The sequence below is a fragment of the Eriocheir sinensis genome, unplaced genomic scaffold (genome assembly GCF_024679095.1).
Source record: "Eriocheir sinensis breed Jianghai 21 unplaced genomic scaffold, ASM2467909v1 Scaffold934, whole genome shotgun sequence".
Lineage (NCBI taxonomy): Eukaryota > Metazoa > Arthropoda > Malacostraca > Decapoda > Varunidae > Eriocheir > Eriocheir sinensis.
This window is the reverse complement of record NW_026112313.1, coordinates 77,342-149,430: the sequence shown is the minus strand read 5'-3', so window position 1 is coordinate 149,430 and position 72,089 is coordinate 77,342. Positions and strand designations below refer to the sequence as shown.

At 41.7% G+C, this 72,089-nt stretch overlaps 1 protein-coding gene, 1 long non-coding RNA gene and 1 pseudogene across 3 annotated transcripts; 2 read left to right on the top strand and 1 right to left on the bottom strand.

Moving 5' to 3' along the window:
• Positions 1 to 14,617: 14,617 nt before the first annotated feature.
• LOC126994949 (uncharacterized) lies at positions 14,618 to 34,550 on the top strand. Of its 2 annotated transcripts, none has more exons than XR_007749753.1 (3): positions 14,618 to 14,731; positions 15,044 to 15,135; positions 34,454 to 34,550. It is a non-coding gene; the product is annotated as an uncharacterized LOC126994949 (long non-coding RNA). The 2 variants fall into 2 exon arrangements; XR_007749754.1 differs by lacking the exon at positions 34,454 to 34,550 and adding an exon at positions 20,470 to 21,389.
• Positions 34,551 to 39,961: 5,411 nt separating this feature from the next.
• LOC126994950 (uncharacterized) lies at positions 39,962 to 45,414 on the top strand. The gene is made up of 4 exons (XM_050854215.1): positions 39,962 to 40,291; positions 41,987 to 42,201; positions 42,925 to 43,159; positions 45,309 to 45,414. Exons 1-4 carry the CDS (start codon positions 40,071 to 40,073, stop codon positions 45,412 to 45,414), a joined length of 777 nt encoding a protein of 258 aa, XP_050710172.1. The 5' UTR covers positions 39,962 to 40,070.
• A 436-nt stretch (positions 45,415 to 45,850) lies between these two features.
• LOC126994948 (putative nuclease HARBI1) lies at positions 45,851 to 50,475 on the bottom strand (annotated as a pseudogene).
• Positions 50,476 to 72,089: the final 21,614 nt, after the last annotated feature.

The following is a 72,089-nucleotide window of genomic DNA, read 5'->3' as shown; positions in this document are numbered from 1 at the left end:
TTGTTGTAAAAAAAAATATATATATATATATATATATATATATATATATATATATATATATATATATATATATATATATATATATATATATATATATATATATATATATATATATATATATATATATATATATATATATATATATATATATATATATATATATATATATATATATATATATATATATATATATATATATATATATATATATATATATATATATATATATATATATATATATATATATATATATATATATATATATATATATATATATATATATATATATATATATATATATATATATATATATATATATATATATATATATATATATATATATATATATATATATATATATATATATATATATATATATATATATATATATATATAAGGAGTCTGCAAGGCCGGTTGGCCTATACAAGGCAGCTCCTGTACACTCAACCCACCTAACCTCACCATCCATGGCTTTGTCTAACCTCTTCTTGAATGTATCTATGGTGTTGGCACCCACAACATGGCTCCCAAGTCTGTTCCATTCGTCCACCACTCTATTAGTGGACCAATTCTTGCCTATGTCTTTGTTGAATCTGAATTTGTCTAACTTAAACCATTTCCACGCGTCCTACCTGGCTCTTTCACTCTCAAAATTTTATTGACATCCCTTTATTAAATCCCTTCATCCATTTATAAACTTCGATCAAGTCTCCTCCACCCTTCGCCTTTCTAGAGAGTGTAGATTTAACTGCTTTAGCCTGTCTTCATAAGGCAAGTTCCTCACCCCTGAATCATCTTCGTCATCCTCCTCTGTACAGATTCTAACATCTTGATATCCATTCTATAATAGGGGACCAGAACTGAACTGCATAATCGAGATGAGGTCGAACTAGTGCTAAGTAAAGTTTGAGGATGACTTCAGCGCTCTATTGCTCACGCTCCTTGAGATGAAACCTAGTACTCTGTTTGCCCGATTTTAGCCTGAATGCATTGAGCCCTAGGACGGAGGTCAGCGCTCACTAGGACTCCTAAGTCTCTCTCCACTTGACCTGCTTAGAGGTGTCATTTAAGGAGTAATTGTGTAAGGGGTTATTCCTACCTACACTCAAAATGCTACACTTCCCAACATTGAATTCCATCTGCCACTTCCCCGCCCAATCATATAGTCTGTCAAGCTCATCCTTGAGAACAGTAGCGTCGCTGTCTGATTGGATTACTCTACCGATCTTGGTATCATCTGCGAACTTACTGACATCGCTACTGATTCCTGTGTCCAAGTCATTGATGTAAATAATAAAAAGCAGAGGACCCAGCACCGACCCTGTGGGACTCCACTCGTAACACTGCCCATTCAGATTTCTTACCATTGATTTACTCTCTGCTTCCTACCACTAAGCCACGCCTGATCCAGCTCAAAACTTTCCCATCTACGCCGTGAGCCTGTAATTTTAGTAATAGCCGGTGATGAGGGACTTTGTCGAACGCTTTACTGAAATCTAGATATAATATGTCATAGTTTTCATCTCTGTCCACCGCCTCGATTACTTTAGTGTAGAAGGACAACAGGTTAGTAGGCAAGACCTACCCTTTGTGAACCCATGTTGTGAGTCATGAATTAAATTATGCTTTTCTAGATGGTCCCGAATGCTCCTGGCTATAATCGACTCTAACATCTTTCCCACAACTGATGTTAAGCTAATTGGGCGATAGTTTGAGGTGGCTGACTTGTCTCCTTTTGAAAATCGGCGTCACATTAGCTACTTTCCATTGATTGGGCACATACCCAGAATTTACCGACATTTTAAAGATATCGGCAAGAGGGCCACTAAGGACTTCCTTGCACTCTTTCAGAACCCTTGGAATACTTCGTCTGGGCCCGGCGATTTGTTTTCTTCAACCTACCAATCTCATCCTGGACTACTTGCTAGTGATGATCATCCCTCAACTTGTCGTTCTCGTCACCCTCATATATCTGAACTCTCTCCGGAATGGTTGTTAGATTTTCCTGCGTGAAAACTGAGAGGAAATAGTCATTCATCATTTGGCTCATATCTTCTCCATTCTCAACGAGCTCGCCCTTGTTTGTTTTCAACGGTCAATTCTGTCCCTTGTTTTCGTCCTGTACAATTTGAAGAAGCCCTTGTGATCGCTCTTGGCCTCGTTGGCTACCCTAATCTCATAATTTCTTTTTGCAAGGCAGGTGTTCTTCTTCACCGACCTGGCTAGCTCAACATACCTACCCTGAGGTGGATCTCTCCGTTCTTTATTTTCCTATAAATTCCTCTCTTCAAGCCTATTTCATGCTTGAGTCTGCAGGTCATCCATTTGGGGTCGTTATTTTCCTTCCTACGTGCTTGGTAAGGGATATGCTGTCTCTGACCCTCTGCAATTTCTCTAACTAAATTATTGTAGGTCATTTCTACATGGTTCCCCTGTCTTTCCGGTTCCAGCCCTGAGATCTGGCCCTCATCCAGCCCTAAGGTTTCCCAATTTACCTCCTCAAGGTGTTTTCTGAGCCCTCATAATCAGCTCTTCTAAGTCAGGCACCAACACCGGGTTGAGTTCATGGGTCACCACTTGATCTAATTTAAACCTAATTTCCTTGTGATCACTGCCACCTAATTCTCCCCCAACATCTAGCTCGCTGATCCTTATACTCAGTGTTAGTTAAGACCAAGTCCAGAATGTTGTTACCCTGGTGGGCTCTGTTACTGTCTGCTTGAGAAAATTATCTTGTATTACTTTCAGAAAATCCTCAGACTCTAGATCACCCACCACGCCTTCCCAATCTATATTCCTATAGTTAAAATCCCCATTATGCAGACATTTTGCTCCTGCTCGCCCTGCCTACCTCTTGTAGTAATATATCAGTGTCCTGCCTGCTGAGGTTGGGTGGCCTGTAAGAACCCCTAAATTAGTTTGTCCTTCCCTTTGTGGACGTCCACCCAAACTGATTCTGAGTCGCCATTGTTTGAATAGAGTTGTTAGCGGAACATTTAAGTATGTCTTTAACATAAAGTGCCACCTCCCTTCTTCCCTTTCTATCTTTGTGAAACATCTGGTAACCATCTATTTCATACTCAGACATGAAGTTTTTGTTGGCAGTATCTACCCATGTTTCCGTGATAGCTATAATGTCAGAATCTCTCGACATACTTTCCCCTCAGTAGATCTATCTTGTTTCTGAGACTCCTACTGTTGAATTGTAATATACATATATATATATATATATATATATATATATATATATATATATATATATATATATATATATATATATATATATATATATATATATATATATATATATATATATATATATATATATATATATATATATATATATATATATATATATATATATATATATATATATATATATGTTATTAAACAGCCTCGTCACTGTTGCTGCTTTGTTATTCCTTTGTGTTCCTTTGTTCCTCCTCCTCCTCCTCGTCCTCTTCCTGCTCCTCCTCCTTCTCCTCCTCCCCTTCCTCCTCCTAACTTTCTCTTTTTCCCATTTATTTTTATTTTTTTCTTTCCTCTTCCTCTTTCCTACTTAACGTTTTTTACACATATTGTCTTCTTCTTCTTCTTCTTTTATTTCTACTTCTTCTTGTTTTCGTCGGTCTTCTTTTTTATTTCTCTCCATCTCTTCTTCCTCCTCGTCTTTTATTCCCTCCTCCTCCTCCTTCTCCTCTTCCTCTTCTTCTACTCTGTCTTTCCCTTCATCCTCTTCATGTACTTTTTCTTCTTCCCCCTCCTTCTCTCGTCTCTCCAGCGCTTCCTTCCTTCCTTCCTCCCTTTTTCCACCTCCTCCTCCTCCTCCTCCGCCACCATCGCTGCCAAGTCTTTTTTCTTCCCTCATATGTCCCAAATCCATATCTTCTCTCTCCTCCTCCTCCTCCTCCTCCTCCATTCCCACTGTGGTTGGAGTGTGTAAGAATTCCATCACCGTATTCCCTGCTGGTCGTAAAAGGCTACTACAAGGGACTTCTTTCTTTCTCTCCGGACTATTACTTTTTTTTTCCTTCCTCTGGGTAGTCTATCCAAGGGTTGTCACCTTCCCTTACTCTCTGAGGACACATCCCTTCCTTTCCCTCCTTTCTACAGGTATTCTACCCAGCCTCTAGTCTCAGTCTTCTGCCTATGTTTCTCTCACTATCCCGGGAGGTTCTAGTCACTTTGGAGTCTTCGCGGCGGTGTTCTTTTCCCCTACGGAAGTCCTCGGAGCACACCTGGTGTCAGGTGCCTTAGTCCAGGGCCCGCAAGGCTCGTGCTTTAAGGGGGATACGTGTTGTGATGCTCTTGGGTGGCTGACTCCTTTCTCTCTGCCCAGTGTGGGTGATGGTAATCACGCCGGCCCCAGTCTTTTTGGGACAAAGCTCAAGGACAAATTCGAGCGTGTTGACAAGGTTGCCAGCTTCAAATCCGAACGCTCATCACTCATAATGGCCATCTTCTGGGTTTTTCTACCTTTATTTTCCTGGGGCACTGGGAAACCGCAGTATCTCTTTTCTATGCATTTAACTTTTTAAAATTGTATTATGGTGACAATCTTAAGTTTACAGTAACTGCGCTGTAATTGCTTTCATTGTCAGTTAAGAAATTGCTAACTCAATATGCCATCCAACCTGAGAGCTTGCGAAGTATGTTGCGAGAAGTTCGCTCCTAAGTATTTTAGAAACTCCTCTGCTTGTCGCTTCTGCGTTAGCGACCGTAAGTACGACGATTTGAAAATGAAATATGACATTTTAGAAAAACAATACGAATCCATGAAGGAGTTTGTTGCGGCCAACATAGTTGTGCCGCAGACTAGCGACACTGCCCCTTCTTTGCCCAACCCGACCGTACCGACCTATGCCCAAGTCACGAGAAATCCGAGTACCGAAGCACCTGATGATGGTTTCATTCCTGTAAGGAATGGAGCCAGGCCTTATACGCCAAGAAGAATGTTGGAACTCACGACCTTCAATCGATGTGATATTTTAAAGGAGAAAGTTGATGAGGAACACGAAACCCGGTTGCTTGGCGATTTCATGATCAGAGGTCAGTTAACAGAATTTTGCGGTCGTGCTTCATATGAGAAACGTAAGCGCACGTGTTTCCCCGGTATAGTTGTAGATGGCATCACTGCGGCGCGCGACGATGTTATGACCGGCTCAGACCAAGACTCACTGTTCGTCATCCATGTCGGAACGAACGACGTAAAGGCCAATCGTTCAGAAGAATCAATGGAAAAGTATCGTAGACTGAGCCGACAATTCAAGGAAAAAACAAACATAATGATATCTGGTATCCTCCCGTGGATGAGAGAAAGTAACGCCTTTTACAGTAAAGCTTTCAGCACTAACAACCGATTAAAGTCATTATGTGCTCAAGAAAATGTCGAGTTTGTGAACTTTTGGAATAAGTTCTATGGTGCAAATGACTTGTACGAACGCGATGGTGTGCACCTAAATCCCGTCGGGGCGGCTCGACTTGGAAGACTCCTTAGTGAGCAGGTGTCACTTTTTAGAGCACAAAAAAAATAAAAATAAAATAACAGCGAACCCCGACAGAGAACGCCACGTAAACAGTCAAAGGACCACCAACCAATCCCACCATGACCATATAAACGCGTGTTACGTAAACGCCCACAGCATTCGAAATAAATTCAAAACCTGGAAGAACCTGCTGCAACGGAAAACTTCCACATTATCGCCGTCGCGGAGTCACGGTTAAATACAAATAACAGAGATTTTATTGCGGAATTTAACTTACCCGGCTATTCAATTTTTCTTTGCGACAGAGAAAACAGAGTTGGTGGTGGCGTCGTCTTATATATTCCTGATATATCCACGTGTTATCAGTGTAGAAATAATAAATAATATAGACACCGTTTTCGTAGAAATTAAAAACCGTTCAAGTAAATTAGTTGTTGGCATTGTTTATAGACCTCCAAACCAAGCAATGCAAATAGAAAGAAAACTGTTCGAACAAATTTCTAACATATGCAATCAATTTGAAGCTGTAATTGTGGGAGACATTAACTTACCAGTAAAGAGTTGGGGAGACACGTTAAATATACACTCGGGTCAGATCTATACAGTAACTCATTAGAAAGTGCGCTTTATCTGCATGTGCATAAACCAACTCGCGAAAATAACATCCTCGATCTTGTTCTCACAACTAAAGAAAGCCTAGTTAATGATCTCAATGTTGGTACAGAATTCAGCGACAGCGATCATCGAATGATTTCGTTTAAGATAAAAATCAAAGAGGACATGTAAACGAGTGAAGAAAGAATACCTGATTACCGACCTGCGGATTTTGACAAACTAAGAATTTTACTAACGAATGCAGACTGGAGCTAAATTTCTGTAGCCTCAGATATAAATAAAGCTTGGGAAACATTCACAGGAACTTTAAGTAGAGCCGTGAATTTATGCGTACCACTCCGTAAAAGACGACCAGCAGCCAACTGGAAGCCTAAGTGGTGGAACAATCAACTCAAACGCCAAATTAAGAATAAAAATCGAGCCCGTCGCAAATACTTGATTACAAATAATAAAACAGACAAAATTGATTTCCAAAGATTACTCCGAGAATCAAAAAGAATCACACTTCTCAATAAAAGAAACCTAGAGCTTCATATTGCAAGCACCAACAAAACAAATCCCAATTTTTTTTTGCCTACGTAAGAAATAAAAAAGTTCTCACCCCCAGTATTGGCCCAATAGCAACTGTAAATGGCGAATCCACAAATGATGATAAAGAAATCGCTAATATATTGAATGATTTTTTTGACTCCGTTTTTACAAAAAAAATCTCATCCGAAAGGCAACCGGAAGCCCCTAGATATATTGATGACACATCCTTGAGTAGTATTAGCGACATTGTAGAAAGTGATATAGTACAAATTATCGATAATATTAAAGTAAACAAAACGCCCGGCCCAGATAAAATATCCCCGCGTATTCTGTTCCCTAGAAAGGTATTCCCTAAAATATTAACGATCCGGGTATACGTGTGCCAATTGGAATCAATGTAGGAAAAAATAAAAATAAAATATAAAGATATGTTTTATTGATTAATGAAATTCTGGTACAAAAAAAGTTTTCCGGAGTAATACTGGCTATGTTTTATACTAACAAAAAAAAAAAAAAAAAATCTGTCTTTTAGATCATTGAAATTTTTTTTTTATATATTTTGAGATTTTTTTTCAAAAATAAATAAGTAAATAAATAAATAAATGTGCCCACACTAAACTAGAATGATGTTAGATGCCCCAGTCTGCCTCTCATCCCTGGGCTGCACAGCAATCATGGTGCCTGGAATGAATAGAAGTGGGTGATTCCAATTGGCGTCACTGTAGGAAAAAATAAACATAAAATATAAAGACACGTTTTATTGATTTTAAATGGTACTCTGGTACAAAAATAAGTGATCCGGACTTCTACTAGCTATGTTTTATAATAACAAAATAAAAAATCTGACTTTAACTTACCAGTTATTCTTAGAGGGGGAGGGGGACATCACAAACACTCACTGAGGAGTTCCCAGCATCAGTGATTGATTCCAGTGTGATGTCTGCTGACCGAGACATCACACTGGAGCTCAGTATATTACATATGTCATCATCAGGAATTGGTCGCGTTCGTTTTGTGGCCATGACTCAACTCGCAAAAAAAAAAAAAAAAAAAAAAGATACGTATAAAATATATAAAACTTGGTTTAGTGTATGGGTCATGTTTACTGATCAGCAATTTTTACTCACTGCAACACTCGGAAAATTCGCGCCAATTGATCTAACATAACAGAACATATGACTACTTTCCTTCACACTTTTTTTTTATCTAAAAACGATTCGGGTATACTGTGGTAACCCTGCGGGTAACCCTAACTCTCTTCTTGGTAACTTTGGTAACCATCCGGGTAACTCAAATGACGACATACCACGCGGAGCAATCCCTCGTCGCCAGCCATCCTTTATCACCAACATCAGCGTCCCACCACCACAGCGACTCGGGCGTTATCTCCCCGAGGACGAAGTGAGTATGGAAACATTGTTGGACCATCAAGCCGCCAGCCCTGTCCCTTCTCGCTAAGACAATTAGCGGCCTATTAGCGGGCCCATGCGTTACAAACAGTAGCGATAGGAGAAGTCATTAATCATCAGCGCCACTCTACACCGAAGCAAGAAAGATGTAGTTTAAGTGACACCTCTCACATCATTAGTCATCAGCGACACCTGACACCTGACTCCGAGGCGAGGAAAATGAGAACAGACAACCCCCATCTGACCTTTCCCCCTACAGCGTCGGGCATACTAATTAGCCTCCAGCCCCACGGAAGAAACGCCAGAGAGTGTCACAGCTACGTCACGCTGTTAGAAGCCAATCACAAGGCTCCGAAGAACCTACGAAAGCTGAGCGTACAGTAGCAACAAATCACAAGGCCCCGTGGGAACTCACTGAAACAGAAGAGCCACCCACGAGACGCGAAAAGTACCTGAGCCCCTCCTACGCCAGGACAAACGCCAAACCTAGGGCAAGCAGTAATCTAGGCCACACCTCGTAGGTCCTACGATCACCCTTCGAGCTCTTCCCTCATCCTCGTCGAAGACTGCGTATAAAATAGGGAGCACCAGCCAGAGAACAGCTCCAGAGCAGCTACAGAACAAGAACAGAACAAAGCTCCACTCACTCGCGACAAGCAGAAGCGGCAAGAAGCAGCAAGACACAAGAAATCAAGAAAGAAGGACTCAAGCCAAAAGTCACGAAAGAAGAATTCAAGAAAGAAGGACTCAAGCCAGAAGTCACGAAAGAAGAACTTAAGAAGAAGGACTCAAGCCAAAACTCACGAAAGAAGAACGCAAGAAACAAGAGCTCAAGAAAGAAGAACTCAAGAAACGAAGAGACAAGATAGAAGAAACGTGTCACGTTCAAGTCCTGCTCCTCACCCAAGATGCTGTCTTCTGTATTGTTCGTGAGTAGAAGTGTGAGCTGTGTAGATTAAGGTCCAGTGCGGCATAGATTAGGAATTGTTAGGAATTGTTAGGAATTTGTTAGGATTTATTATTGTGTACTATTGTATGTTACAGGAACAGTGATTACTGTCTCCATTTCTCATATTATTGTGTTCATATTATTGTGTTTGTGTTATAACGCCGTGAGTCAGTATCGTGACAATACTCGCGCCACTATACAAGGCGAAAGAAGTACCGTGCGTCTCTGAACGCTTTCAATTTATTATTTAAATAAATATATTAGTTTATACATCTTTAAATATCCCAGAACTTACGTGCTTCGGCACACGCTACCTTGTAACCTCAGGCGAGCCCATATAACAAGGGTTGGGTTGCAACAATACCTGTGCCAGTTGGATACACAACTACTTACCATACCTAGAAACAAATGTGGAGCACTGACGCACACCCTTCCCCTACGAGAGCAAGTGGAATACAGAGGATATAAACATCAAATGTTGCAAAATACCCATTGCTGTGTGAACAATGCGCGCGAAAATTAGAAACCCGCAAGTGTGTGATTCCAAATGGCACAGAAATACCCTTCTAGGGTTAAAGAGGCAAAACATCAGATCACCAAGCCCCTCTTGATCATATTCTCAAAGTCGCTAAACACAGGAAAAGTACCACTAGAATGGAAACTCGCTAACGTAACTCCTATCTTTAAAAAAGTCGACAAGTCACATCCAGGTAATTATCGACCGATCAGTCTAACGTCAATCGTGTGCAAAATTTTGGAGACGATCATTCGCGGAAAAAATGGTAAAGCTTTCTTAAGATAACAGACTAATTAAGGATTCGCAACATGGTTTTCGAAACAAACGTTCCTGTTTGACTAACCTTCTCGATTTCTTCAACTACATCCTTAATGTGTACGATGAAAGCCAATCAGTAGACATTATATATTTGGACTTTCAGAAAGCATTTGACAAAGTCCCTCACAACCGCCTCCTTAGTAAATTGCAAGCTCATGGTATAACTGGTAATATTCATAAGTGGCTCAAAGGCTATCTTACCGACCGTAAACAGAGAGTTGTTATGAATGGTATATCATCTGACTGGCGAAACGTCAAAAGCGGTGTTCCACAGGGGTCGGTGTTGGGACCTGTTCTGTTTTTAGTGTACGTAAATGACATTGACGAGGGGCTATCGTGTAAAATATCGAAATTTGCCGACAACACAAAAATAGCCAGCAGAGTCACTACGACAACGGATAAAGAACACTTCCAAGCTGATCTCGAACGTTTAAGTAGTTGGGCACGAACATGGCAAATGGATTTCAATATTGAAAAGTGCAAGGTTATGCATATCAGAATCAACAACGATCGTATTCATTATCAAATTAACGGAATGCGACTTTCTGAAGCCAGCAAAGAAAAAGATCTTGGAGTAATAATTTCAAACGATCTTTAGCCGAGTCAACATTGCACAGAAGTAGTAAAAACTGCCAACAAACTGATCGGATGTATTGGTCGTACATTTGGACATAAATCAGAAAAAGTAATATTGACACTGTACAATTCGTTAGTTCCCCCACATCTTGAGTATTGCGTTCAGTTTTGGTCTCCCTACTACAGAAAATATATAAATAAACTCGAGAGGGTGCAGCGTCGAGCTACTAAAATGATCCTTAGACTGCGAAACAAACCGTACGAAGAGAGGCTCAAAGAACTGAGCTTATTCAGCCTACCAAATCGCACGCTAAGAGGTGACCAGAGCTGGGCACTTCCGATCATCAGTTCGATCGTCCGATCTTCCGATCTGATCGGAACAGCAATTGGCGATCGGAATGCAAAGAATGGATCATCTTTGAAGAAGGTAATCGGACTGTGGAGATCGGAACTTCACAAACTAACTTCCGATCACAGAAAAGAAAGTGGTCACCGTTGTCATGGCAACAAGTGACTGCGGACTTCTTACAATTATTTTTATACACGTTGCTTCAAGTAAGCGCCTTTATTTATAAAATTAAGCGATAATTAATGATCGTTAATTTATTTGATTCTGGTAAGGTAACGTGAACGAGACGCGCAGGCGCAAAGTCGCTTTATTTGCTTGGCGGGACTTGTTACACGACGCCACGACAGTGTGGTGTGGGCTGCAGCAGGATCAAAGGACACGGTCAACCAGCGCGCAGAAAATTACGTCAGCAGGTGAAGCGAGGAGAGATGAAACAGAAAACGAAGTATTCACGTCGAGCGGTAACGCAAATAAAATCGAAAGTATTTACGTCGAGCGGTAACGTAAATAGAATCTGAACAGGCTTTCATTGTCTTTGTCTTTGATTGACAAATATCTTATCTTCTATAGGTTTCTGTAGTGAATTTAACACACAAAGAAATTACGTACACACATCTTTAGGTAATGTTTATTGCTTATACTCACTATAATTCATTTGATTGTCTATATATGCATATTCTAGACACAGTATAAAAATACAAAACATGCTAAATACCTTTTTGGCCACAATGCGAGAGCCTAAACATTAAATCTAAGAATAATGACTGCACGTCCCTTTGTTATGGCTCACAGTCGTAAGCGTGGGATTGCCTTTGTAACGGCTAACATCTTGCTGTGTAATAATAATACGTACAATGAAAACTATAAGCTTACATTCAAATTCTCTCTAACGAGCACGATACTACTCGATCCTCTTGCAATAGGATTCAATAGTTTATCCTGTATACATAAATAAGACATTATAGAAAATAGATGCCTTTAAAGGTACACTTGCCTATATCTACTTACATTCCTTAAAAAAAATACATAAATAAGAAAATAAGGAATCTGCAAAAGGCCAGTTGACCTACACGTGGGAGTTCCGGTAAAACTATAAACTCTAAAATCTACCTCCATCCATAAATATACTGAGTGGCCTAACTCTTCGTAGATTTTCCGCATGTGTCCCTCTGTGAAAAAAAGTTTGGACACCCCTGACCTAGACACACTAAGGTGCTTTCTCTAGAGGGTTAAATAGCCTACTTACAGACTTGCAGCCATATACTTAACAACTGCAAGGCATTGTGATTTGACAAGAACAAGCAAACTGTACACCACCTCTTCCGGCTGGCTACTGAGGCGTAAACCATAGCTGGCTGAACCCACCAACCTTCCACCTGATGACGTCATGCGCCAGTTGATTCAAAATTTGACGCGCTCTCCGGTAGACCTACACCCCTTGTATGTCGGTAAATGTGATAAATGAGGGGCCAGGTGGTCGGCCCAAGTCGGTCATGGCGCAGGCAATTTTTATAGTGGCGCTAGTTATGCTTGGCTCATGCTGCCCCCTGGAACTCATTTTTGATTCGCTTGTGCGGTTTCTTCTAGAATCCGGGATGATAGGTGGTCTTCTGGACAGCCTGTGGATAGTCTTAAGACACTCGGCGGTGACTAAAAAATCACAGGTGGTAGCGTGGGGATTCGAATCGACATTGTCCATGGCGCGATGAATGCTGGCCCCGCACGCTAATCACTCAGCCACCGCCTACCCTTGTATGTCAATAAATGTGAAAAATGAGATAACCTAAACCCCTTGTATGTTGGTAAATGTGATAAATGAGGTAACCTGAAACCTTGTATGTCAGTAAATGTGATAAATGAGATAACCTGCACCCCTTGTATGTCGGTAAATGTGATAAATGAGATAACCTACACGCCTTGTATGTCGGTAAATAATGTGATAAATGAGATAACCTACACCCCTTGTATGTCAGTAAATGTGATAAATGAGATAACCTACACTCTCTTCTGATTGATGGTCATGTTTCTCGGACACTCTCCATTTAATGGTAGCTAGGCTATCTAAATTATGGGGTCCATGTCATCCTTGAATTTGGCCATTTTCCCATGAAAGCTGCCATGCTGTCTTGCTGCCATTTTGCCTGGACAAACTACGATATCAACACTGTGTTTGTAAACATCGGATTTCGCGCATGCGCAGATCAGGATGGGATGTCTTAGGATACGTGGATGGCAGATGACACAACACCGGCTCGCTAAAATCAAAACCTTATTGCTTATGTTCTTCTTGTAACTAATTTATTTATGGACCAATATCTTTTATTCAGAAAGCTATTTCATCAGGAAGGATAGGAGATTAATGATCACTATCGCTCGTTTTTTATAGAATAGTAAAAAATATTTCCTAGATATCGGTAATAGAATATTAAAAAGATGAAAAATGTTTGTCAAAAATCTAAATCAACTTCAAACAAAAGTTAAAATAGCGAACATAATTCTTTTTTAATACTTTCAGAAATTGAATAAAAAGAGTAGACTTAAATAAATGCCTAAAATAAGAAGTTAAGACAACATTTTTCTTCACCATGTCCTATATACCAAAAGAAAGAGGAAAAATATAGATATTTATAAGCAAATAATTAAGTTATTACTTATTTGAAACTATTTCTAACAGAACGCCTAAAATAGGTGGTTCTTGTAATTATTATTTATAAAAAATAATAGTAATTATTATAACTTTTAATGATCGGATGATCGGAATGGTGATAGGAACAGCAGTACTTAAAAATTGATCGGATGATCGGAATCGGATCAGTTGCCCAAACTGATCGGATGATCGGGGATCGGAACAACAAAAAAAGTGATCGGTGCCCACCACTGGAGGTGACCTTATAGAAGTGTTTAAAATGTTCAAGGGTTTCGACAACGTTAATGTTCATGATTATTTTAGTCTCTCAATCAAGTGTAACAAGAAACAATGGATACAAAATAACAAGGAAGCGTTTCAACTCAAATGAATCAAAACACTTCTTCAACCGTGTCATCAGTGTTTGGAATGGTCTGCCTCAAAACGTCGTCGAAAGCGAAACTATTTGCACGATCAAAAATCGACTGGACAAATATTTAGAAGCTAACCGGAACATCCGCTTAGTCGTTGTGAATGATCTTCTTTCTATTCATATAAACATTGTAATTTTTCTGTACTACATGGTATTCTTCCTTTTCATGCCAGCCTCGGCTGGAGGGACTGGTGGGAGGGGAGGAGCCTTCACCTTTGCTGTCCTGTGTCTCTGACTCGTAGATTAGAGTAGATGGTAGCAACAACAAACAGCCTAGTTAGGACCAAGAGGTCTGTTGCTGTTTGCTTTTCCTTTGTACTCCTGTGTATTCCTCCTCCGCCTCAGCCAAGACCGATGCGGAGATATACTAAATAAACACTCCCTATCTGATGACCACCACCACCACCAACAACAACAACAGCGTCACCACCCCCATCACCACTACCACCACCAACAACAAAAGGACATAAATACCATAACCACCACCCAAACCATCAACTACCATCACCATCACCAACACCTGCTGCATGTCTCTCGCTCTCTTTCGCTCGTCTCTCTCTCTCTCTCTCTCTCTCTCTCTCTCTCTCTCTCTCTCTCTCTCTCTCTCTCTCTCTCTCTCTCTCATACCAAGGTGTCTGTTTCTGTTGAACTATCAATCAACTTACTTAATTTTCTCCTCCTCCTACTCTTCGTCCTCCTCCTCGTCCTCCTCTTTCTCTTCCTCCTTAACCTTCTCTTCTTCCGTCTCTTCTCTTCGACCTCTTTCTGCTCTTTCTCCTCATCTTCCTCCTCATCTCCCTCTTCCTCCTCTTCCTCCTCCTTCCCCTCCCCCTTGCACACTGTCTTCTTCCCCAAGTTATCAGACGCAGTAGTGGATAGATCTGTGGCGCACGTCGATCAGGTGGCGCGAAGTTATGTCCAGGTATGAAAAGTTGCGTTGGCTGTGGGCGGGGAGGGGCGTCCGTGGGGTGTTCTGCGGAGCGTCGCGTCTTGTTTGCTGATAACAGACGATGCTTCAGCCAATTGTCAGGCTGCTGCCGCCCCTGGACACTCGTGGGTGGCAGCTGCAAGGGGAAGGAGACGTGGCAGGAGGGCGATAATCAGAAGTATTTGAAGGACGCAGTTTGGAGAGGCGAAGGGTTAAAAAAGCGGGGAGCCGGAGTGACGAAGTGCCCGGGGATGTTGCTCGTAATCAGCTGAGAGAGGTACTTAACGCCACACGTCTGTCTTGCAGGGCCTGTGAGGTTGCTGGCAACAAGCATGTCTGGCCGCCTGACGGGCTGCCCGGCTGACGTGGAGTGCCGCCCCGACGTTCTCCCTTCTTCGGTAAGTAGATTCTACTGTCATATTTGGCGCCTGAAGGGTAAATGTCCAGAGAGTTGCCCATCTCACCGCGGTACTTCTCACCCTAACCATGGGTTAGATCTCATAATTCTATGCATTTTGAACCCCATATACATGCCTCGCAAATTGATAGAATCGCTGCTAGCGATTTTTGAAAAGTTAGTGAGTTTTTTGCGGCCGCCTCGGGGCGTCACGGGGGGGGGGGGACTGGGATACTTTGTTCCCCCGCCTCCAAAATACGATATTACGCCTCCATATTGTACTTAAGGGACGAAATACATGTCCCTTAACTATAATATGAAGGCGGAAAAACTTAGAAGTAAACAAAAAGTGGTAAAGGTAGTGAAAAAGCATATTATACGTACGCGCGATGTGTTTTGATGGCGTCCATATTGGGAAATGAGCAGTGTTGCCAACGATCCGGTTAGCGATGGTACGCTTGGTTAGCTATGGTACGCTTAGTTAGGCATTAGCCCACGCATGTGAGACAGGTCCACCACGCGTGGCTATTTTTTTTTTTTAGAACACGCACCTTTACCTAATACTATACCCGGCCCAAACCTTCACAAAAGCCTTTGGGTAAAGGTGCGTGTTCTAAAAAAAAATAACCACGCGTGGTGGACCTGGTCTCACATGCGTGGGCTAATGGCTAATTAAGCGTACGAACGCTAACCTAGCGTACCACCGCTAACCGGATCGTTGTCAACGCTGCTCACATCGCAATGGCGTCGCCATGTAAACACACCCGTATGTATAATATGCCTTTCACTACCTTTACCACTTTCATTACTTTTAAGTTTTTCCCCTTCATATTATGGTTAAGGGACATGTATTTCGTCCAATTAAGTACAATATGGAGGCGTAATATCGTATATATGGGGTTCAAAATGCAGAATTATGAGATCTAACCCATGGTTAGGGTGAGAAGTACCGCAGTGAGATGGGCAACTCTGGACATTTACCGCCTGAAGTATATGGCGATGCCGGGCTTTGACGGATGGCTATGTCCACTGGAGCTGTGTGGGTGATTTGTGGAGGCGTGTGGGGTGGGGTGGTTGTGTTGGGGATGCGTTGGTGGGTAGCAGTGTGGGGGTGTGGAGGCCTTGTGTGTGTGGGAAGGGCGTGGACGTGTGGGTTGACGTGGAGGGGATGAGGAAGAGCTGAATTGTGCTCTGTGGGGAGATGAGATGAGGGAACACACACACACACACACACACACACAACAGCAGCATCAGTGACCTAAGCCTTCCCCACGGGAGCATGCATTACCCTCAAGCTTTAGTATTCCAATATGTATAAATCCGGCCCGTAACAGCGGCCCGTCACTCCTCGCTATAAATACAGGCGGCACCTTCGAGTGGCAACATTTCAGCCAGCAGATGGGCGGGGGTTCGGCTCCCGTCAGCACCGCCAGAGGGCAGCACTGAGGCGAGTCGAGCTGCGTGCCGACCCTTTGAAGCCTTGACTAAGAATAATAAAACCCAAAGGGGACAGACTAAGAGAAACTATGGTTCATCAGCTTCACATCGTACCTTAAAAATACCCATGAACACCTGTTAGGCATAAGTAAGGAGGCGCGAGCTTTGTTATACTGGAATCTAATCTTATACTTGGCTAAAACTATCACCGCTTTTCTATTCGACTTACTAAAGACCTTCACTTGACCAGCTCTTGACCAGACAAGGGGAGGAAGTAGGGGGAAGCGGATCGTATTGAGAGAAAGGCGGCGGTGTCTCCCGCGTGTGTTGTGTCGTGTGTAGTGTCGTGAACTTTATCGCTCGTCATCTGCGTCATCTGTCACCGATCACTCTCCACGGCCCGTCAGGACTATAGATGAAGGTATGGTGAATATTTTGAGCCCATCTATGTGTCACTTTCTCCTATGGTAGCTGTGTAATTTGCTCATTTCAACGAACATCTTCATTTTCACTCACTGTTGGGCAGCCATCACGCGTTACGAAGGTGGAGGAGGATGGGTTCACAGCATCCCTCCTGTGTTATTGACTCCCTTGGTTTATGTCCGTAGCGAGCGTTGCATTTCTCTTGTCTTAATCGTTCAACATCCTCACCATAACTTGTCCGTCGGTATTTGCCGTCATTCAAAGTGGTATAGGAAGGTATGGTGAATGTGTTAAGCTTCTCTGTGACATTTCCTCCCGTAGTTATGTGTGTATGAAGAGATTTAGTTTTCTTAAGTAATCGTTGGAAATCCTCGCCATCACTCATCGTTCACCATTTATATTTGATAACAAGGATAGAGAAAGGTATGGCGAGTGTTCTAAGTGCGTGTATGTGTTATTAGGTCCAGTTAAGTATGTATATATGGCATGAGTGAAATAATGGCCTAGGCTCTGTAATACCTTGTGTCAGGAAAGTGTGTGTGTGTGTGTGTGTGTGTGTGTGTGTGTGTGTGTGTGTGTGTGTGTGTGTGTTTCTATTAGATTGGGTGTTGTTTTTTTTTAGAGAGAGAGAGAGAGAGAGAGAGAGAGAGAGAGAGAGAGAGAGAGAGAGAGAGAGAGAGAGAGAGAGAGAGAGAGAGAGAGAGAGAGAGATGGCCTTTGTGTTATGCAACAGGAATGTTAACCCTTTCACGCACCAAAAGTTTAAAAGTCAAAGAGAAACTGTTCCTTAGATAACAAAGGAAGGAAGGGAGAGAGATAGAGTGCCTGCGTCAGGAAATTGATAGAATATGCATGTGAAGAACGGATGGAATAGAGAATGAACGGAAAGAAAGAAGGAAGGAAGAACGGAAGGAAGGAAGAACGGAAGGAAGGAAGAACAGAAGGAAGGAAGGCAATGAATGAACAATAGTACCTAAGTGATAAGATATGCAGTGTAGATCACTATTATGAGGAAGTGAAGAAGAACCAAACCCACGGATAAAGTAACCGAGGGGGAAGGGTACGGAATATTGAAGAGCAGAAACCACAACGTATGCCTTTCTTTGTACCCAGCTAAGCGCTTATCCGTATGACTTAGGATAAATGAGAAGTGAGGATTCGAACTGTTGATGTGTTTTGGGGTTGAGGAACACGAGGAAGATGAGTTTGAGGAGGGAACGATGAAAGAAGGTCGTTAAAGGGTTAGTTAGAGGAGTGAGGATAAGAACTGTAGATGTGTTTTAAGAGGCTGAGGAGCACGAGGAAGTAGAGGTTGAAGAGGAACGATGAAAGAAGTTAAGGGTTGGGGGAGTGAGGATAAGAACTGTAGATGTGTTTTAAGAGGCTGAGGAGCACGAGGAAGTAGAGGTTAAAGAGGGAACGATGAAAGAAGTTAGTTAAAGGGTTAGAGGAGTGAGGATAAGAACTGTAGATGTGTTTTAAGAGGCTGAGGAGCACGAGGAAGTAGAGGTTAAAGAGGGAACGATGAAAGAAGTTAGTTAAAGGGTTAGAGGAGTGAGGATACGAACTGTAGATGTGTTTTAAGAGGATGAGGAGCACGAGGAAGTAGAGGTTGAAGAGGGAACGATGAAAGAAGTTAGTTAAAGGGTTGGGGGAGTGAGGATATGAACTGTAGATGTGCTATAGGAGGCTTGGGAACACGATGAAGGAAAGGTTAAAAAGGGAACGATGTAGGAGGTTAGTGAAGCCGGTAACACCTCTGAATATATACGACTACAAGACCTAGAGATCCTGGAGTGACCTGACGAAAGAGTAGTTGAGAATAAGGCGACGGAGGAGCAGTTAGCTTGACAATATTGGCAGAAGACAGTACGGGAAGCAATACTGCGGTGGCTTTTCAAGAGGTAGAGGACAGCCAATAGGAGGAAGGGAGATGATTACATGAAAAGTCTTAGTAGTATAGTCTTCATAGACATTTCGATGCACTATCACACGCATGCGACATGACTCGTAGGCATTGTGTTGGGCATTTCTTTGTATAGTTTTATGACCCTGGTGGTAGTGTGACAAAGCTTCTGTACCATGGGCGTGAGGAACACTCTGGAGAACCCGACATATCATCTTTGTGGCCTTGGAAATAGTTGTTGTGACAGTCCAAAGCGTCTTAGAATACTTTTGTTTTACGTTTCGCCTTTGGCGCCAGTGTGGTGTCATCTGTCATCCGGTGTCCTAAGACATCCCATCCTTAATTTCGCATCGCGGAACCCAATCTTAACTATCTAAGAGTAACTAGGTGAAGCGTCTAAGTGTAAAAAAGTACCAAGGAGGACCTAAAAAGCGATGCAAAGTGGAACAGGTCACAAGAAGAAGTGATTGTTCATATCGTAGTTATATACATACATGCGTCATCATTTGCTTTCATAATAACAAATAAACTTGGGTGGGACAGATCCCGACAAGCAGTCAACAAAAGACACGGTACCGTGTCGAAATTCATGTATCTATTCAGGATGGGATGTCTCACGATCTTGGGATGTCTCATGACACCACACCGGTAGTCTTTCTTGGTGGGCCTGATGGTCAGCTCCACCCCGTTATGGCGTAGGCAAGTGTTTATAGTGGTGCCATCCTGCTTGGCCCATGCTGCTCCCCAGAGCTCATCTTTGGTCCTCTTTTAGAGAGAATCTAAGAGTCCGTGTTGATGGGTGGCCACTCAGCGGTGATTGAAAAATTGTCAGCTTGTTTGTAGCGGCGGGCGTGACGTGAACATGCGTCTTCCTGGACGCCACGAACCACGCCAACATTCAACCGTCGCCTCCCCCGAGGCGTGTTTTTATTATTATTATTATTATTATATGAATCAATGAAGGTGACCCGCCGGAAAGCACGAATGGTATAAGCCAAAAGGCCCAGCGGACGACACTTCACCGAGATCGGGAAATACAGAATGAAGGAGAAAGCAAAGAATAGGAAGATGGAGAAAAATTTAGTAGGTAGCGAGCTAAGAGAAGAAAGGCATTCACATGTATTTTAAATGTTTCACAATTACTAGAAATAATAATCACATTAGGAAGTGTATTCCACAGAGTGACGGTCACTGGGATGAAACACCGGGAAAATTGTGATGCATTACATCGGTCGACAGACAAGGAACGGTCATTTAGCTCCAAGGAGTGTCGTGATGGTTGTGAGAGAGCAGGCAAACGACGGTGCAATGGGTGGTCGATATTAGACACAATTTTGAAAAAAATAAGACAATGATCCCACCAAGCGACGATGCCGAAGATTAATCTCGAGATTCGGAAGAAGAAATTTAATCTGGTTGAACACTCTATCCAACAGCTTTAAGTGAGACTCAGCTGCAGAAATCCAAACGGAATGACAGTACTCGAAATGAGACAGTATGAAAGAGTAAAAGCATTTTTTTACATCATCAGAGGAATAAAGCTGACTGCACTTTTTTATTTTTTTACAGCGAAGGAGACAGCACAAGGGCACAAAAAAAAAGGAAACAACAATAAAAAAAGCCGGCTACTCGCTGCTCCTATAAAGAATTCGAAGAGGGTGCCTGAAAGAGCAGTCAATTACGTGAGAAGAGGTGTCCTGATACCTTCCTCTTGAATGAGTTCAAGTCGTAGGCAGGAGGAAATACAGATGAAGAAAGATCGTTCCAGAGTTTACCAGCGTGAGGGATGAAAAAGTGAAGATGCTGGTTAACTCGTGCGTAAAGGTGGTGTCACACTAGCACTTTTTCCGTCGATTAATGCGATTTCCGTCGATTTTTCATCGTTCCGCATGAACTTATCGCATGAATTTGTCAGACGATCAGGATCGTTTCCGCCTGCAAATTTCCGCCTTTGTTTACATTTCCAAGACCAAGACCGAGACTTTCCGCGTGGCTTCAACCTGTCTCAAACGCTCTGCTGCAGTGACAGCCTTCCTCATCCTGGTGTCATTTCTGGCAATAAGAGGTGTCACTAACTCCAGAAGTCTGTGGTACTGGCTCTTGTCCAACCTGATCCAATTCTTCAGAGTCTCATGATCCTCTAAACTCAGCTCTTTTAACAGCCTATGGTACACACTTTCTCTTTCCCGACGACCCAACCATGAGCGCATCCATGCACGCTTTTTGGCTTGTTTAGCTCGTCTAAGTCTCACAATACACAGTATTAGGTTAAGAGCAGCGTATCTTTGCCGCAGCGTGGACTCCATGTTTGTTTACATTCCTTGGTCTGTGCCGACGGAAAGTTTCAGACGAGACACCGTTTGTGTGTGACAGGCCGCAGCCAAGATAGCGACGATTTTCAGAAAAACGACGGAAAAAGTTGACGGAAAAAGTGCTAGTGTGACACCGCCTTCAGGGATTTGGGCAGTAAAGGGATGAGCTTGAGTAGAAAGTCGTGTGCGGCGCGGCCGCGGGAGGAGGGGGTAGGCATGCAGTTAGCAAGTTCAGAAGAGCAGTCAGCTTGAAAATATCGATAAAAGATAAAAAGGGAGGCAACATGGCGGCGGAGTTAGAGAAGTAGAAGACTATCAGTAAGAGGAGGAGAGCTGATCAGACGAAGAGCCTTAGACTCCACTCTGTCCAGAAGAGCTGTGAGTGGAGCCCCCCTCACACGTGAGATGCATACACCATACGAGGGGGGACAAGGCCCCTGTATATGGATAGCAACTGTGCGGGGGAGAAGAACTGGCGGAGACGATACAGAACGCCCAACCTCGAGGAAGCTGATTTAGTAAGAGAGGAGATGTGAAGTTTCCAGTTAAGATTTTGAGTTAAGGATAGACCGAGGATATTTAGTGTTGACGAAGGTGACAGCTGGGAGTTGTCGAAGAATAGGGGATAGGTGTTTGGAAGATTGTTTTCAGTTCATATGTGCCTAAGAAGGGTGACCGTTCAATCCTCAAACTACCGCCCTATAGCTTTACTTTCCTGTCTATCTAAGGCTTTTGAATCAATCCTAAACCCGAAAGATTCAAAAGCACCTTTCCACTTCTAACCTTCTATCTGATCGCCAGTATGGATTCCGCAAGTGGCGTTCTACTGGCGATCTTCTTGCTCTCTTAACTGACTCCTGGTCATCCTCTCTTAGCCGTTTCGGTGAAACTTTCTCTGTTGCGCTAGAAGTATCGAAAGCTTTCGATAGAGTCTGACACCAGTCTTTGCTTTTTAAACTGCCCTCTTTCGGATTATATCCCTCTCTCTGTTCCTTTATCTCCATTTTCCTTTCCGGCCGTTCTATCTCTGCGGTGGTAGACGGTCACTGTTCTTCCCCTAAACCTATAAACAGTGGCGTTCCACAGGGCTCTGTCCTATCACCCACTCTCTTCCTGTTACTCATCAATGATATTCTTTCCATAACAAACTGTCCTGTCCACTCATACGCCGACGACTCCACTCTGCATTATTCAACTTCTTTCAATAGAAGACCCTCTCAACAGGAAGTACACAACTCCAGACTGGAGGCTGCATAACGCTTAACCTCAGACCTTGCAATCATTTCCGATTGGGCAGAAGGAACCTTGTGTCCTTCAATGCCTCAAAAACTCAATTTCTCCACCTATCAACTCGACACAATCTTCCAAACACCTATCCCCTGTTCTTCAACAACACTCAGCTGTCACCGTCTTCAACACTAAACGTCCTCGGTCTATCCTTAACTCAAAATCTCAACTGGAAACTTCATATCTCCTCCTCGCTAAATCAGCTTCCTCGAGGTTGGGCGTTCTGTATCGTCTCCGCCAGTTCTTCTCCCCCGCGCAGTTGCTATCCATATACAGGGCATTGTCCGCCCTCGTATGGAGTATGCATCTCACGTGTGGGGAGGCTCCACTCACACAGCTCTTCTGGACAGAGTGGAGTCTAAGGGTGGTATTGTTAGACGCGAAGGCTAGCGTCCTTTCCTGTCGCTCGACCATGTAGGTAGGCAAAGTTACTTCGTCCCTCGACCGTATTGAGAGACCAGCCCGCCAGCAGCCCCGCTGCATCTGGCTGCATCTGGGTGTTGGTACGCCTGATCGGCATCAGCTGGCCACGCACCGGCCCGATTTCCCGTTTTTTTCAAAAATCATGTTTCATATCGGGACTACATTAAGAGAAAATTATAAATTTAGAGATAAACAAAACAGAAAAGCTAGATATAGCCGTAATTAATGGAAGAAGACGAGGTGCAGTGCATAAACTTTTATTTCAGCAGTCATACATATAAGAAATTATAAGGAAGTACTCTTTTAAAAATAATAGCATTTAAGATACAAATTCAAATTAGACAATTATGAAAAAGAAAAATGAAAAGATAATGCAGAGTGCAGATATGAATGCATATTCCGCCATCACAACAACGCGCGCACACGCCAAGCTGATCGACAATGGACCGCGCTGCACCACTTTCGTCAAGGCAGAGGAGAGTCCTGGTGCAGCTAGTGGAGGAAAGGCCTGTCCTTCAAGATAGGTCAACCAGCACTGCGGTCTAGCACAAGGAGAACTTGGCGTGGGATGAGATCGCCAAAAACTTCAACGCCATGCACGCTGATCTGGAGCCTCGATCAGTTCAACAATTGAAAAGAAGTTTCAACCGCATCAAATTGAAGTAAGTAAATGAGGTGCATTGATTTTAAGTTGTATATAGTTAACCTTTTGACCAGTATCGCTTTGTATCGCTTCTTAGGTCCTCCCCTCCTCGATCCTTTCAGTGTGGAACGCGTCATGACCCCTGTGCGCTGTCGGGCAGGGGGGGTGAGGTCTATTTTCACCTCCACACCTCTATAACTATGCATTGTAACAAACATTCGACCATATCATTGAAAAGATAAAGGCAAATACTATACAACTTGCTTAATTATATTGCCAGTTTCATGTGATGACCGAATAAACAATTATATTTTGCCATCGTATCTAAAAAAATAACCGCTATTATAATATGTATTGGTAGTATAGTTTGGTATATATTATTCTCGCTTTAACTTAGTGGTTGTAACAGCCAACTAGGCAAGACAATTCACCCCGTTCTGATGACAGGCAGCATGTTTCACGTATGAGTATGTGGTTGCATTATGTAGGAGGTGTCGGTGGACATTCCATCAGAATAAAGTTACTATGGGGTGGTGAATAGTGTTGGAACATGCATTGTGAGCGGGAGATTCAAAACACCACCAGCACAGACAGCGCAGCGTCGCTGCCACAATTTAGCAATAAAATAATAAATGCTCTTACTGTGAATTACCATATAGTTCTTGCATCACGGGGTCACGGGGAAAATGCTTCCACCTCAGCGTGCGGTTGCGAAGCAACTGGGGGTCACATGCCACTCCCTCTCCCCTGAGAATTAACATACTGCCCCCCATCGACCATGCCTTTATACCCACCATTAATATGATCTTAGAATGTGCCCTTGTAACATTCTGTGTGGCATCAGAATGCCGCGGAGCTTCACTTGTCTAGTGCCCTCCCATACTCAGATGTGCCCCCCTTTGATAAATACCTATCCACTCCAGTGTTTGGGTGATGATTAAAATGATCAACTTTTCACCTTTTGAGACACAGATTACACTAATAATGTGTTCTCCAGATCCAAAATAATCATAATGCATTAAAAATAGGCTATAGTTATTTTTCATTGTTATTACATGTTATTTGTAAGGCAAAAAGAAAGAATTACTGGTAGAATAGCAATAAGCATAGAGCAGGTGTAGCTCTTACATATGATAATATTATACCATTGCTGATCAAATAGTAACCCATTAATTCTTGCTTTGTTAGTTAAGAGCTATATTCAAACTAAAATAATCCCATGTTATCAACCTAATTGAATAGCAATGTATCTTTAATGCAAACACTATTAATATTAATGGGCACTAGAATATTAAATCTGCAACACTAAAATCAATTTTGGTACAACAAGTTGTTTCCAATGCTCTTTACTATATTTGGTCAAAGGGTAAAAAAAGGTAAAGGAAAAGGTTAAGTTGGGAGCACACGCTATAGCTGCGGGTGGTGGCAGTGCTCATCTCCATCCCATTGATCCTTTGAGCCTGTCATGAGACAACCCATAAACCAGATACAGTACCAGTGTAACATCTGGGTTACCACAGTTTACTTTCCCTGGTGGCCCCAGGTACCCGGGTGAAAGGAAGGATGAACGGCTGGGTGGCTGCATGCCGACTGCCCAGGCCCGCAGATTCATTGTTAGGGACTCGAACCACTGCATTGCAGAGGTGTATTGTTAAAGGGTTTACAATTCAGTATGCCTTTGATATATTATTGTTATTAAAATCATGTTTCATTGCAGTGTGAAAAAGGAAGAGAGCCTACAAGCTGAAGGTGAAGAGGACTGGTGGTGCCCCTCCTCCATCACCTCCCAAGTTTACAGAAGAACATGAGACTGTTGCCTCCATGATCTCTGGAGAACTCAACATGGGCGAGGATGTCTTTGACACTCTTGCCATTCAAGATGGGCATCCAGTGGATGAGGCAGGCACTCCCATCATGGATGTTACTTTCAGTAAGTTAATCATTGCTTGAAAGTATATCACATTATATTATCCAGCTTTCTGCATTCTTGTTCTGGTGCTGCATATAAATACTATCATTGTTATGCTCATCATCAATTTTCACTTTTGATACACTGGTTTAGGTTAAAAGATATGCAAAAAAAAATATATATATATATATATAGATATATATATATATATACATATATATCTATATATAGATTTAAAGATATAGATAGAGATAGAGATATAGAGAGAGAGATAGATAGATAGAGAGAGAGAGAGAGAGAGAGAGAGAGATATAGATAGATAGAGAGAGAGAGAGAGGGCCCAGTCTAGGATTAAATTTAAATAACTATAAATGCAATAGATATCAAATTTCCTCTGGTGCCTTTATTGATGGGGTAGTGTTTTTCAAGTATTATAAGAAAGAAGCTAACATTGTTATTGAAGGAAGAAATTTCCCGAGTCACATCATCTTTCATGTATAAGTATGACTGATAATGCATTGTATTATTTCACAGCTGTGAGTGGAAAACTGCCACCGACAGAGGTCCCCTCTGCTACTTCTGCCGCTGAATGTGCTGAAGCACCTGGACCTCCTAGTGCTTCTACATCTTTCCAGCCAGAAGCTTCATCCTCTGCATCCACTGCACCATCACTAACTACATTTACATGTAATGTGGCCTCCTCTTCTGCCCCACGGCAGAGGAAATTTGATGCAGAGTACCAGGCCTGTTGGAAGCAGCAGGATGAGTATCACCAACTCCTTCTTCAACAGACCAGAGAGGAGCACCAACAGATGAAACTGTATCAGTTTCACAGGGAGGTGTTGCAGCAGCAGCTAGATGTCTTCACGGAGACTTGGCATCATATCCGTGAGGCAGCAGACACCTGCAAAGCCAAATTTTGGACAGTTTGGGGAATGCCGGAGAGTAACATCCATGATGGGATTGCCTGCCTCATCAACTGCATGCCCATCTTGTATTGTAAGAGTGTCAAGGACACACTCGCCCATACTGAGTTCTCCAGAAATCATGGAGGCAACGGCCTCGTGTTCTTCGGAAAGCTTGGGAGGTGATTAAGGAGGGCCACCACCAGTCTTCTTCACCGTTAGCATGTAAGCTCCCCCCAACATCACTACCTATGAATTTATCTAAACATTTTATTAATGTGTTCATCTTATTGACTCTCATAACATGAAGGCCAGGCCTGTTCCACTCATTCTCTTGTTGGTAAAGTATTTTTTGCCTATGACCCTGTGGAATCTGAATTTATCAAATTTAAACCCATTATTACATGTCCTACCCAGCTCTCTTACCATCAGAACCTTATAAATATCCCCCTTATTAAAGCCCTTCATCCATTTATAAACTTCGATCAAGTCTCCTTGCACCCTTTGCCTCTCTAGAAAATGCAAGTTTAATTAACTGTTCGAGTCTCCTCATATGTCAAGTTTTTGAACCCGTAAATCATCTTTGTCATCCTCCACTGTACCAATTCTAACATTTTGATACCCATTCTACAATTATGAAGGTGACCAGAAAAAAAACACATTATCATGATAAGATCTAACTAATGCTAATTATACCTTGATGACATCAGCACTTGTTGCTTACTCTCCTTGAAATGAATCCCAATACCCTATTTGCACAATATCTAGGATGAATGCATTGTGCTCTTAGATGGAGATCAGAGGTCATCAAGATCCCTGAATTCCTCTCACACCTTGATCTTCTTAGGGGAGTGTCATTTAACCAATAATTATGAGGGGTTGTTCCCATATACACTCAGAGTACTGCACTTCCAGATGTATAAATAAAAACCAACACTGCCACCATCTTCAGTGGTCTTTCTTTACACCACTGAAGATGGTGGCAGTCCTGAAACTGTTTAGTTAAAAATATAACTATCGTCTGCCAGTGTGGGTTTTATTTATACATCATGAATATTACGTCAGAGTGATTAGCCCATTCTTTGCACTTCCAGACATTGAACTCCATCTGCCACTTCCCTGCCCATTCACGCAATCTGTCTAGTTCATCCTGGAGAATACTAGCGACCCGATCCGACTCAATTACTCTGCCAATCTCTGTATCATCAGCATTTTAGCATATATTGCCAACATTAACTAGTGTTAGTAGTAGTAGTTGTAGTAGGAAATACATTATATTCAGTGATGTTTGATAAATATTTTGTTCATTTATTTATATCATGATTATGTACGTATAGGCTTCAGGCAGGAAATGAACAAATTAAAGAGACTGTAAATTTTGATCGGAAAATATTTATGCAAAATCTTAGAAGCTATTTTCATTTTCTGAACAGACATAACTTATTATTAGAGAAACTACAATAAAGATCTCAAAATGTACACCACTGTGACCAGAGTCACCACACCAAGAAAAGACAGCGCCACTATAAAACACTTACCTGCACCATGAAGGGCTGGGGCCGACTACCATACAGGCCTCTCAAGAAAGCCTAAAAGCACTATAGGCTGGAACGTGTAAAAAAAAAAACAGTGCCTGAGATCAAACCTGGGCTATCTGTGTATAAATCAGGGGAGCATCCCAACTGAGCTACTGAGGTCACCATGCCAAGGGCCACTTATGCAGCACTATACCTGACACCCTGGCCCCTACTGTGGATATGAAGGAAAGGTGACCCCACTCACACTCGTGGTAGCTGGAAACGCTTTTCATCGCTTTTAGTCAACCCATAATGCCACCTGTATTATATATTTACATTAGAACAACTGCAATAATGGTAAAACATCTTGTTATGTAGATCACTGAATTTTCAATGTGTTATTGCAGTTCCTCTAATATATATAGCACTGTATGTGCTACTGTGGGTTAAATAAAAGCATTTCCAGCCACCATGAGTGTGGGCGAAGTCACCTTTCCTGCATATCCACAGTGGGGGCGAGGATGTCAGATACAGTGCCAGAGAAGTGGCCTATGGGATCATCTTTTTCTGGGGTGTTTTATGGAGCTGGTTAGGCTGTGGGACCACTGCCTCCTGAGCCCCATCAGTGGGAAATGTTAGCGGATGTTGTTATTCTGTCGATGTGTCACCAGGGGAGGGGTTAGATCCTATTGAGTTGCCAGGACTTCTGTAGGAAGCTCTGCAAAGACTATAGGGCTTGTAAGGCAGTTTAGGTGCTGAGTGTGTCGCTGCCCAGCAGGACTTCTATGTAAAGTTGGCCTGTGGATGTTAAGTCTGGTGACGGATGCTTAAATTGAGGTTGGTGTGGAGGAGTGGAATCTTGGGCAGTGGAGCAGGAAATGTTCTGGTGTGTTAGGCTGTGTGAGGCACCATGGGCAGTGTAGGTCTTGGACTAGACGGAGAACTTTTAAATCATCGATGGCTCGGTTGGCTTGCTGCCCTGACTCCTATCCAGAAGCCTGGGTTCCATTGCCAGCACTCAATGGTGTACATTTTGACATCCACAGAAGATCTAAAAGAATCTCTCAACAATGGAAGCTCTGCGAGCATTTCCATTGCCTACATCATAATCTGCAAGTATGTCTATGTTGATGGGCTCAAGTTCTTCTTCTGGCATGTCAATGGGGAGTTTGTTGAGGATTGCAATATTGTGCAGGATGGCACATGCAGTCACAATTTTTTTTGATGTTGAGAGTGCTGTTCTCATTGGCTTTGAGAGAATAGCAAATCTTTTCTTCCAAATCCTGAACGTTCTCTCGATCAGGTTCCTTGTTTTGATGTGAGAGGCATTGTAATGCCTCTCCTTAACAGTACGAGGAATTCGAATGGGAGTTAAAAGGTAGCTTTTACAGGCATAGCCCGAATCCCCCAACAAGTATCCTCTGTACTGCCCTCCCTCCAGAGTAGCACACAAAACAGACTCACTGAAGATGCGGGCATCATGTGCACTACCTTGCCAGTTCACGACCAGATTTGTGAAGAGCATGGATGAGTTGCAGACCCCCATTATATTCAATGAAAAAAAGCCTTTCCTGCAGCGGTAAAGTTCTGCATCTTCTCCACCTGGACTGATGATTGGGATGTGTACACCATCTACACATCCAATAACTCCGGGCATGGCAGCTACCTCGGCAAATTGTCGCATGACATCCTGTTCTTCAGCAGGACTGGGAACTTTATGTAGTCCCCTGCTAGCTGGCAGATTGCACTGGTCACAGTCTTGACACAGGTAGATACACTGGGCAGCGACATGTCACAGCAATCCCCATGTCAAGCTGGAAGCTCCCAGTGGCATAGTAGCGGAGGTTACCAGCAGCTGGAGACATGGTGGGATTGGAAGCCCTGTAAGAAAGAAATATTTATCAGAATATATATATATATATATATATAGATATAGATATAGATATAGATATAGATATATAGATATAGATATAGATATAGATATATATATATATATATATATATATATATATATATATATATATATATATATATATATATATATATATATATATATATATATATATATAGATATATATATATATATATATATACACACACCATAGAACGGGGCTATTGCGACCACCTGGGGCAACTGAGACCAGGTAAGGGAATTTCTTTTAAAAATTAAACAAAAAAAAAATAATAGGTCGGACTGTTTTGTTAACTTCTGTTTTGTAGACATTCAAGTACATAAGATCTGAAAATGTAAACCACATCTTTTCACTCATTCCACAAGTACCCCTCATTCCTATTCATTTGTGTATGTATATTCGAGGAATGTGACCCAGTAACGCTAAGGTGTGCTGTACACAAGCCGTGTCCCTCAGCCAAGTCCAATTTCTGTGATCTGTAGCCAGGCATCCTATGTAAGTATACAGCCAATGTGGAGGTGATCAATGTTAATGTTTACTTTGTATTGATCTTTATATAACATGGGGTAATTGAGACCACCATAATGGGGTACAAGAGACCACAGCTACATAAATGGTACACACTTCTGTTTTGTTTCGCGATGGTGTGTACCTACAAGAGAAAAGAAGGTTCTCCCAGGGCCCAGTATACTCCTGACATCCGGAAACAGGCTGATAATAATATTAATAATAATAATAATGATAATATTAATAATAATAATAATGATAATATTAATAATAATAATAATAATAATAATAATAATAATGAAAATAATAATGCTAATAATAATAACAAAAATAATAATAATAATAATAATAATAATAATAATAATAATAATAATAATAATAATAATAATAATAATTATAATAATAATAATAATAATAATAATAATAATAATAATAATAATAATAATAATAATAATAATAATAATAATAATAAATTAATTAATAATAATGAAAATAATAACAATAATTATAACAGTAAATAATAATAATAATAATAATAATAATAATAATAATAATAATAATAATAATAATAATAAATTAATTAATAATAATGAAAATAATAATAATTATATATAATTATAAAAAAATATATAATAATAATAATAATAAATTAATTAATAATAATGAAAATAATAATAATTATAATTATAATAACAATAAATAATAATAATAATAATAATAATAATAATAATAATAATAATAATAATAATAATAATAACAACAATAGCAATAATAATAATTCCTGATGACTGCACCTCCATGGTGATGTGGTTATCGTGCCAAGCTACAAATCCACAGATCTAGGTTCAAATCCCAGTCGGTGTGCACCTCACCCAACTGTTCATTCTCCCTCTTGTGCCTGTCAAATTAATGGGTACCTGTGGAAACCTGTGGTAACCCAGATGTTACACCTGCCCTCTCTTTTGGGGTAATGGGTTCATATCCACCACAGGCTATAGTGCTAATGTGACAGAGGTCAGCACTCAGGCCATGTGCAACTATAGTATGTGCCCCTACCTTCACCTTACTTTCACTGAGAATGTGGATGACTGCCTTATCCTACTTTTCAACCAATCAATAACCAAGCCCATAATTTTTGCAGATTTTTGCAGGGGTCTATAAGGCATCATAGTTTCATGAGGTGGGCGGGGGAAGAGGGTAGCGATCGAAGCAAGGATGTGCAGGTGAGGGAATATTTTGTAAATAGGCACTTTTAGGGGCATTTTAAGGCTGATTGAAAAACATTGGAGGGGCTGTAGCCCCCTAGCTCCCCCCCACAGAAATTATGGCTGACAACAGAAACTCATGTTAGAAAAGTGTGTCAAAAGATATGTTGAACTGAATTGTTTGCTTTGACCTAAACTCTATCGCTAGGAAATATGAAATAAACATTTATTCCTTAAGAATGATTATTTGACAAAAAAATCATAGACATAATTTTATATGTAGACATATTTTTACATAGCTGAGAATAACTAGGGTATGGATCTGTGACTTTGGCACCTCGTATAATTTGGGAACTATCAGGGCTGTCCCTGTTTATGGTTGTGGTTCGTTGGCAGATCTAAAGGGGGACCCAGGGGCCGCCCCCCCATGGTCCTGAGCGAATACTGGAAACTAGCTCAGAAGTGCGCTGCGGCTGTAACAACAAAACTCGCAGAACATTCCAAATTGTGTGGTAGGCAATTTCATCGGACTTTTCAACAATCGGGCCTCCGGCAAACTTTTTTCCTGAATCGGCTCCTGTTGCAGTTAAGCATCAGTACATTAATCTTGCTAGCCACAGCTTGATCAGGTCTGATTAAAGTACCTGTAAAGAATGGCATTTTTATATTTTCAGACCTATGATATTTTAAGCTTACCTCTTTTCCTGGTAGAATCTGGCAATAGGTGCTGGATTTTTTATAAGAGATCCAGGGTGACTTGCTTGGAGAGCCGAAAGCGTTGAGTGAACTCCTCTTCCGAGTACATTTCAAAGGGATCCCTACGGCTCCTGAACAAACGGGTTCTCCTCCTGATGGCCAGGTCTTCCCATTCTCCCACGTGAGCCACTCTACGTAGCAGGTGTCTGTAGGCTGCCATTGATGCTTTTCTGTAATAAAAATTATATTTAATCTTTTGTGTCATCACCCTCATCAAGGATTATTTTCATTTGAAGTGGAACTTAAGCATCAAGGTCTGTCTGAATATAAGCTTGAGCTTAGATGGCCAATGTGATTATTCCCCATAATGGTGTGAAATATTAATATTGGCCATGCTGGGGTGGGCAGGCTCAGTAATGAAGGCTGCTTCCTTGACCTATTTCATAGCATTCACAATTCATACTTATTGAGGTTTACTGGCGTCAGGCTCACTGTAGTATTACCAAAGTTAAGGTAAAGTTGGGGGCACACGCTATAGCTGAGCTGCGCGTGGGTTCTCCGTTGCATGAACACGTGAGCCTGTGGTAGGAGGGAGCCCAACACCCCGGGACACAGGGCCAGTGTGACATCCGGGTTACCACAGTTTACCTTCCCAGGTTTCCCCAGGTACCCATTTATCAACCAGCCCGAGAGGGAGGATGAACAGCTGGGTGAGCAGCACGCTGACTCCTCGGGTCATGATTCGGACACGGGCCCGCGTAGTAGTAGTCAGCCACGCTGACCACTAGACCACGGAGACCTCTTAGTGTTACCAAGCACGAATAATAAGATTATACATCCTGTCAAGCTCCCTCACCCGGGTGTAATAATACATTTTGTTGGGGCTACGGCATGGCGATGAAAGGCGAGCCTCCTGTCAGCCTTCCAGCAAGTTGTAAACACGCCTTATCCCGCCTAACGTATCCTGCCACTTTAAAAACACTAAACAATCATTCACAGCCGGGAAAATACGCTTGGTCTTACCTGTATATGGATGATGAATTGTAGTAATGGCGGCAGCCTTCCTCTCCCGCGTGACGCCAGGCCGGAGGGGGGAGCTTGTTGTCGTCACGACGCCTTATTCTTGTAAAACGCGGAACGGGTACTGTTATCAGAGAAACACTAGTGTTCTGCCTAATAGGATATTTTTTTCCCGAAAATTTATTTTATAATTTATTGTATTTTTTACATTCAGTCTAAATTCTGATAACAATTTAAATCACGATTTCGACGAAGACACGGGGGTACCCGTGTTCTCGACACTCGACCATGTTCCAGTATTTTGGCGGGCATTTCAAGTACTCTCAGTAACGACTTGACTTCATGGGAAGTAACTTGTCCTCGACCTTCCGTCTAGCAATACCACCCTTAATATACCGAGAAGGGATATATGGAATGTAGTAGAATATATATATATATATATATAGACATTTTTTTTAACTGAAAGGGTCAAATACTTGGAAAATGAATCCACGCTTATGTATCTACTACATTTATTATTTTTATTAGGTATACCATGTTTATTAAGTTAACCCGCTCATAAACGAGTGATTAAATAGTAATTTTGATAAAGCTTTACCATCATACTCGACAGATATGTTTGTTTGATAACCTTAATTCTTGCCCGTCAGACATAATAGCCTACCCTTTTGCCTTTCCTCCTCTGATTTGTAACATTCATTCATTCTTCATTTTATTTTATTCATCTTATTTATTTATTCTTATTATTCTTATTTATTTACCTCTTATTTATTTATTTATTTGCATCCTATTTATTTATCTTTGTTTGATAACCTTCTTGCCCGTCCCTAATAGCCTACCCGTTTTCCTTTCATTTTCTGATTTGTAACTTATTCATTCATTTTTCCTTTTATTTGCTTCATCTTATACATTTATTCTTATTATTCTTATTTATTTGCTTCTTATTTATTTACTAGTTTATTTATTTGTATCCAATTTGTTTATCTTCCTACTTATTCCTTTTTTTTCGTATCACTTTACCAACACTGTGCGATTATTCCATTGGTACGTAGATTACAAAAGCAATTATCTCCGTTCATTGCCTTTCTTTTTATTTATCAAACCACCAACAAATTATAATATCTTCCTATAGTGTCACGTCATATCGTAACCTAGAAATCGCCCTAAAATCTATCACTCTAAACCCAATTTAACCTTATTTTTCTTCTTCTTCCAGGTTCATTACACGTCAATTCAGCTTCCACTTGACAACCACGAACAGGAACAAGGTCAGCATCGCCCCAGGAAAGCCTCCACCAACATCCCTCTTTGGTAAGTACAACCTCTTCCTTGATACTCCCTTAGGTCATGTTATTCAGTTTCCAATAAAGCTCGATCGCCACGCCCTTCCAAACTCTCATGAAACTCCCTTAATGGTCTTTTTGCAATTGTTCTTCAGTCTCCTCCAAGCTCCCCACGCCTTTCCTATCTCTCATGGAACTTCCTGCGGTCTTATTGCTATTGTGTCCTTGTTTCCACTCGCACAAGCTCCTCATTTGTCCTTCTCCGTCTTGAAACTTTCTTGGGTCATTTAGAGAGAGAGAGAGAGAGAGAGAGAGAGAGAGAGAGAGAGAGAGAGAGAGAGAGAGAGAGAGAGAGCAAAACAACACACATTGACGTAGGAATATAACATGCGTAGGTGCTTAAGTTCTTGCGTTCGTCTCAGGTGTAAGCGAAGATAAGGGTTACCTGAATTACCTGAGGATTTATTAGCTCAACACCTGGTCGTGGGGAAAGGCTCACGTGCCCTTTTCTTTATCTTATCTGTATTTATTAGTGTTCGACAGCCGATCATTAAGGAAGGGTTTTATAAGGGATTGGGGTTGGAATGTCACCCACTTCTGTTTTGTTCGTTCCCTGTTTGTGACGTGTTCTGGGGATTGTTTTTTTTTTTTCGATATGATTTGTTTTGTTGCTGTTGGTTATTGTTGTTTCTGTTATTGTTACTGTTTTATTTTCTTTTTCTTCGTCCTTTCTTTTCTTGTTGTTCTTGTTCTTGTTCTTCATTTTGTTATCCTTATATTATCATTATTATTATTATTATCATTGTTATTATTATTATTATTATTATTATTATTATTAGTAGTAGTAGTAGTAGTAGTAGTAGTAGTAGTAGCAGTAGTACATGAGGATAAGTAGATTGGGTTGATAATGTGACGAAGGAAGACGTAATAAAATTGAAAAAAAATTGATTAATAGAGGATGAATGGGAATGAGATAGAGGAGGAGGAGGAGGATAATAATGAAGGGGTTGAAAATAAGGCAAATTATGCATGGAAAGTCTTCAGTAAATGCGGGTCGACAAGCATACAGATAGTAACTAAAGGAAGAAGACAATGAACGCAAGCTATATATCTCGTTATGCTGAACCGAAATGCTAAAAACTCCATAAAAATAACTATCATTAAACACTAAATACTGAAAATAACCGTCCATAGCCATGATTCAACCCTTACAATAATAACGCAATATGGTTATCTATGATACTATACGATACCAATTCAGTGTAACATTTCATAAAGCATTAAAAACTGGTCTCATTGACAGTACCGTAAAAACATGTTACCATAAACCTCGGTAACCCAACCCTCATCTCTGCCTCCTCCCCTACCATGTGCAAGGAGGCAGATGAGGGGTGATAGTTAGGTAATGGGAGCAAACCTTTCATGAATTAATCTAGCAAATAAAATCGGCCAAAAACATAAATATCTAGTCATCCCTACCGAAAAGAGAAACAGACATGACGATATTAACTCCTAAAAACGATTCCGTATGACTAATTTTGAACTTAATACCATGACCACTGACCCTAATTTGGCGATGATGCAGTAATCCGGGCGGAGTCGCTGAAGGTTCTGGTGATGGCTCTCGCGGGACTGAACGAGGAGGCGAAGCAAAGGGGACTCAAGATATTCTGAGCCACTACCAAGGTGCAGGTGTTTGGAGGCTTGCTGGATGAAACGGTACAGTCTGTCCATGCGTGTGGTGACGAAATTGAGATCTTGGAAACTTTCTCATACCTTGGTGGCAGAATGCTGAACAACGGCGAGTGCTGTCAAGAGGTCTGACGGTGGATTGGCTTGACCTTTGACCGTTTTGAAATTTCTGACCATATTGACCGTCACGAGCAATTTGACCGCCACGAGCACTTTGACCGTCACTTGACCGCTTTCACCTTTCCTTGATCACTTTGACTTTTCCCTAATCACCTCGGGCACTGTAACATTTCATGCATCCCTTTTGATCATTTTAACGCAGGTAATTGTCAGTACTCTTAAACACATCATTACACACTACGGCCATTGTGGTGTAATAAAAAGGGGGACGGAAAGAGAGAGGGCAACGCGCAACTTCCGTACATTAAAATAAAAAAATCTTCACCACACACATTTTTCTGGGGCCGCTAAATATCTAAGTAAGTTATCGACGGCGTTAATTGGGTACTTACCTGGGCTGCGGAGGTGAAGCCCGGCGGGAGGCGACGCTCAGGGAAGTTACTGGAAAGGTAAGGAAAGGAAAATTATTAGTGACAAATGACTGATTGGCTGACGAACTGACTGATTAGGATTTTTTTTTTCTTTACATCCCCGCCTATAGCCCAAGCCCGTCATGGCGCAAGACATTTTATAGTGGCGCCAGTTATGCTTGGCTCTTGCTGCTCCCCGGAGCTCATTCTTGATTCACTGGACGGTTCCTTTTAGAGTCCGGGTTGATGGGTGGTCTTCTGGACAGCATGTGGGTAGTCTTAGGCCACTCGGCGGTGACTGAAAAAGCCTTACTGACTGACTGAATGAATGAATGAATAACTAACAGAATTACTAACTCTCTCTCTCGTCATGCTCAGATTCTTTCCATATTTTAATATGTTGTTTGGTATGATCCCTTAAACAAAAGTTATAAATTTTAGCTTTATTGCTTGAGCAGTTTTTGAGATATCGGGTGTTGCCATATGGCATCGCTAGGAGGATACGAGTACAAAAACTCTTGTATTCTAACACAACCATTTATTTTGTTTATAACCAAAACAATTATCAATTATCCTTTTTCCATAATAATGATTTACAACATAATATCTGATATACCAATTATATCATATAAGAAACCAAAATTCATTCCTAATATAAAGCTGAAAAATATACTCAATGACAAATTGTCGAAATTTCCTCATTTCTTGTTTCCTATTAAAAAAAACTGAAATGAAATAATCATTTGACAATACAAACCGTTATACTCACAAATTTTAATAATGCAAATTGCATAAATATATACAGATCGACCTGATGATGGGTAACAGACATGTATTTATGATTTGTGGTAGGAAACAAAACAATCTACACAAAGCCCTACATCACACTTTTTGCATTCTGTACGGCCAATTGACTTGCAATGTTCACCAGCACAACGCCGTTTTTTGTTTTGTTGAACTCTTTGCACAAGATGATCCTTCCCATCATACCTCAAGTCATGTCTTCCTGGTGTGGTCAGAGATTTCCTTCCAGGTCCTTTTGGAAGACATTGAAATCTTACCAGGTACGACATTGCTACTTCTCGCCGGAAGTTTCGTTGAGTTATGGTGGTGCCACGAGCACGGCAGAGTAACCAGGCATTCTGTATACTCACATCTAGTAACCATGTGAAGATGCTCCACCACCACTTTTTCCCATTTACACCTATCCGATAGGCATTTACGTTTTGGTTCATGAGGTCAGTTCCTCCCATGTTTCTGTTATATACCTCAGCCGCGCGAGGTATTTGTACGTAAATATTTTTAGCTTCAGCTCGGCTCCATCTCTGACTCTTACCCATGGGTTGTGCTCCGTATATAGACGAAGCGACAGTAACTGCTCCATTATCTTTCCATCGTGTGACCAAAATTTCCTCATTTTCTATTTTTGAGAATACAGTCATGCTAAAACCTCTTTCTTTTTTCTCAGTTTGGTGTGTGGTGATGAGGGGACATTCATTTCCAAGCCTGTTAGCCCTTATTGTGCCAGTGCCATTATAGCCTCTTTTTCTGAGTTCAACCAAAAGAGGAAGGGTAGTGAATAAATTGTCAAAAAATAGGTGGTATGGAAGGTCCTTCTTGTCACTACTGTATTGGTCAAGAAGATGCAAAACTGTGGCAGCACACTTTCCATATAACCTCTCTTCCTCTGGATTACCCTTGTACGTCTTACCTTGATACAGATCAAAAGCTACACAATACCCATTACTAGCATTCTGACACCACACCTTATATCCAAATCTGATAGGTTTATTTCGAATTGCCTGTTTGCACCCATGCTTTCCGAAGTACTCAATCATAGCTTCATCATGTGATACATTCTGCGTGGGAATGAAGTGAAGCATGAATTTCTTTTGAAGATAATTTATCAATGGGCGAAGTTTTGTATATTTATCTTCTTTGTCAAGTTTGGTGTTTGGTTTAAAATGTAGACACTTCATAATGGCATCAAATCTGTCTCTCCTCATGGCATCATACACTGCTTTGTTACGCATATCATCACCAGATGACCAATACAAAGCTTTACTTGGTAGAGTATTGTAGCCTGACACAATCAGAATCGCTAGAAATACTCTAATTTCTACAGATGTTACCTGGATATCAGCCCAGTTTTTGGATAGGCAATAAATTGTAGACTGCTCAATTATATAATCAATCAAGGTATCATCGAAAAATAGTTCAAACAGCTCGACAGAAGAAAAATCTCTATACTTGCTATAATTACCTTCAGGAAATGGTTGAACATTTCTTAGAGTCTCCTCCTTTTGTGACCATTCTATTGTTTTCTTCTTTGTTTTCTTGCCCTTTTTGGTTTTCTTTTGTGGGGGGAGTAAGTCCATTTCATCATCCATTTGATCATCTGTACTGCTATGCCCAAAATGAGCTGGAGCTCTAAGTTGATTCCCACTCAGATTTTCCGGCCCTCTTTTTGAATCATCATCCTCGTCACCCGAATCTTCATCAGTAAGGTAATGTACATCAGGGGGTTCAATGAATATGCCATTCGGTTCGTCATCTTCGTGGAGAATGTCTAAAATTTCATTCAAGTTCAAGTGTCTGGTCCTGAAAAAGAAACCATATAAATTTTAATATTTTGTACATGTATTCTCCTAGTGTATCCATATGGCAACACAAATTTTCCAGTAATATAAAAAAAAAATCAAAAGGGTGTTGATATATGCATGACATTGGAATTCAAACCTTATTTATCTAAAATCATTATCCTAAAATATCAGTGCAAAAGAAAAAGTGGATCGTGATACAATACACTCACCTTTTATGTGAAGTCATGTTAGCTTCTTCTCTTATTCAACATAAATGATGATCAGGTGTCCGCTAACCATGACAGTCACGAGAGCACTGACTGCAGAGTTGTTGGCAGTGAGTCACTCTATGGAGACCCTGTATGAACGTGTTCAATCCTGCTAGACATTGATGACAAGTGTGGGTAAGGGATTTAATGATCTTAATTTTTGTGATGCCATATGGCAACGCTAGGAGAATATGGGTTTTAAGAGAAAATTATAAATTTAGAGATAAACAAAACAGAAAAGCTAGATATAGCCGTAATTAATGGAAGAAGACGAGGTGCAGTGCATAAACTTTTATTTCAGCAGTCATACATATAAGAAATTATAAGGAAGTACTCTTTTAAAAATAATAGCATTTAAGATACAAATTCAAATTAAACAATTATGAAAAAAGAAAAATGAAAAAGATAATGCAGAGTGCCGATATGAATGCATATTCCGCCATCACAACAACGCGCGCGCACGGAAGCTGATCGACAATGGACCGCGCTGCACCACTTTCGTCAAGGCAGAGGAGAGTCCTGGTGCAGCTAGTGGAGGAAAGGCCTGTCCTTCAAGATAGGTCAACCAGCACTGCGGTCCAGCACAAGAAGAACTTGGCGTGGGATGAGATCGCCAAAAACTTCAACGCCATGCACCCTGATCTGGAGCCGCGATCAGTTCAACAATTGAAAAGAAGTTTCAACCGCATCAAATTGAAGTAAGTAAATGAGGTGCATTGATTTTACGTTGTATATAGTTAACCTTTTGACCAGTATCGCTTTGTATCGCTTCTTAGGTCCTCCTCTCCTCGATCCTTTCAGTGCGCAACGCGTCATGACCCCTGTGCGCTGTCGGGCAGGGGGGAGGTGAGTTCTATTTTCACCTCCACACCTCTGTAACTATGCATTGTAGCAAATATTCGGCATATCATTGGAAAGATAAAGGCAAATACTATACAGCTTGCTTAATTATATTGCCAGTTTCATATGATGACCGACTAAACAATTATATTTTGCCATCGTATCTATAAAAAAAACCGCTATTATAATATGTATTGGTAGTATAGTTTGGTATATATTATTCTCGCTTTAACTTAGTGGTTGTAACAGCCAACTAGGCAAGACAATTCACCCCGTTCTGATGACAGGCAGCATGTTTCACGTATGAGTATGTGGTTGCATTATGTAGGAGGTGTCGGTGGACATTCCATCAGAATAAAGTTACTATGGGGTGGTGAATAGTGTTGGAACATGTATTGTGAGCGGAGATTCAAAACACCACCAGCACAGACAGCGCGGCGTCGCTGCCACAATTTAGCAATAAAATAATAAATGCTCTTACTGTGAATTACCATATAGTTCTTGCATCACGGGGTCTGGTGGATAATGCTTCCACCTAAGCGTGCTGTTGCGAATCAACTGGGGTCACATGCCACTCACTCCCCCCTGAGAATTAACATACTGCACCCAATCGACCATTACTTTATACCCACCATTAATATGATCTTAGAATGTTCCCTTGTAACATTCTGTGTGGCATCAGAATGCCGGAGCTTCACTTGTCTAGTGCCCTCCCATACTCAGATGTGCCCCCCTTTGATAAATACCTATCCACTCCAGTGTTTGGGTGATGATTAAAATGATCAACTTTTCACCTTTTGAGACACAGATTACACTAATAATGTGTTCTCCAGATCCAAAATAATCATAATGCATTAAAAATAGGCTATAGTTATTTTTCATTGTTATTACATGTTATTTGTAAGGCAAAAAGAAAGAATTACTGGTAGAATAGCAATAAGCATAGAGCAGGTGTAGCTCTTATATATGATAATATTATACCATTGCTGATCAAATAGTAACCCATTAATTCTTGCTTTGTTAGTTAAGAGCTATATTCAAACTAAAATAATCCCATGTTATCAACCTAATTGAATAGCAATGTATCTTTAATGCAAACACTATTAATATTAATAGGCACTAGAATATTAAATCTGCAACACTAATATCAATTTTGGTACAACAAGTTGTTTCCAATGCTCTTTACTATATTTGGTCAAAGGGTAAAAAAAGGTAAAGGAAAAGGTTAAGTTGGGAGCACACGCTATAGCTGCGGGTGGTGGCAGTGCTCATCTCCATCCCATTGATCCTTTGAGCCTGTCATGAGACAACCCATAAACCAGATACAGTACCAGCGTAACATCTGGGTTACCACAGTTTACTTTCCCTGGTGGCCCCAGGTACCCGGGTGAAAGGAAGGATGAACGGCTGGGTGGCTGCATGCCGACTGCCCAGGCCCGCAGATTCATTGTTAGGGACTCGAACCACTGCATTGCAGAGGTGTATTGTTAAAGGGTTTACAATTCAGTATGCCTTTGATATATTATTGTTATTAAAATCATGTTTCATTGCAGTGTGAAAAAGGAAGAGAGAGCCTACAAGCTGAAGGTGAAGAGGACTGGTGGTGCCCCTCCTCCATCACCTCCCAAGTTTACAGAAGAACATGAGACTGTTGCCTCCATGATCTCTGGAGAACTCAACATGGGCGAGGATGTCTTTGACACTCTTGCCATTCAAGATGGGCATCCAGTGGATGAGGCAGGCACTCCCATCATGGATGTTACTTTCAGTAAGTTAATCATTGCTTGAAAGTATATCACATTATATTATCTAGCTTTCTGCATTCTTGTTCTGGTGCTGCATATAAATACTATCATTGTTATTCTCATCATCAATTTTCACTTTTTGATACACTGGTTTAGGTTAAAAGATATGCAAATATATATATATCTATATATATATATATATATATATATATATATATATATATATATATATATATATATATATATATATATATATATATATATATAGATAGATATATAGATAGAGAGAGAGAGAGAGAGAGAGAGAGAGAGAGAGAAATAAATATATATATATATATATATATATATATATATATATATATATATATATATATATATATATATATATATATATATATAGATAGATAGATAGATAGATAGATAGATAGATAGATAGATAGATAGATAGATAGATAGATAGATATAGATATATAGATATAGATAGATAGATAGATAGATATAGATATAGATAGATAAGTTACTCATTTCTGGGAACAAGCTCTGAGGGGGCCCAGTCTAGGATTAAATTTAAATAACTATAAATGCAATATATATCAAATTCCCTCTGGTGCCTTTACTGATGGGGTAGTGTTTTTTCAAGTATTATAAGAAAAGAAGCTAACATTCTTATTGAAGGAATAAATTTCCCGAGTCACATCATCTTTCATGTATAAGTATGACTGATAATGCATTGTATTATTTCACAGCTGTGAGTGGAAAACTGCCACCGACAGAGGTCCCCTCTGCTACTTCTGCCGCTGAATGTGCTGAAGCACCTGCACCTCCTAGTGCTTCTACATCTTTCCAGCCAGAAGCTTCATCCTCTGCATCCACTGCACCATCACTAACTACATTTACATGTAATGTGGCCTCCTCTTCTGCTGCCCCACGGCAGAGGAAATTTGATGCAGAGTACCAGGCCTGTCGGAAGCAGCAGGATGAGTATCACCAACTCCTTCTTCAACAGACCAGAGAGGAGCACGACCAACAGATGAAACTGTACCAGTTTCACAGGGAGGTGTTGCAGCGGCAGCTAGATGTCTTCACGGAGACTTGGCATCATATCCGTGAGGCAGCAGACACCTGCAAAGCCAAATTTTTGGACAGTTTGGGGAATGCCGGAGAGTAACATCCATGATGGGATTGCCTGCCTCATCAACTGCATGCCCATCTTGTATTGTAAGAGTGTCAAGGACACACTCGCCCATACTGAGTTCTCCAGAAATCATGGAGGCAACGGCCTCGTGTTCTTTGGAAAGCTTAGGAGGTGATTGAGGAGGGCCACCACTAGTCTTCTTCACCGTTAGCATGTAAGCTCCCCCCAACATCACTACCTATGAATTTATCTAAACATTTTATTAATGTGTTCATCTTATTGACTCTCATAACATGAAGGCCAGGCCTGTTCCACTCATTCTCTTGTTGGTAAAGTATTTTTTGCCTATGACCCTGTGGAATCTGAATTTATCAAATTTAAACCCATTATTACATGTCCTACCCAGCTCTCTTACCATCAGAACCTTATAAATATCCCCCTTATTAAAGCCCTTCATCCATTTATAAACTTCGATCAAGTCTCCTTGCACCCTTTGCCTCTCTAGAAAATGCAAGTTTAATTAACTGTTCGAGTCTCCTCATATGTCAATTTTTTTTTAACCCGTAAATCATCTTTGTCATCCTCCACTGTACCAATTCTAACATTTTGATACCCATTCTACAATTATGAAGGTGACCAGAAAAAAAACACATTATCATGATAAGATCTAACTAATGCTAAATATAGCTTGATGACATCAGCACTTGTTGCTTACTCTCCTTGAAATGAATCCCAATACCCTATTTGCACAATATCTAGGATGAATGCATTGTGCTCTTAGATGGAAATCAGAGGTCATCAAGATCCCTGAATTCCTCTCACACCTTGATCTTCTTAGGGGAGTGTCATTTAACCAATAATTATGAGGGGTTGTTCCCATATACACTCAGAGTACTGCACTTCCAGATGTATAAATAAAAACCAACACTGCCACCATCTTCAGTGGTCTTTCTTTACACCACTGAAGATGGTGGCAGTGTCCACCGAAACTGTTTAGTTAAAATATAACTATCGTCTGCCAGTGTGGGTTTTTATTTATACATCAAGAATATTACGTCAGAGTGATTAGCCCATTCTTTGCACTTCCAGACATTGAACTCCATCTGCCACTTTCCTGCCCATTCACGCAATCTGTCTAGTTCATCCTGGAGAATACTAGCGACCCGATCCGACTCAATTACTCTGCCAATCTCTGTATCATCAGCATTTTAGCATATATTGCCAACATTAACTAGTGTTAGTAGTAGTAGTTGTAGTAGGAAATACATTATATTCAGTGATGTTTGATAAATATTTTTGTTCATTTATTTATATCATGATTATGTACGTATAGGCTTCAGGCAGGAAATGAACAAATTAAAGAGACTGTAAATTTTGATCGGAAAATATTTATGCAAAATCTTACAAGCTATTTTCATTTTCTGAACAGACATAACTTATTATTAGAGAAACTACAATGAAGATCTCAAAATGTACACCACTGTGACCAACCACCACACCAAGAAAAGACGGCGCCACTATAAAACACTTGCCTGCATCATGACGGGCTAGGGCCGACTACCATCCAGGTCTCTCAAGAAAGCCTAAAAGCACTATAGGCTGGGAAAAAAAAAGATCAAACCTGGGCTATCTGTGTATAAATCAACCCAACTGAGCTACTGAGGTCACCATGCCAAGGGTCACTTATGCAGCACTATACCTGACACCCTGGCCCCTACTGTGGATATGAAGGAAAAGTGACCTCGCTCACACTCATGGTAGCTGGAAACGCTTTTAATCGCTTTTAGTCAACCCATAATGCCACCTGTAGTATATATTTACATTAGAAAAACTGCAATAATAGTGAAAATTTTTGTCATGTAGATTCCTGAATTTTCAATGTGTTATTGCAGTTCCTCTAATATATATAGCACCGCATGTGCTACTGTGGGTTAAATAAAAGCATTTCCAGCCACCATGAGTGTGGGCGAAGTCACCTTTCCTGCATATCCACAGTGGGGGCGAGGATGTCAGATACAGTGCCAGAGAAGTGGCCTCTGGGATCATCTTTTTCTGGGGTGTTTTATGGGGCTGGTTAGGCTGTGGGACCACTGCCTCCTGAGCCCCATCAGTGGGAAATGTTAGCGGATGTTGTTATTCTGTCGATGTGTCACCAGGGGAGGGGTTAGATCCTATTGAGTTGCCAGGACTTCTGTAGGAAGGTCTGCATAGACTTGAGGGCTTGGAAGGCAGTGTTGGGGCTGAGGGTGTCGCTGCCCAGCAGGCCTTCTATGTAAAGTTGGCCTGTGGATGTTAAGTCTGGTGAGGGATGCTTAATTTTAGGTTGGTGTGGAGGGAGTGGAATCTTGGGCAGTGGAGCAGGAAATGTTCTGGTGTGTTAGGCTGTGTGAGGCACCATGGGCAGTGTAGGTCTTGGACTAGACGGAGAACTTTTAAATCATCGATGGCTCGGTTGGCTTGCTGCCCTGACTCCTATCCAGAAGCCTGGGTTCCATTGCCAGCACTCAATGGTGTACATTTTGACATCCACAGAAGATCTAAAAGAATCTCTCAACAATGGAAGCTCTGCGAGCATTTCCATTGCCTACATCATAATCTGCAAGTATGTCTATGTTGATGGGCTCAAGTTCTTCTTCTGGCATGTCAATGGGGAGTTTGTTGAGGATTGCAATATTGTGCAGGATGGCACATGCAGTCACAATTTTTTTTGATGTTGAGAGTGCTGTTCTCATTGGCTTTGAGAGAATAGCAAATCTTTTCTTCCAAATCCCGAACGTTCTCTCGATCAGGTTCCTTGTTTTGATGTGAGAGGCATTGTAATGCCTCTCCTTAACAGTACGAGGAATTCGAATGGGAGTTCAAAGGTAGCTTTTACAGGCATAGCCCGAATCCCCCAACAAGTATCCTCTGTACTGCCCTCCCTCCAGAGTAGCACACAAAACAGACTCACTGAAGATGCGGGCATCATGTGCACTACCTTGCCAGTTCACGACCAGATTTGTGAAGAGCATGGATGAGTTGCAGACCCCCATTATATTCAATGAAAAAAAGCCTTTCCTGCAGCGGTAAAGTTCTGCATCTTCTCCACCTGGACTGATGATTGGGATGTGTACACCATCTACACATCCAATAACTCCGGGCATGGCAGCTACCTCGGCAAATTGTCGCATGACATCCTGTTCTTCAGCAGGACTGGGGAACTTTATGTAGTCCCCTGCTAGCTGGCAGATTGCACTGGTCACAGTCTTGACACAGGTAGATACACTGGGCAGCGACATGTCACAGCAATCCCCCATGTCAAGCTGGAAGCTCCCAGTGGCATAGTAGCGGAGGGTTACCAGCAGCTGGAGACGTGGTGGGATTGGAAGCCCTGTAAGAAAGAAATATTTATCAGAATATATATATATATATATATATATATATATATATATATATATATATATATATATATATATATATATATATATATATATATATATATATATATATATATATATATATATATATATATACACACACACCATAGAACGGGGCTATTGCGACCACCTGGGGCAACTGAGACCAGCTAAGGAAATTTCTTTTAAAAATTAAACAAAAAAAAAAATAATAGGTCGGACTGTTTTGTTAACTTCTGTTTTGTAGACATTCAAGTACATAAGATCTGAAAATGTAAACCACATCTTTTCACTCATTCCACAAGTACCCCTCATTCCTATTCATTTGTGTATGTATATTCGAGGAATGTGACCCAGTAACGCTAAGGTGTGCTGTACACAAGCCGTGTCCCTCAGCCAAGTCCAATTTCTGTGATCTGTAGCCAGGCATCCTATGTAAGTATACAGCCAATGTGGAGGTGATCAATGTTAATGTTTACTTTGTATTGATCTTTATATAACATGGGGTAATTGAGACCACCATAATGGGGTACAAGAGACCACAGCTACATAAATGGTACACACTTCTGTTTTGTTTCGGGATGGTGTGTACCTACAAGAGAAAAGAAGGTTCTCCCAGGGCCCAGTATACTCCTGACATCCGGAAACAGGCTGATAATAATATTAATAATAATAATAATGATAATATTAATAATAATAATAATAATAATAATAATAATAATAATAATAATAATGATAATATTAATAATAATAATAATGATAATATTAATAATAATAATAATAATGAAAATAATAATGCTAATAATAATAACAACAAAAAAAATAAATAATAATAATAATAATAATAATAATAATAATAATAATAATAATAATAGTAATAATAATAATAATAATAATAATAATAATAATAATAATAATAATAATAATGATAATAATAATAATAAAAAATAATAATAATAATAATAATAATAATAATAATAATAATAATAATAATGATAATAATAATAAATTAATTAATAATAATGAAAATAATAACAATAATTATAACAGTAAATAATAATAATAATAATAATAATAATAATAATAATAATAATAATAATAATAATAAATTAATTAATAATAATGAAAATAATAATAATTATATATAATTATAAAAAAATATATAATAATAATAATAAATTAATTAATAATAATGAAAATAATAATAATTATAATTATAATAACAATAAATAATAATAATAATAATAATAATAATAATAATAATAATAATAATAATAATAATAACAACAATAGCAATAATAATAATTCCTGATGACTGCACCTCCATGGTGATGTGGTTATCGTGCCAAGCTACAAATCCACAGATCTAGGTTCAAATCCCAGTCGGTGTGCACCTCACCCAACTGTTCATTCTCCCTCTTGTGCCTGTCAAATTAATGGGTACCTGTGGAAACCTGTGGTAACCCAGATGTTACACCTGCCCTCTCTTTTGGGGTAATGGGTTCATATCCACCACAGGCTATAGTGCTAATGTGACAGAGGTCAGCACTCAGGCCATGTGCAACTATAGTATGTGCCCCTACCTTCACCTTACTTTCACTGAGAATGTGGATGACTGCCTTATCCTACTTTTCAACCAATCAATAACCAAGCCCATAATTTTTGCAGATTTTGCAGGGTCTCTAAGGCATCATAGTTTCATGAGGTGGGCGGGGGAAGAGGGTAGCGATCGAAGCAAGGATGTGCAGGTGAGGGAATATTTTGTAAAGAGGCACGTTTAGGGCATTTTAAGGCTGATTGAAAACATTGGAGGGCTGTAGCCCCCTAGCTCCCCCCCACAGAAATTATGGCTGACAACAGAAACTCATGTTAGAAAAGTGTGTCAAAAGATATGTTGAACTGAATTGTTTGCTTTGACCTAAACTCTATCGCTAGGAAATATGAAATAAACATTTATTCCTTAAGAATGATAATTTGACAAAAAAATCATAGACATATATGTAGACATATTTTTACATAGCTGAGAATAACTAGGTATGGATCTGTGACTTTGGCACCTCGTATAATTTGAGAACTATCAGGGCTGTCCCTGTTTATGGTTGTGGTTCGTTGGCAGATCTAAAGGGGGACCCAGGGGCCGCCCCCCCATGGTCCTGAGCGAATACTGGAAACTAGCTCAGAAGTGCGCTGCGGCTATAACAACAAAACTCGCAGAACATTCCAAATTGTGTGGTAGGCAATTTCATCGGACTTTTCAACAATCGGGCCTCCGGCAAACTTTTTTCCTGAATCGGCTCCTGTTGCAGTTAAGCATCAGTACATTAATCTTGCTAGCCACAGCTTGATCAGGTCTGATTAAAGTACCTGTAAAGAATGGCATTTTTATATTTTCAGACCTATGATATTTTAAGCTTACCTCTTTTCCTGGTAGAATCTGGCAATAGGTGCTGGATTTTTGATAAGAGATCCAGGGTGACTTGCTTGGAGAGCCGAAAGCGTTGAGTGAACTCCTCTTCCGAGTACATTTCAAAGGGATCCCTACGGCTCCTGAACAAACGGGTTCTCCTCCTGATGGCCAGGTCTTCCCATTGTCCCACGTGAGCCACTCTACGTAGCAGGTGTCTGTAGGCTGCCATTGCTGCTTTTTCTGTAATAAAAATTATATTTAATCTTTTGTGTCATCACCCTCATCAAGGATTATTTTCATTTGAAGTGGAACTTAAGCATCAAGGTCTGTCTGAATATAAGCTTGAGCTTAGATGGCCAATGTAATTATTCCCCATAATGGTGTGAAATATTAATATTGGCCATGCTGGGGTGGGCAGGCTCAGTAATGAAGGCTGCTTCCTTGACCTATTTCATAGCATTCACAATTCATACTTATTGAGGTTTACTGGCGTCAGGCTCACTGTAGTATTACCAAAGTTAAGGTAAAGTTGGGGCACACGCTATAGCTGAGCTGCGCGTGGGTTCTCCGTTGCATGAACACGTGAGCCTGTGGTAGGAGGGAGCCCAACACCCCGGGACACAGGGCCAGTGTGACATCCGGGTTACCACAGTTTACCTTCCCCAGGTTTCCCCAGGTACCCATTTATCAACCAGCCCGAGAGGGAGGATGAACAGCTGGGTGAGCAGCACGCTGACTCCTCGGGTCATGATTCGACACGGGGCGTAGTAGTAGTCAGCCACGCTGACCACTAGACCACGGAGACCTCTTAGTATTACCAAGCACGAATAATAAGATTATACATCCTGTCAAGCTCCCTCACCCGGGTGTAATAATACATTTTGTTGGGGCTACGGCATGGCGATGAAAGGCGAGCCTCCTGTCAGCCTTCCAGCAAGTTGTAAACACGCCTTATCCCGCCTAACGTATCCTGCCACTTTAAAAACACTAAACAATCATTCACAGCCGGGAAAATACGCTTGGTCTTACCTGTATATGGATGATGAATTGTAGTAATGGCGGCAGCCTTCCTCTCCCGCGTGACGCCAGGCCGGAGGGGGGAGCTTGTTGTCGTCACGACGCCTTATTCTTGTAAAACGCGGAACGGGTACTGTTATCAGAGAAACACTAGTGTTCTGCCTAATAGGATATTTTTTTCCCGAAAATTTATTTTATAATTTATTGTATTTTTTACATTCAGTCTAAATTCTGATAACAATTTAAATCACGATTTCGACGAAGACACGGGGGTACCCGTGTCCTCGACACTCGACCATGTTCCAGTATTTTGGCGGGCATTTCAAGTACTCTCAGTAACGACTTGACTTCATGGGAAGTAACTTGTCCTCGACCTTCCGTCTAGCAATACCACCCTAAGGCTCTTCGTCTCATCAGCTCTCCTCCTCCTACTGATAGTCTTCACCTCTTAAATTCCGCCGCGATGTTGCCTCTTTCTATCTTCTATCGATATTTCCACGCTGACTGCTCTTCTGAACTTGCTAACTGCATGCCTCCCCCCCTCCCGCGGCCCCGCTGCACACGACTTTCTACTCATGCTCATCCCTATACTGTCTAAACCCCTTATGCAAGAGTTAACCAGCATCTTCACTCTTTCATCCCTCACGATGGTAAACTCTGGAACAATTTTCCTTCATCTGTATTTCCTCCTGCCTACGACTTGAACTCTTTCAAAAGGAGGGTATCAGGACACCTCTCCTCCCGAAATTGACCTTTCTTTCGGCCACCTCTTTTGATTCTTTTTTGGGAGCAGCGAGTAGCGGGCTTTTTTTTATTAATGTTTTTTTTTTGTGCCCTTGAACTGTCTCCTTTGTTGTAAAAAAATAAAAATACACCAACGCGCGGACCTTAATACCTAAACGGAATGAGTTACTTACCTACGTTGACGTAGAAAGACCGGACGTGATTGCCATCACCGAAACGTGGGCCATCTCTGACCACCTAATGACCGAATTCTCAATTCCAGGATACGAAAGTTTCTACACAGACTTCACAAGAAAGGAGGAGGTGTTATATGATACGTCAAGAACAAATACCCGGCCGTGAAAATAACCAAAGGGGACTCAGAGAAATATGACACTGTATGTGTTGAACTGGAGACTAGCAAGCACAACAAAATAACGATTGGAACCGTTTACAGACCTCCAAAGCAACAAGCAGCGGACGACGCAGCTGTGTATGAGGAAATTCCCACCATAACACAAAACAAACAATCAGTCATTATCGGGGACTTTAACTGTTCCAACATTGACTGGAACACGATGATTGGAGATCGGGAGGGTAACAGATTGCTCGAAATGTTAGAGGACACTTTTCTAACTCAGATTGTTACCCAACCTACAGGGGAAAATAACTTATTAGACCTAGTACTCGTGAGTGATTCCGATCTCACACGTGAATGTCAGGTCGGCGAAAAACTAAGTGGTTGCGACCATCACCTAATTCGCCTAAAGATCAGAACAGACCACGAACTCACCGAAAACACGTCCAAGATTCCAAACTACAAAAGAGCAAATTTTAATCTCGCTCGTGAGCTGCTAACCCAGACAACTTGGGAACTCATGAACCTCACTCCTGTGGGCGGCGCGTGGAACGGCTTCAAGAACAAACTCTTAGAGGTAGAGAGAACAACTGTTCCCATGAAGACTAGAACAAATAATGCCATAAGCCCACCATGGATGACTACCCAAGTTCGACCGGCGATTAATTTAAAGAACAGAAAATACAACTTGCTAAAGGAAAACAGCACTGACGAGGCACGCGAACAGTACCATCAAAGCTTCTCATTCGCCAGCGTAAACGCGACAATGAAAAGCAGATTGCGAGCGAAGCCAAGTCCAACCCGAAAAGTTCTTCACGTATATAAGACCCACACAGACGCCAAAAGGCAATATCGGTCCCCTAAAAGATGTAAGTTTTTTTTTTTTTACAGCTAAGGAGACAGTACAAGGGCGTAAATAAAAATTTATATAAAAAAGCCCGCTACTCACTGTTCCTGAATAGAGATCGAAGGAGTGTCCAAAAAGAGAGGACAATTTCGGGAGGAGAGGTGTCCTGATACCCTCCTCTTGAAAGAGTTCAAGTCGTAGGCAGGAGGAAATACAGATGAAGGAAGATTGTTCCAGAGTTTACCAGCGTAAGAGATGAAAGAGTGAAGATGCTGGTTGACTCTTGCATAAGGGGTTTGGACAGTATAGGGATGAGAATGAGTAGAAAGACGTGTGCAGCGGGGCCGCGGGAGGGGGGGAGGCATGCAGTTAGCAAGTTCAGAAGAGCAGTCAGCATGAAAATATCGATAGAAGATAGAAAGAGACGCAACATGGCGGCTCAATTTGAGAGGTAGAAGACTATCAGTATGAGGAGGAGATTTGATGAGACGAAGAGCCTTTGACTCCACTCTGTCAAGGAGAGCTGTGTGAGTGGAGCCCTCCACATGAGATGCGTACTCCATACGAGGGCGGACAAGGCTCCTGTAAATGGATAGCAACTGTGCGGGGGAGAAGAACTGGCGGAGACGGTACAGAACGCGCAGCCTAGAGGAAGCTGATTTAGTAAGAGATGAGATATGGAGTTTCAAGTTGAGATTTTGAGTTAAGGATAGACCGAGAATGTTTAGTGTTGAAGAAGTTGATAGCTGAGTGTTGTCGAAGAACAGGGGATAGTTGTTTGGAAGATTGTGTCGAGTGGATCGGTGGAGAAACTGTGTTTTTGAGGCGTTGAAGGACACCAGGTTCCTCTTGCCCCAATCGGAAATAATAGTAAGGTCTGAGGCTAAGCGTTCTGTTGCCTCCAGCCTTGAATCGATAAGTTCCTGTGGAGTGGCTCTTCTATTAATAGAAGTTGAGTAATGCAGAGTGGAGTCATCGGCGTAAGAATGGATAGGACAGTTCGTTTTGGAAAGAAGATCATCAATGAACAACAGAAAGAGAGTGGGAGATAGGACAGAACCCTGTGGGACACCACTGTTAATATGTTTAGGGGAAGAACAGTGACCGTCCACCACAGCAGAAATAGAACGGTCAGAAAGGAAACTGGAAATAAAGGTACAGAGAGAAGGATAGAAAGCGTAGGAGGGTAGTTTGAAAGCAAAGATTTGTGCCAGACCCTATCAAAAGCATTTGATATGTCCCGCGCAATAGCAAAGGTTTCACCGAAACGGCTAAGAGAGGATGAACAAGAGTCAGTTAAGAAGGATAGGAGATCACCAGTAGAACGCCCCTTGCGGAACCTATACTGGCGATCAGATAGAAGGTTAGAAGTGGAAAGGTGCCTTTGAATCTTCCGGTTAAGGATTGATTCAAAAGCTTTAGATAGACAGGAAAGTAAAGCTATAGGGCGGTAGTTTGAGGGATTGCAACGGTCACCCTTCAAAGGCACAGGCTGTACAAAGGCATACTTCCAGCAGGAAGGAAAGGTAGATGTTGATAGGCAGAAACGAAAGAGTTTGACAAGGCAGGTGTCAGCACGGAAGCACAGTTTTTAAGGACAATAGGAGGCACTCCATCAGGTCCATAAGCCTTCTGAGAGTTGAGGCCAGAGAGGCCATAGAAAACATCATTTGGAAGAATTTTAAGAACAGGCATAAAGGAGTCAGAGGAGGGATGAGCATGAGGAATATGCCCAGAATCGTCCAGGGTAGAGTTCTTACAGAAAGTTTGAGCGAAGAGTTCAGCCTTAGAGACAGATGAGATGGCACTGCTGCCGTCAGGGTTAAGGAGAGGAGGAAAGAGGAAGAAGTGAAATTGGAGGAGATATTTTGGCTAGATGCCAGAAGTCACGGGAAGAATTAGAAAAGCAAGTTATTGACATTTTCTATTGATAAAAGAAGTTTTGGTAAGTCGGAGAATAGATTTCGCACGATTCCGGGCTGAAATGTAAAGGTCAAAGTTAGCAGGTGTTCGAAGGCTCTGGAACCTTTTGTGAGCTGTCTCTATCTGTAATAGCAAGAGAACAAGCATGATTACACCAAGGCTTTTTAGCATGAGGAGTAGAAAGAACGTGGAATGTATGCCTCCATTCCAGAGACAATCACCTCTGTGATGAGCTGGGCACACACAGAGGGTCTCTCTCCTGGAAGCAGTAATCATTCCACGGGAATGGAAAAGTACATCCTCAAGTCGTCCCACCGAGCTGAAGCAAATGCCAGAAGCATCCATCGCCTCTTCGGTGGTTCCAGGGATGTACAGGAGCGATAGGACAGGATACAGAAATAAGGTTATGATCGGAGGAGCCCAACGGAGAGAACAGTTTGACAGAGTAAGCAGAAGGATTAGAGGTAAGGAAGAGGTCTAGAATGTTGAGCGTGTCTCCAAGACGGTCGGGAATACGAGTAGGGTGCTGAACGAACTGCTCTAGGTCGTTGAGGAGAGCAAAGTTGTAGGCTTGTTCACCAGGCTGGTCAGTGAAAGAGGATGAAAGCCAAAGCTGGAGGTGAACATTGAAATCTCCTAAGATTGAGATTCAGCGAAGGGAGAGTGAGTCAAGATATGCTTCACTTTTGAGTTCAAATAGTCAAAGAATTTTACATAGTTAGTAGAGTTAGGTGAGAGATAGACAGCACAGATGTATTTAGTAATAGAATGACAATGAAGTCTTAGCCAGATGGTAGAAAATTCAGAAGAGTCAAGGTCGTGGGCACGAGAGCAGTGATGTCGTTGCGCACGTAGGCGCAACATCCAGCTTTGGTTTGAAATTTAGTATAGAGTTAGTAGGAGGAACAGAGTAGAGGTTGTTGTCAGTAGCCTCAGAAACCTGTGTTTCGATGAGGAAGAGAAGGTGAGGTTTAGAGGAGGAGAGAAGGTGTTCCACAGAATGAAATTTAGAACGAAGACCGCGAATGTTGCAGAAATTGATAAGGAGGAGGTTCGAGGAGTTATCAGGACACCTCTCAAGTCGGCAGCCAGAAGAGGAGTCCTCCTGGGGAATTTATGGTCCCCCACAGGTGGGGACCTGAGGCTCGGTAATTTCTCGTCATTTTGAATTTTGAATTTTGGGAAAAGGTGTGTGTGTTGTGTGAATGTAGTTTGGTGTAAAAGAGAGAGGAACTGTCTTTAGAGAGCATGCTGAACTACTCTCTGATGAGACAAAAGGGAAACGGTTAGTGAGGACATGGAAGGGTCTTTGAAGGGCTTCAGCACCTCCTCGCTTCCCATATATCCTCACTGGAGTAGCTCACGCCCGTTCGGTAGGTGTCTTCCTACCTACTCTTACAAAGTGACGTACTAACACAGGACAGCAGACAAATGGTCGAAATCCTAAACAAAACTTCGCGTCTGTTTTCACGGTCGAGAACACCCAGTCCGTACCTGAGAGCCCTACCCCACCGATGGGAATCACTCCCTAGAAATTGGTACAATCGACGAACGGGATGTGAAAAGTACCTAGACAAACTCGAGACAAACAAGTCCACCGGACCCGACGACTTGTCACCCAGGCTACTCAAGGAACTCAAGCAGCAAATCCTCCACCCACTCACCGCCATCTACAATCTGTCACTACAACAAAACAAAGTCCCGAAAGACTGGAAACAAGCGAACGTAACACCGATCTACAAAAATGGAGACAAAAGAATGTCCCTAAACTACAGACCAATCAGCTTAACCTCATTGGCGGAAAAATCCTCGAAAAGATCATCAGAGACAAACTCCTTAGGTTCCTTGAAGACAGCAACATCATTTCCGATGCTCAGCAGGGTTTCAGGAATAAGCGCTCATGCTTAACCAATTTATTGGACTTCTTCCAAGGTATCTATGAAAACTGGGATAATCATATCCCCAGTGATGTTATATATCTAGACTTTCAAAACGCCTTTGACAAAGTCCCACACGAAAGACTCCTCAGGAAACTCAAGTCGGCGGGGTTAGGCGACAACCTGACAGCGTGGATCAAAGACTGGCTCACTGGAAGAAAACAGAGTTGTACTCAACGGACAGGCCTCCGAGTGGCTCCCGGTCACAAGTGGAGTACCACAAGGGTCAGTGCTGGGACCCATAATCTTCATCATATATATCAACGACCTAGAACTAGGATTGAAATCCAATCTTTCAAAATTTGCCGACGACACAAAGGTGGGTGGAAGGCCCTCACGACGGCAGACTGCGAAATTATTCAGAGAGACCTGGACCTGATCACTGGTGGTCAGAAAATGGCAGATGTTCTTCAACACTACCAAATGTAAAGTAATGCATATATGATCCAGAAACAGCAACCACACATAACACATTGGTGGCTAACCACTACATCAAGTGCAAGATGAAAGAGACCACGGTGACACCATCAGCAGTGACTTGAAACAAACAAAACACTGCAAGTCCGCCTGTAAGAAAGCCAATACAAATGCTTGGGTTCATAGCGAGGAACTTCGAATACAAGACGCCGGGAGTTATGTTATCCTTGTATAATTCGCTGGTAAGGCCCCACCTGGAATACGCCGTGCAATTCTGGTCTCTAAATTACAGGAAAGACATTGAATTACTTGAGAGAGTACAGCGCCGCGCCACGAAAATGATACCATCACTGAGGACGAATCCCTATGAAGAGCGACTCGAGCGACTCAACCTCTTCACGTTGAAAAAGAGACGACTGCGGGGAGACATGATACAAGTCTTCAAGTACCTGGAAAAGCTCAGCAACGTTGATCACTCCAAACTCTTCACGCTACAAACTAACCTGAGAACAAGAAACAACTGATAAACAATTCAAGCAAAGCGATGCAATGCCGACATCGGCAGGAGTTAATTCTCGAATAGAGTTGTTCGCCACTGGAACAGCCTTCCTGCAGAAGTGGTTAGCGCAGAGAGCATCAACTCCTTCAAGATTCGCATTGATCGCCACTTTCCTGCATCGGGAGTGAACTGAACGTATCCAAGAGTAGATACACAAGTACTTTAATCCTTCCCTGCATGCCACTCCTATGGCAAACGGATTGATTAAATCACTGAAAGCAGGCCAACAGGCTTTCTGCTGCCTGCTAGTTCATGTTTCCATGTTACCAAGTCCTCCTCCTCCTCCTCTTCCTTCTCCTCATGGTGGCAGCAGTGGTGGTGGGTGGGAGGGGGAGTACACGGGACAATTAAAGATATCGAAGTGGGTGTGTTTATGGGTGTGGACGGACGAGAGAAAGGGGGAAAGAAAGAAAAAGCAGCCATTGTATTACTGCCAGGATCTGCGCAAACAGTCTTGACATTTATAGTAAAAAGCGCAAGAACCGACACACCAAGAACACCTGAATCAAATAACTGTATCTGGCACTGAGTAGGTTATGCGTTCCCTCGGCGCAGTGGTTAGCATCCCTGACTACAAATCTGCGGGCCAGGGCTCGAGTCCCGGCCTTGGCAGTCGGAGTGCAGCCCACCCAGCTGTTCATCCTCCTCTTCGGGATGGTCGATGAACGAATATCTGGGGAAAGCTGGGGAAGGCAGGATGTGGAAACCCGGATGTTACACTGGCCCGTGTCGGGGTAATGGATTCTTATCCACCACAGGTTCAGAGGACCAACGGGACGGAGATGAGCACCGCCGCCACGCGCACTGTAGGGTGTGCTGTCAACTTTACCTTTTGTTGATTAGGTCCCACCTGAGTCATCCTTTTTTTCCCTTTGTGCATCCATTACATAATGCATATAGATTCCCTCGAATCAGTACTCGAATGAATGAATGATTAAACTGCTCCAAGGATTTATATTTTACAGCAGAGAACAATTGAAAACCTTAACTTACATTCTTTTCAAAGGCGTAGACTTCGAGGAGATGCAAATGGGGTTTCTGAATAGGTTAAAGGGATTGGCAAGGGAGTTCCTGATGAAACACTTATATAAAAAAATACACAGAGAAAAGAACAAACAACAACTGATACAGATTAGATGAATTTAGGTTGAGGAAGGAAATGGCAAAGAACTACTTCACGACCAGGTGGTGGTAGGTGAATAGAACACAATGGGCAGACACCACTGAAAATTTTCAGTAGAGGTTAGACACATTTATGGCCGGGAAGGGAGCTCGGTGAATCAACCATTCCCAGGAGGCGCCGTGTGTACGCCGACTGGCTTCCTGTGGTCTGCATGTATCCCTATGCTCCCTCCTGTACATAGTGGTCATGACGACGGCTTCTGCACACCTCGGAGCTTTTTTTCTCCCTATAGTTATCTTGCGCAGGCTTAGCCTAGAGGCCCCCTCCCCTTCACATAAGGTAACAGTGGGGGGGTCTTCTTGGTTAGTTTGGTGTAAAGTGACTACAGAGACCTTAGCATCGCAGTGATTTGCGCCCTTAAAGGTATGCCATCCAGCTCTAGACTCGGGACCATGCAATGTCAACTCCGAGCTACCCAAAACGGCGTGTCCGACACCGAGGTGACGTGCTGAATGGAACGCCTATACGCGTGTATCCACTACCTGGACCAATGGCAAACAAAACCCACTACGAGCTCCTGGGCGTGAAGCCTGAGGCCACCCTGCAGGAGATCAAGAAAGCCTACCACCGCCTCGCCCTCAAAATTCACCCTGACAAGAACCCGAATGACCGGAACGCCAAGACAAAATTCCAGCAGCTGCAGCAGGTGATGGAGACGCTCTCCGACCCCGACTCACGGGCCCGATACGACGCACGGATAAGGAGCACGGCCAGTCAGGCCAAGGCTCCGGGGAGGAAGCCTTCCTACTCGGCCTCTTCTTCTTCTTCGGCTTCCTCCTCCTCGTACGCGTCCTCCTCCTACCACTACTCCTCCTCCTCCTACCACTACTCCTCCTCCTCCTCTGCAGGCTCCTTTTCAACGCCAAAATCTAAAGCAAAATCGTTTCACAAAAATAAACAGAAAAGAAACAAGGAGACTGAAGTAGGCTCGACGGCCTACATGTGGCACCTCCTATTTCCCTTCACATATAAGACGATCGCAATAGACAACATCTCGCCCAAGGAGAAGAAGGCCAGGAAGAGGAAGCGGTACCGGCAAAACAAGAAGAAGGCGGCGTCGTTTCACTAAGAAGGGACGCCGGGACGGCAGGCAGGAGTGAGGCGTCAGGAAGGCTTTTGAGCCTACATCATTCCATCAGTTCTCTCTTCTTCCTTTCCTACTGACTCATTCATGTGTTTCCCAGCTCCATCTCTTCCCAAAGTCAGACCCAGTATATACTTTCCCTGTGTCGGAGTATTCATTATGTGTTCCTTCTATTACGATATCCTTTTATTACTGTTATTGGGACTATCTTACGGTAAAGCAACTTATTTAGTATATTAATTCATTTTTTTCATTGTTTTTCTTGGGTTGTGTAGTGCGCTGTTGCTTCGTGTGTCCCAGTGAGCGCTGTGGCTGCTTCCCTTCATATTCCGAAGCCGTGTTGTGCCTATGTCTGGTCATGTATCAGTTCTCTCAAGGGAGTGTCTTTGTCTGTTGTCAACTATCCTTCACTCTTTTCCCTTGCTCTTTAATTTTTCTTTCTTCTACGTTTCTTCCTGTTCCATGTTTACTGACTCCTATTAGCTGTAGGATGTCTTGATTTACCATGACTTGCAACATTTGAATTTCCTTCCCTCTGCCTATCGTTCTTATCAGTATTGCTGGTACTGTTCTTCTTGTTATATTCATCTCCATTCTATTACTCACCTTCCCACTCATCTCTCCGGCTGCTGCTCCAACCATTATTACTATTACTGCTGCTGCCATTCCTACCACTACCACTTTGGTGCTGCCTGTAACGCCATTTCTTGGGTCTCGTGGACGACCCCAACCCGTTAGTGGCGCAGGCGAATTTTCTTCATATTGACTGCCTCGATAGATGACTCCTGCCAGGCCCATGCCTCCCCCCCCAACCCCCCACCCCCGTGCTCCTCATGACCGAAGTCGCTGAAGTTTGGGATGACTAAACATCTGGACAGCATATGGGTACTCATCCGCCCCTCGGCGATGATTGAAAGGCGTCAGGGTGTAGCGCTGGGTCTCGAACCTGGGTCCCCGAGCTCACCATGCCCGCACGCTAACCACTCGGCCACCGCGTCTACTACCATTACTTTGACTACTACTACAACCACCACCACCATTACTACCATTTCAAAAAAAATTCTAGTTTTGACCGCATGCACATGAACATAATGGCAATCTCTCCTTACACTCATTCAGAAGATTGAAGTTTCAAGTCTTTAGTTTTATCTTATGCTAAAGAAGACTATGCTATCTTCAAGGAGGTTTTCCATATTGCACAACTTTTGCCATAAGAAAACTTGTCAATACGCCTCGATTTTAGATATTCCGATTTTCACCCGTTGACAAATCTCAGACATACGGATTCTTTGTGTCAGTGTATTCTCAGAAGTTTTCAATAAGCAGTGCGAGAGTTTTCGACCCGAGAGCCACTTTCATATTACTTGTTCAGACTAGGCTTGGTCCATATTGTTAAAACATTTCAGCGCGTAAGCAAACATATTTGACAAAGTTCTCGTAGTAGTTTTTGACATTTGCAAAGGTAGTGTGATGAGGGTCATCACAAACGGCCTTCCTCCTGTACCATGAAGCTAAAAAAAACACTCATGGGAACCCATTGTTATTATTATCATTATTATTATTATTATTGCTTTTGTGGTTTAAGTTGTCGCTGTTGTCCCCGTCGATTTTATTGTTTGTATTGTATTGTGTCGTTTGCTTGTACTGTATTGCGTTTGTTTTGTGTGGTTTGCGTTACTTTTATCAGCTCATTGTTATTTGTTATTTATATTGTTGGTGTTGTGTTTCTTAATGTAATTTTAGTGTTGGTAAGAGAGAGAGAGAGAGAGAGAGAGAGAGAGAGAGAGAGAGAGAGAGAGAGAGAGAGAGAGAGAGAGAGAGAGAGAATTGGTATGATATTAGTAGTAAAAATAGTATAGTATAGTTCTAGTTCTAGTTATTGTCGTTGCTGCCGCCCCAATATTGACATAAACAGACGTTATTGCATTTTATCATGATGGATATTTTGATCTGTTTGCCGGCGCCGTCACGCTCAGCACGGGGCTAGGAGCCGCGGGTGAGTGCGTGCGCCGGGCTCTGCTATATACGATCTGTCTCTGCCTGTACAAATGTATGTCTGATGTCAGGTGTGGACGTTAGCTGCACTCTATATACACTCTTATGTGTTATCATGTTAGCCTTTGTTACATATTTCCTCCCTCTTTTCCTTTCTTTTTGTCTCTCTCTCTCTCTCTCTCTCTCTTTGTCTAATCTCTCTGATACTCTCTTCTTTATATTTTTTTTTTTTATAATTATTCCCGCCCTTAGTTTTCTCTCTCTCTCTCTCTCTCTCTCTCTCTCTCTCTCTCTCTCTCTCTCTATTATTTTAAACATTATGATAAACTCTTTTCTGTATGATCATGTTATCCTATGTTGTTTTCCTCTTCCTCTTCCTCCCCTCGCTCCCTTCCTTTCTCCCTCCCTCTTTATAGACCTGATAAACACTTACTTTTGCATTATCATTATAACACTTTGCTATTTCGCTCTTCGCCCTCCCTTCCTGTCTTCCTCCCCCTCCCCCTTTTCTATTTCCAAGCATTCTGATAATCACACTTTTTTTAAAAATATGTGATTTATGTTATTTCTCTTTCCCTGCTTCCCTCCCTCCCTTCCTACCTCCCACTCTCTCTATTTCTAAACCGTTTAATAAACACTCACTTGAACTATTATGATTGTGTGATATTTCTCTCTTCGCTTCTCCTTCCCTCCTTCCCTCTCTTCCTCCCTCCTCTCTCTTTTTCCAAACCCTTCGATCAACACTAACCTTTGTATTATCATGTGACCTTTTGCTATTTTCCTCCTTCCTCTTCCTTCCTGCCTCCCCCTCTCTCTTTTCTAAACCTTCTGATACACACTCACGATTGTGCTATTATCTGGCTTTTCGTTACTTACACCTTCCCTTCCTCCCTTCCTCCCTTCTCTAATCTTAACCCTCCTTGTAAGCATTCACTATTCTACTATCATATGGTCTTTATTATTTCCGTTTTCCCTCCCTCCTTCCCTTCCTTCCTCCTTCCTGCCTCTCTATACCTTCCTCATTCCCCGTGCATTGCCTAACATTTCCTCTTTCTTCCTTCCCATTGTTTCCACTATTTTCTTTGTCCTCCTTCATATATTCTTTCTTCTGGTCCTCATTTCAATTTTATTTTACTTTTTCCGTTTACACACCTTCTTCAAACGTTTCTCCACATGATCTATCTTTCATTTACCTTCTCTTCCTCTCCACTTCTCCCTCCATTTCTTTCCTTCATTATTTTTTTACTTCCATCATTTCTCTTTTCCTCTTAGCCTTCCACTTTTTTTCCTCCATGTGATCTTCCTTCCAATATTTCTTTATTTATTTCCACTTTCCTTTCCAGTTCTTTTGTCCGTTCATTGTTTGTTTCTATTCCTTATTGCAATTGGTTTCTTTTTCGTCATTCACTCCTTCGCTAAATCTTCCATATTTCCTCTACGTGTTCCTCCTTCCCCTTTTCCTTTCTTTTTTTCTATCTTTCTTTCCTCCAAAGTCTTTTTTTCCTTCATTTAATAATTTGCTTTTAGTCCTCCATTAAATCTTCCACGTTTTCTTCACATGGTCTTCCTTTCCCTTTATTTTCTTCCTTTTCCCTTTTTTTCTCCAGTTCAATAGTTATTCACTTATTTTTGGCTTTCATTTGACTCGATCCTCTTCATATGGAGTGTTGCTCTTATATCTCTCTCTTGTTTGTTTTCAGGTAAGTTGTGCTGTGTGGGACGACGCCAACGTGAGTACACAATATTGTTATCATGATTTTGAAGTCCATATTATAATTGTATCAGTGTGCGGGTAAGCTACAGAAAGGCTGACGTGTAGGGGGCGAGTGTGTGTGTGTGTGTGTGTGTGTGGGGGGGGGTTCAGTGTGTCTGTGAGAGGGAGAAAGAGAAGAGAGGAGAAAGAGAGCATAGGGGAGAGGGAGAGATAATCATTCGAATACGAAATCGCATAATGAAAAATATATAAATAACAGTTACAAAGGCGAGGGGAAAGAGATCTATATATACAGAGAGAGAGAGAGAGAGAGAGAGAGAGAGAGAGAGAGAGAGAGAGAGAGAGAGAGAGAGAGAGAGAGAGAGAGAGAGAGAGAGAGAGAGAGAGAGAGAGAGAGAGAGAGATATAAAAAGACAGAGTCTTATTATTGATCTACGAAGTAATTATCTCTTAGGTGATATATTATAAAAAGTCAAGCGTTGAATAATCCTTTTTGTCAGTTGAAAAACACGAAATTTAACTAAAAAGCTTCAAAGCCTTTCAGGTCAGAGGATTTTCCGAAAACCTTTCACCGGGTACGCTGACGGGGAATCGCATTTTTATTAGATTTCCAATGGCGGAGTTTCCATTCCGTTACGTGGAACGGCTGTTGAGGAAATGCGTGAAACACGAGAGGCGGCGGAAGTTCAATGTACTGAGGAATTGTCTTATATGTCTTAACTTGCCCAGCCTGGAGACTAGGTGGTGATGGCAGTTTGCTGTTAGTAGTAATAATTGTTGAACCTATTGAAGGTAGTGGATTAGAAGTTCGCCCTCTAGGCTTAGAGTTTAAGATCCGCCACAGCACAGCCGCAACACTAGAATTATCATAATCTCTTCTCAAATCTCGTTAAACTACTTGCGCGTGCGTGCGTGTGTCTGTGTGTGCACTATAATGTCTCCCAACAATACCATGACCCCCAGCACGGCTAATACCACCACCACCACCACCCCAAGTCTAGTATTCACACACTTGAGTTTCAACGTCGCCAGATGCTGGGTGGGTTGTGTCGACTCGTCCGATCCATACCGTCCTGTCCCGCCTCACCTCAAATCGTAACGGGTAGCGGCTGGTTGGCTTACTAAGCACGCATGCACCAACCACATTATCACCACCACCACCACCACAATAAGATATTTAGCATCGTCACAGAACAATTATGGACCTCAGTGTTGGCGACAGAGATGACGGTGGCATCGACAGGGAACTTAAAACCAACACAACACAAATTAAGTCGTCATAATGCACCGCCATATTATCATCAACCACCACTACATCTACTACCACCAACTTACATTTGGAGTGTATTCTAAACTTGTGTGGTGAGCGTGTCAATGGCAACTGTCACCACCACCATCACCACCACCACTACCTCAAGAAGAAAATCCAGAACTTGTGATATTCTTTAGTTAGCGTGCTCCACCACCACCACCACCACCACCACCACCACTACCTCAAGAAGAAAATCCAGAACTTGTGATATTCTTTAGTTAGCGTGCTCCACCACCACCACACCATCACCACCACCACTACCTCAAGAAGAAAATCCAGAACTTGTGATATTCTTTAGTTAGCGTGCTCCACCACCACCACCACCACCACCACACCATCACCACCACCACTACCTCAAGAAGAAAATCCAGAACTTGTGATATTCTTTAGTTAGCGTGCTCCACCACCACCACCACCACCACACCATCACCACCACCACTACCTCAAGAAGAAAATCCAGAACTTGTGATATTCTTTAGTAAGCGTGCTCCACCACCACCACCACCACCATCACCACCACCACTACCTCAAGAAGAAAATCCAGAACTTGTGATATTCTTTAGTAAGCGTGCTCCACCACCACCACCACCACCACCGTCATCATCAACGCCATCACCATCACCATCACCCCGCATGAGATCTTCCTCCATTACAACAACAACTGTTTTGATAAACTCTAACGAAATACAGTTGCTCTTGGTTGACATCTTCAAGTCACACAACCCAACTTGAAGCTACTTGAGAAATGTCCTGAATTATACGACTCTTTAGTGGCAATATTGATAAGTGAGTGGTCGTCAACAACAACGTCAACTGATGGTGAGGGTGATCGTCGCGGTGAAAAAAGAAATAAACGCCGCCACCGCTGTAACAACACAAACCACGAACACGTTCACAAGTTATGGAAAAAATGAATATTCCATTAGGAAGTACCAAAGAACGAGTTCGTGATTGTAATTTGGATTGTATTTTGAGAAGGACTAATTTTCTTTTTGGATACGGTGTTTTGTGAAGTTCAGCATCGTCAACCTCCAAAGCAATATCGTTTTAAGTATTATTCACTTCATCAAACTCATAAGAAATAATTGAAAGTATAAAGATAATGGTCAAAAGGGTAAAGCTGCACCGTGCATTCCAAATTCTCTCTATATAAGCTTAATGACTATATTTTTGTTGTATTTGCCAATAACAACTGAAAGGCTACCTGTTATATCCGTAGACTTATATTCTCAAATATTCGCGGATTTGGAGAACCTGATGACAAGTCGAAAGCTGATGCCAACAGAGAGAGAGAGAGAGAGAGAGAGAGAGAGAGAGAGAGAGAGAGAGAGAGAGAGAGAGAGAGAGAGAGAGAGAGAGAGAGATCTACAAAGATTTACAAAGAAAATCAGACCACACAGACCCCATGGTCCAGACTTGGTGGTCTGTCCTTAAACCTAAGTGATTCTACATTAATCAGATGGCTCCAAAACGTTCCATTTCTACTTTAGTTATTAATAAGTTCAAGGAAGTGTCGGTCGAGCTTGTTTTTAAAGGAGTCAATCGTGTTACACTGAACCACTGAAGGTGGGAGCATATTCCATTCTCGCACTACAACGTTGGTGAAGAAAAGTTTGGTGCAGTCTGAATTTACTTGTCTATATTTGAGTTTTATGCCATTGTTCCTCGTTCGCAGAGTGTCATCGATCATAAACAATTTTGTTCTGCCTACATTTGTGAAACCATTAAGTATTTTAAAACATTCGATCAGTTTTCCTCGGAGGCGACGTTTCTCAAGAGAGAACATGTTAAAGGTGGAAAGCCTTTCTTCGTAAGATTTGTTGCGCAAGGAAGGGATAATTTTTGTTGCCCGACGCTGAACACCTTCTAATTTAGCAATGTCCTTTGCATGGTGGGGAGACCAAAACTGTACCGCATATTCCAAGTGGGGTCTGACTAAACTATTGTAGAGCGGAGGTATTACATCTTTATTCTTGAATAAAAAGTTTCTTTTAATGAAGCCCAACATTCTGTTCGCTTTATTTGCTGCGTCAATACACTGATGTGAGAATTTGAGGTTTGACGCGATTTTGACCCCCAGGTCCTTAACGCATTGAACGCTTGTGAGTTTAACGCCGCCCATCTCGTAATCGAACTTCTTATTTCTTGTTCCAGCTTGAAGGACTTGGCACTTGTCTACGTTAACGGGCATCTCCCATCTATCCAACCAAGCTGAAATTTTGTGCAAATCCTCTTGGAGGCTTTGCCTGTCTTCGTCAGTGAGAACCGAGTTACCAATCTTTGTGTCGTCTGCAAATTTACTAATGCGATTATTGAGTCCAACATCCACATCGTTGATGTAAATAATGAAGAGCACTGGGCCAAGAACCGAGCCCTGAGGGACGCCGCTAGTGACCGGCGCCCACTCTTGAGTTAAATCCATCGATCACCACTCTTTGTTGTCTGTTGCTCAATCAATTCGCGATCCAATGGTTTACTTGACCGTCAATACCTATTTGCTTTAATTTATAAAGTAATCTATGATGTGGGAATTTATCAAACGCTTTCTGGAAATCAAGATAGACTACGTCCAATGATTTGGTTACGTCATAAACTGAGAAGAGATCGTTATAAACGGTCAATAGGTTTGATAGGCAGGATCTTTTGTTACGGAAGCCATGTTGTGAATCCCCAATTAATGAGTGCCTTTCAAGGTAACTCACAATTTTGTCTCTAATTATGCTCTCAAGTAGCTTACCCACAACTGAAGTTAGACTAATGGGTCTGTAATTACCTGGTATTTTTTGGTCTCCTTTCTTAAAAATCGGTGTCACTTTAGCCTTTTTCCAAACCGAAGGGACGATGCCTTGTCGCAAGGACATATTGAATACGGTTGTGAGGGAGGAGACTATTTCGCTCCTTGTTTCTTTAAGCAGTATAGGATATACTTTGTCGGGTCCGGGACTTTTATTTGTTTTAAGTGAATGGAGAGCTTTAAGGACTTCATCGGTTGTTATTTGAAAATTAGGCAATGCATGCTCGAGATTTACATTAGTACCGGTGCTGGTGGTAGTGGGAGGAAGACTGTTAGTATTAAACACCGAGGAAAAGTAACTGTTTAAGAGGTTTGCAATGTGTTGGCTGTCAGTCACTAGTGCACCATCGCTGTTTGTTAAAGGTCCAATTCCACTTCTGATCGCCTTTCTGTTGTTTATGTAACTGAAGAAGAATTTTGGATTATTTTTACAGTTGGCTGCAATATTTGCCTGACGCACTAATCTTTTTACTCGTCGCCTGGCACCATTATAAAGTCTAATGTTTTCGGGCGTGCTTTGTTCTTTCTTTAACCTGTAAGACAATTTTCTCTCCCTGACTGAGTGTTTAATTTCGCTATTAAACCAAGGTGGGCTTTTATTAGTGTTATTTCGCTTCTCGCACAAGGGGACGAATGTGTTCTTCTGAGTGAGTAAATGATTTTTAAAGCTTAGCCAGGCTTCCTCTACATTGCCGTCATCTGATAATTGTATTTCTTTTAGTTTTTGTCGGATTTCTACGAAGTTAGCTCTTTTGAGAATGGGCACCTTTACTTTATTTTCCGTCACTGATGTTTGAGCTCTAATGTCGACGCGGACTAATTTATGATCGCAAGAACCGAGGTGTTCTCCTACCGTGACATAACTGACTAGGTCATCTTGGGTAGTTATAACAAAGTCGAGTATGTTATTTTGTCGAGTTGGTTCAGAAACCATTTGGCTTACATAATTTTCTTCTAAAAATTCGATCATTCTATGTGGCTCGCCTTCTGTACCTGACAGTGTCGCCCAGTCGATATGGGGGAGGTTAAAGTCTCCTAATATCAGTGAGTCGTTGTTATTGACTCCCTTAAAACAATGTACATTTCAAGATCGTAATCGAGTGATTGCCCGGGAGGCCTGTAGGTGACAGATATATTTAAATTGACTTTTGCAATGTTTACTCGCACGCACAAATGTTCAACGTTACTGTCTCTTGGTGTTTTGTCAGTGGGTTGCAAATAGCTTTTGACAAAAAGGGCGACGCCACCGCCTCTACGGTATATACGATCTTTGTTGAAGAGTCTGTAGCCATCTATGTTGTATTCGGGACTTTAATCAATATATGTGGTGTCGATAAATGTTTCGGTTATAGCAATTATGTCAATATTTTCTGTTAGAGCAAGACATCTCATCTCATCAAACTTGTTTTTTATGCTGCGCGCATTGAAACTAAGGACTTTTAAGTTATCTAGAGGCTTGTTAATAGAGGTGGTGGTACTTGCGGAATCACGGTTACGAGTTTGTTGCGATGCATGGTGTCTATTTACACGGGCGGGGTGGAGGGGCGTGGCTGAGAGTAGTTTTTTGATCGGGTGTCACGTACTGCGTCGTTTAGGAGCCTTCCGAATCTGGCTGCCCCGATGGGAGACAGGTGTTTTCCGTCCCTGTGGAAGAGTTCACTTTGTCCGCTCTCCATCATAATCAATAAATCTTTAACAGCTGGAAAAGTTCCGTCGGATTGGAAACTTGCAAATGTCACACCAATTTTCAAAAAGGGGGACAAGTCTCATCCAGGAAACTATCGACCAATTAGCCTGACATCTATTGTTTGTAAGTTAATGGAGACTATCATTCGCGACAATATGGTGAAATTCTTCGAAGAAAATAATATAATAAATAATTCGCAACATGGCTTCCGTAGTAAACGTTCGTGTTTAACTAACTAACTTGATTTTTTTCATTATATTTTTGAGGTGTTCGATGAAAGCAGATCAGTAGATATCATATATCTGGATTTTCATAAGGCATTTGATAAGGTCCCCCACCAACGATTGCTCAGCAAACTATTGGCGCACGGTATCTCGGGTAACATTCACAATAGGCTTGCGGACTGGCTCTCTGAGCGGAAACAGAGAGTAGTTCTAAACGGTGTTACATCTAACTGGCTCGATGTCAGAAGCGGCGTACCTCAAGGATCCGTGTTTGGCCCCATGCTCTTCTTAATTTATGTTAATGACATCGATGATGGGTTCACTTGCAAAATATCAAAATTTGCTGATGACACAAAAATTGCTAGTAAAGTAACTGCGACACTCGACAAAGAAGCTTTACAATCAGATCTAGATCGACTTGCACGTTGGGCCAATCAATGGCACATGAAATTTAACGTTGACAAATGTAAAGTGTTACACATCGGAAAAAATAACAATCGCGTTCGGTACGTAATGAATGGCAAACAACTTTCTGCAGTAAGTAAAGAAAAGGATCTTGGAATCACTATATAGAGCGATTTAAAGCCCGGCCACCATTGTTCAGAGGTAGTTAAAACTGAAAACAAATTGGTTGGCTTCATCGGACGAGTCTTTAATAATAAATCGGCAAAAGTAATATTAAAACTGTATTATTCGTTGGTTCGACCCCATCTAGAGTACTGTGTACAGTTTTGGTCTCCCTACTACAGAAAAGACATAGAAAAGTTGGAACGTGTTCAACGAAGAGTAATAAAGATGATTCCTAGGTTGAGAAATTTACCATATGAACAAAGGCTTAAGGAAGTAAATTTATTCAGCCTATCAAAACGAAGAATGCGAGGCGATCTAATAGAAGTGTTTAAAATGTTTAAAGGATTCAGTGCTATTAATGCGGAGGATTACTTTACAATTGATCGATCAAATAGAACAAGAAGAAATTACAATTTGAACATAAGTGGTAAAAGATTCTCGTCGCACGAAGCTAAATACTTCTTCAATCGAGCAGTTAATGTTTGGGTTTCTCTACCCTGTGATGTCGTTGATAGTACAACAGTTACGGCCTTCAAAAATAAATTAGACAAGTATTTTGAATCCAACCGGCAACTAAGATATTACTCATTGTCGTAATAACGCTAACCTCTTTCGAACACTGGTGTCCTTGTCCGCTTTTATCGCCCGGTTAGTGGTAGCAGTAATGGAAGTTCTATCCTCTTTCCTACATAATTTCCATGCAGCTTTTCCATGCTGCATGGTTCTTTTTCCTTTCCTGCCAGCGGGGGCCGGAGGGATGGGGGGTGGGGAGGAGCCTTCGCCTTTGCTGTCCTTCATCTTCCACCTTTGATTAGTTAGTGTAGCTTGTCACAAACAGCATCGTAAGGACCAGCAGGTCTGCTGTTGTTTGTTCTCCCTTTGTGTAGCTTTGTGTTCCTCCTCCTCCTCCTCCTCCTCTTCCTCTTCCTCCTCCTCCTCCACCCCCTCCTTCTCCTCCTCCTCCTCCTCCTCCTCCACCACCACTTCCTCCTACACCACCTTTTACTTCTCCGCTTCCTTCTTCTCTTTCTCCTACCACACCTCTTCCTTCTCCTCTTGTTCTTCCACCGTCACTTCCTCCTCCTCTTTCTCCTCCTCCTCCTCCTACTCATCATCATCATCATCTTCATCATCCTCCTCCTCCTCTAATATGATACTTTTCTCTCTCTTTTTCAGCTTCAAGTATTTTTGGGGTAATTCATTTTCTTCTATCAATCATCGTGGCTTGATTTATAAAAACAAAACAAAAATCAAGTTCATCTTTTCAATCCTCTCATGTTTCTGGGGGCGGGTGTTTTTTTAATTGTCATATTTAGTCAGGCTCCTGCATTTCACTTTGTGGTTTTATCTTTCTTTTTTTAGTGTGTGTGTGTGTGTGTGTGTGTGTGTGTGTGTGTGTGTGTGTGTGTGTGTGTGTGTGTTTTTACAACAAAGGAGGCAGCTCAAGGGCACAAAAAAAGGAAACAATAATAAAAAAGCCCGCTACTCGCTGCTCCTAAAAAAGAATCCAAAGAGGTGGCCGAAAGAGAGGTCAATTTCGGGAGGAGAGGTGTCCTGATACCCTTCTCTTGAAAAAGTTCAAGTCGTAGGCAGGAGGAAATACAGATGAAGGAAGATTGTTCCAGAGTGTACCAGCGTGAGGGATGAAATAGTGAAGATGCTGGTTAACTCTTGCATAAGGGGTTTGGACAGTATAGGGATGAGCATGAGTAGAAAGTCGTGTGCAGCGGGGCCGCGGGAGGGGGGGAGGCATGCAGTTAGCAAGTTCAGAAGAGCAGTCAGCGTGGAAATATCGATAGAAGATAGAAAGAGAGGCAACATCGTGACGGAATTTAAGAGGTAGAAGACTATCAGTAGGAGGAGGAGAGCTGATGAGACGAAGAGCCTTAGACTCCACTCTGTCCAGAAGAGATGTGTGAGTGGAGCCCCCCCCCCACGTGAGATGCATACTCCATATACGAGGGCGGACAAGGCCCCTGTATATGGATAGCAACTGACGATACAGAACGCCCAACCTCGAGGAAGCTGATTTAGCGAGAGAGGAGATGTGAAGTTTCCAGTTGAGATTTTGGGTAAAGGATAGACCGAGGATATTTAGTGTTGAAGGTGGTGATAACTGAGTGTTGTCGAAGAATAGGGGATAGGTGTTTGGAGGATTGTGTCGAGTCGATAGGTGGAGAAATTAAGTTTTTGAGGCATTGAAGGACACAAGGTTCCTTCTGCCCCAATCGGAAATGATAGCAAGGTCTGAGGTTAAGCGTTCTGCAGCCTCCAGTCTGGAGTCGTGTACTTCCTGTTGAGAGGATCTTCTATTGAAAGAAGATGAATAATGCAGAGTGGAGTCGTCGGCGTATGAGTGGACAGGACAGTTTGTTATGAAAAGAAGATCATTGATGAATAACAGGAAGAGAGTGGGTGATAGGACAGAGCCATGTGGAACACCACTGTTGATAGATTTAGGGGAAGAACATTGACCGTCTACCACCGCAGAGATAGAACGGCCGGAAAGGAAACTGGAGATAAAGGAACAGAGAGAGGGATAGAATTCGAAAGAGGGCAATTTAGAAAGCAAAGACTTGTGCCAGACTCTATCGAAGGCTTTCGATATGTCTAGCGCAACAGAGAAAATT

Excerpts from the sequence above, each read along its gene's own strand:
- LOC126994950 (XM_050854215.1), top strand. The coding sequence starts at position 40,071 with ATGGACCGCGCTGCACCACTTTCGTCAAGGCAGAGGAGAGTCCTGGTG. Across the intron at positions 40,292-41,986 it reads TTCAACCGCATCAAATTGAA|TGTGAAAAAGGAAGAGAGAG; the intron begins GTAAGTAAATGA and ends GTTTCATTGCAG. Across the intron at positions 42,202-42,924 it reads CATCATGGATGTTACTTTCA|CTGTGAGTGGAAAACTGCCA; the intron begins GTAAGTTAATCA and ends ATTATTTCACAG.